General features: G+C 37.7%; 2 protein-coding genes across 5 annotated transcripts in view; both read right to left on the bottom strand.

Moving 5' to 3' along the window:
- The window catches only part of SNX24 (sorting nexin 24), an 87,977-nt gene extending 75,238 nt beyond the window's left edge, over positions 1–12,739 (bottom strand). For 2 of the 3 annotated variants that reach the window (XR_003529196.1, XM_027652647.1), the window contains exon 1: positions 12,629–12,739. Coding sequence is in view for 1 of the 3 variants with exons in the window: in XM_027652647.1 (XP_027508448.1) it covers positions 12,629–12,688 (60 nt within the window). In the remaining 2 variants the exon portion in view is untranslated. Of the gene's footprint in view, positions 1–12,623 lie in introns of all 3 variants that reach the window. The other variant, XM_027652648.1, reaches the window with a different exon arrangement.
- Positions 12,740–19,360: 6,621 nt separating this feature from the next.
- SNX2 (sorting nexin 2) lies at positions 19,361–50,496 on the bottom strand. 2 transcript variants are annotated; one of them, XM_027652643.1, is made up of 16 exons: positions 50,351–50,496; positions 42,424–42,541; positions 34,266–34,429; positions 32,918–32,984; positions 32,675–32,718; positions 32,447–32,588; positions 29,024–29,102; positions 27,766–27,841; positions 26,454–26,567; positions 26,133–26,226; positions 24,418–24,623; positions 23,525–23,668; positions 23,013–23,024; positions 20,821–20,901; positions 20,643–20,714; positions 19,361–19,845 (listed from the first exon to the last, which is right to left on the bottom strand). In XM_027652643.1, the coding sequence occupies exons 1-16, from the start codon at positions 50,456–50,458 to the stop codon at positions 19,795–19,797; spliced, it is 1,572 nt and encodes a 523-aa protein (XP_027508444.1). In that variant the 5' UTR covers positions 50,459–50,496; the 3' UTR covers positions 19,361–19,794. The 2 variants fall into 2 exon arrangements, with proteins under 2 accessions (XP_027508444.1, XP_027508445.1); XM_027652644.1 differs by lacking the exon at positions 23,013–23,024 and having other exon boundaries at positions 19,681–19,845; positions 50,351–50,483.
- Positions 50,497–72,089: the final 21,593 nt, after the last annotated feature.

Here is a 72,089-nt window from a genome sequence, read left to right as displayed (position 1 = left end):
AAGGAACATACACAGAGGCTAGTACACTGCGAAAATCTACATTCTTTTAAGAAGTCATCCTACGAAAAAACTTCACCAAGAAATAAAAGCAAGGCATGCTTTCAAAAGTTAATGTCAAGTTTAAAAAGAAACTTTACTTTTTTCTTTTCTTTTTATGTGCAAAAGCAAACAGTGAGTTCTGATCATAACAGAAACTTCTCTTAGGGATTGTATAAAACAACAGTATTTCTGAACAAATTTAGAAAAAAAAGGAGCAAATGCAGGCTCATTTAAAAAATTTGCTTAGCTGTGGAAAACTGCTAAGCAATTGTGGAAACTACAGCAGGAAAGAAAGTGGCAGACTTGCAGACTTGCTAGCGGGGTGCTCAGAGTTACACTGCTGTCAGAAATTCCCTAGGTAAACCTAAAAAGAAATAGTTTGTGCTGAGGCATTTTTATAAATTCCTCAGAGATACCTTAAATATTAATATGAACATATTTTAAAACAGTCTGTTAAATATTAAGGCATGTCCATGTATGCTATATTAATGTAAAATTGAATAAAAACCAGTTCTTCCCACAAGATTTACTTATTTTTTTTAAATTATTATTATTTTTTAGCTCTCCAGAGAAATCCCTGTTAACCCAAACTAACATGTTCAAAATAGCAAAATTGAATGATCTGCCACTTTTTAAGAACAGATTACTGACATGGTTTTGAATGTTTCTTAGATGAAATCACTAACTAACACCTTCACATTAATCGATTGGTGTCAGTAGAATTCTGAAGAGCTATGCTGCAGGCTCCAAGACCAAAGTAGTAATCAATTAAGGAAGTCAGCTGAAAAAAATGATGCAAAGATCAGAGTTGTCAATGGCAAAATAATCTCATCTCAGTGGTGTCAAAGGAAGAGTAAAAAAATGCCACATACTTACTTTATAATGTAAGAAAACAATTTCAAACAAAGATTTAGTAATCAAATAATTGTCAAATAAATATAGCAATTAAAATCTATGAAGAAATTCTTCAAGAATCTATCTTCTAGGCCATATTTATGTAATTTTATAAAAGATACATGTCAGTATAAATTGTACAAGTCTTTTTTTTTTTTACAGTATTAAATAGCATACTTGCTAAAAAAAATCCAAGGGATTTTTGTTTAGAGTACTAATACTCCAAGCAATTAATACAAAGTTAATTACCAAGACAAAGATATATCCAGTTCTTGGAAACTAACTAATATTTTTACACATCTTACACACTTTTCTTTTGGAATAGGGATAAAAAACCCCTCCGTTTTTCTGCTGTATGTTCCATCGATAAACAACTCTGAAGCACAAATAACACTGCTTTGTTGAGCTCCTAAGTTCTTGAACCTGCTGAGTTAGCAAGGATGTCCACAGCAGGGTGTTGAGAAGGGGAGCGCTAAATATCACTCAAAATAGGGTTCTCATTTCTCCATACTCTTTGTTTGGCTATCACCATCATGAGGGCCTCTACCACGTTACATGCCACAGAAAGCTACCTGACACAATCTGTAGTGCATTCTTTACCTTCCACAAGCAAACCATCAGAATCTATTAAAATTACTTTACGCCGATAGCACTAGAGACATGACAAATCACAGGCCAAGAGTCAGATACCAAAGAATGTGTCTCAGGGCGTTGGGGCCAGGCCCATTTGCAAGCAAATGATATTGTGCGAAGCTGGCATGCTCAGTGCATGACAAACTGATGCAATTTCAGTACTGTCGGAGAAGCTGGGTGAGATTTCTCTGATGCTGGCTATGGTTAGTGTACAGAATTGTGCAGAGTTCCCAGATTTGAATCACTTGGGGCCTGAAAGGGCTTCACTTGACAAGCCACAAATAATTACACTACACTCCTTCTATTGTACTCTATTACTTTGCCTCTTATCTCTAGGCTTTGAGCACTCATGAACAAGCAAGGTCGCTTCTATTTTGACCATGATGCAACAAAACATTGTTCTTTTGTGATATGATAAATAAAACACAGCCCTGCAGACTAAACATTTTATCAGGTCCATTTTCCGCTTTTATAAACAACAACAACTTTGGGAGCTTGTTAGAAGAGTAGAGGTTGGAAATAACCATGCGGGCAAGTTCATGAGCTTTTCACTTAGGAGTGTGATATAGATATCTCGTTATTGTAAAAACTCATTTGAGAAATGGGGCATTAAGTTCTTAGCCTGTAACAAATAACAGCTGTATCTGTGATTACTTTAAACAGGTTTTTACCCCCTTTCAAATCAGCAATTTTTGACAATTTAGTTGGCGAGTAGCAAAAAATAGTTTGAATGTGTAGCATGTTACCAGCTCTGCTCCTAGACACCAAATACAATTCAAAATTAATATTTGTGTATTAGCTCACAAAATGTATTATTTAAACACTTAGCCAGTTAGGAAAGTTCTGTGTTAGTGGTATTATCCTGGCCACTGTGTTCCAAAAAGAGTAATAATATTCATGACATTCACACTTAGGAAAAAAGAAAGAAAAAAAGGCAAAAGAAAAAAAATGGCTTCCATGGTTTAAGGAAGTAACTTCTAGTCATCTTTTCTTAGTTTACGGAACAACTTCTTTCAAAAGAAATTTCCTTTTTTCTCTCCCTCGTTAGGCAAAAATCAATCTTTTAATTTAGAGTTCCAAACTACTAACCAGATGGTACCAGGTTTTTTTCAGCCTAAAACTATGTTTAGAGGTTTTCTAAAGCTGCAATTAGATACAAAGCAGGAAAGGAAAAACTCAAATATGATGACAAACATGATGCATGTAGACAAAAAATTATTCTTTTCCTCTTCCCAAATGGCACTAAGAATTTACTGCAAAACCTGACTGCCTGATATCAAAACATTCTGAAAAGGGAAGGTAAAACCAAAATTATCAGAAGAATATATTTCAATATAGAGGACAAATATAGAAAGGAAAAATTTAAAAAAGGCCAAAAACCCCTCCCAGAAATGCCAAAAAAACTCAGCCATACTTCAGAATATACTTAAGTTTTCTAATCTCTGTGTCAAACAGAGGAAATAGTGCAAAGACTGTATGCCTACCAATCACACAACTACATACACATTTGCTCAGTAAAAGGCAGTTTCTATTCAACACCAATAATAGACGTTTTCAGTATTTACTGACTTTTTATGCTCCCTAGCTACAACATAAAACCTGATGCCAGGTCTTTAGCTTTTAGCAGGAGAATGAATTTCTAATTAGAAACCAGCTTTTAAATTTTCACAAACTTCTTTATGAGAATGGAGCATTTTGAACTTTAATGGTGAGTATGTCAGCACAGGAAATAATTTTTCTTAGAATTTGGAACAAATGAGAAAAAATAATAGGCTGTTACGTTTTCTGATTCTATAATGGCATAACTTTCAACTCCAAGGCTTATCTGAATTTTTTTCCTGAATATCCATTTTTTCACAAAATTAAAGCAAGGCAAATATTTTTCTAACATTCTCTGACATTATTATAAATGTACTGGTCCATTAATTTATTACTAAACTGAAGACATGTTCCTTATTTTTCACCTCTTAAAGGAACAAGAAAGTTAGACTGCAATTACCATCACAGCTCGACTGCAAGGGAGACACATGACTAGGGAGTCCTATTCTTGGAAAGAACTTGACCATCCTGTAAAGGGTACCGAAGGGCATCTATACAGAAAGAAAAAGAGTCCTGAGCAAAACCAGAAGTAGAGGCAACTGGCTGAAGTATGTATTCCTCAATACATACTTTTTCATAAAAGCCGTTCATTGTAAGCAATACAGACTTGCTGCTGAACAACTGATTGTTTCACTACCTAATCAAGATTCTTTGTTCATCCTTATGTAAAAGATTATAAGGAAGGAAAGCTTTAGACTTCATTATTTTCCAATTTGGAGATACTGCAGTGCTTGAATGCCTTCTGCCCTGGTATAAAAAGGGAATTCAGTTTTTAAAAGTGAATCAATTACAGGAGAGACAAGGAATACAAAAAATAAAATAATGAAGATTTCAGTAATTCTTATCGCACCTTTTTCAAGGTAATCTGGTGGGAGAGAAAAGCTTCACAAAAGTTTTATACCGTTTTCATTCTGTTAAAGAATTAAGCACCCATTTTGGATAGACAATACTCTCCACAGCGTGTCATCAGGCAAACAACTATTATCAAGTGTAGGTAACTTCTTTCAAGAGTAATTTTTGAAACTCTGTGTACCACGTACACTATTTCACAACTGTCATGTAGAGGGCCTGATCTTAACCAGGATCCACAAACCCTGAGACGTACAAACTAATAAAATACTAGGTGTAAGTTGCAGTGGAGGTTTGGCTGCCACTTCTTATAAATTACTGAATTGTAGCTATACTGAGGGAAAATTCAACATTCAAAATCATCTTCACAGATTTCCTATTCATATGCTTTTAGAACTGAAGGTTTTTTTTGAACAGGAGGTGGAGCTCTCACTGCACTGACAGAGGAGGAATGAGAGGAAATAATTGTTTCAAACCTGGCATGGAGATGGTGCTCCTTTCTCATGGTATGCTCTTTCTCTCTCATTTCAATGCCTAAAAGTATCCAAACTTTACTGTTTTGCCTTAAATACTTTATTTAAAAAAAGTCCAACCCTACAACATTTATTGGTTTATGGAACATAAAATATTTATAGCACAATTACAGGTTGAAATAATATTTTAAAAAAAGACTGTTCACAGAAAGGGATTAGTCATGTTCTAGCTGCAAGACCTTTATCATCAGGACATCTAGGAATAAATAAATTTGCTAACAGACTACATACACTTCTCCTTTCATTTTCCATTAAAAATACAATGCCACTTTCAAAGGGAATGACAACACTTCTGTTTTGTCATCAAAATCCCCTTCCAGAATGCTCTACAGTGCTATTTCAGTCTTCCCCAAGCCACAGAAAGTTCAGGCTTAGATAAAACTGAAAAAGAAAAGTTGATACACGTCCTCATATAATTCTCATAAACAGGAAAAATAATGGTTGCTTATAACAAATGTATTCAGAAAACGGTAGCTGGAAAGCCTCCATTAGCACACTACCTGAAGTATTTCCACTGTACTCAAATGCAGCACTGAAGTTCTAACACTGAGCACTCTGCCACACAAGCATCTCTTAGGTATCATATATGGAAATTCCAAGATAACGTCATAAATGCTATAACAATGGGGACCAATTACCAATTAAACCTGGAATTAATTACACCAGACATGAAAAAATTCAAAGACCAATTAAAATGCACGCTGCAATAATAAAAAAGCGAGAGATATCTTACATTTTCCCTCATGTCGCATTTTAGAGCCTGGTGTGTTCTCACTTCTGGCGAGCAAACAATGAAATAGGTTTAACATTACCTTTGTTAACAAGGTTTTACAATTATCATGACTTGATGCTATATGGGTGGAAAACATGACCAAGAGCAGTCAAGCATGGATCCTCTGATGAAATAATTCTACTGGTGGTATTATATTATTGACAAAATTTTGTCACCAATACCTCTCAAAAATACAATGGAATTCAAATATCTGTACTGTGATGCATGTTTGAATGCCCTACTAATTCCAATCTTTCTGAAAATGTAACTGCCTCATCAAAACTGCAAATCAGTAGATCTTGGGAAAGAAATGGATAATGGATGCTTTGCAGTTGTGGTTTCCTGACAGAGAGCATCAAGTTTTGGTCTTTCAGAGGGCAAATTGATATAGCTGATCACACTGCTGTTTCTATATTCAACTGCCGACCCTCACCACAGGAATATAGCAAAAGGGATTTCCTGCTCAGAAAAATCTTATGTGGGCCTTTGAGCAACTGCACAACAATTAGAGAGCACTGGAGCTGTATGTCTCTGTCTAACCCGTCCGCACTCTGAAGCAGATTAAACACACAAGAGAGAAAACAGCTTTAACTGATTGCTATGTACACATTCAGTCAGTTTTCTCTTTGGTTTTACCTTTTCCTAGTTTCTGCCTTAGCTGCCATCATGTGCATTGCAAAATTCTTTGTGTCTTACTTTATACACTTCAAGTTCCCACTGCATACAAAGTGATCAGTTTCATAGCACTGACAAAGTCTGTCAACAGGAAAGCTGACTGGAGAAAAGACAATTAATCATCACTGCTGACAAATGCACAAGTTACCACCAAAAAAAAAAAAAAATCAGGTCTATTCCCTCCACTAATCCATGCTCCTCCATTGGAATTGCAAAAAACCCCCAAACAAACAAAAATAATCAAAATAGCATTTTTCTGACGTTATAGAGTCTGTCAAATTATTGTCTTCATCATCCCTTTAGGAGAGAAACACAGATGTACAGATCTACTCTGGCTCCCTTGTGGAGTAACCAGGACATTTGAAAATCCTCTATGAAGACACTAAGACTGTAAAATTATCTAATTAGATCTAACAGATCTAATACTTCTGTTTAACTTCCTTGAACTTGGAGTGACTGGTGTGTCACTGATTTCAACAGGACTTGTGAGACAAAGTTAACACATGGTGAGCTTGTACAAGCAGATTGGTAAGAAAGTCTTCACACGAGCAGATTTCATACTCAGGGCATTCAAAGGCTGTTCAGATTTTTTAAAACTACGAAGTTTACACAGTTCAGACACTCAGTGAAAGGGTTAAAATAGCAATTCTCCAAAGTGTTTTGACATAAATTCATAATTTCTCCCTCCGTGCTTTGTAACTACAACACTTACAAATATTCCCCCTTTACAACTTGCTATTGTGGCTTACTCTTAGGCTTCATATGGAAGAACAAGTAAAAACTTCCCTTTTTTGACTTTGTGTACATTTACTTTAACAGTAAAAAATGCTGAAATACATAAAATATAACAAATTTTAAGTCTTTGTGGTTTTATACTTCCATAAAGAAGAGTATAACCTAGTAATTAAACAGCTTCCATGGTAAAGTCTATGGACTTTCAAAAAACCCACAGTATTTTAGGATCTTACATGTCGTATCTTATTTCCACAACATTTGCAACTCCAGGAAAATCTGGGGAGTAATACTGGAAGTGTTAATTAAAAACACAGTAGGCACTCATGTCAGTCAAGTATGCCCTCTGCTCTACAACACATTTAAATGTATGTCACCTTGACCTGCAATATACCACTGTAAAATTTTTTTGGTCAATATAAATCAAAGGTACACTAATTTATTCAGTAAGTTTCCTGGGATCTGAATCAACATTAGAAATCTAACTAGTATTTATTATTCTGTTATTGACAAAGGGAGCATATTTAAATGATAACAAGAACATGTGGGTGTCATTTCGAAGTTGAATGGTTCTCTAGGGACATCCTTAGTAACCGTCTACATTTAAAGGTCATTCACTGCCAAATTATGAACAACTGTTGCATTTATTAGAACAGGCTCAATAGTTTAGAAGCTAGTGTCATCAATTTAAACTGGCAATGAAATTTAATTGTCCACGAGGAAAACAGACGTTTTCCTTATTCTGTGTTTCATCATTTTATGTATGCTCCAAACAGAACTGGAAAAAGTGCAAGTTTACTCTGGCATTTTGGGTTTTTTTGGTGGGTTTTTTTTTGGGGATGGGGGCATAGTCAAGGAAAAAGACTTTCAAGATCTTATATCAGAGGAATAGAGCTTCAGTAAAGCTGAGCTCCTGGAACAAAGACTTTTGAAAGAACTGTGTTTCCCATTTACTTTCTTGACAGAACCCAATCTCAAGAGTTGTATAATAAGACTTTTCCCTAAATTTTCTTTCTAATCTTTTATTTTCATGGTCAAGACTCCACTCTACTTCTTAATTTCACTGTAGTTTTCAGTCTGAAGCTAGGGAGAAGTTTCCCCTTTCTATGGCAAGTCATTTCCACCCTCTCCCCAGAACGGATGGGTCTCTGCTCATTCCACTTTCTCAGAACTGGTGGGACTCCATGCCCATTCCACTTTGCAAGTGCTGCCTAACAATATTAGGGAGATTATTTTATCTGAAAAAACAGGTTTCAAGGTAAAGCTGAAAACAAACCAGTAAATTGGTAATGAATTTCTTTAAAGAAAAGGACAAACATTCCTTATGTGTCTTTTCTTTCCGGGCAGTAAGAACATACAGTGGCAGCCTGAATCCAGGGGAACTGGATTCTGCTCTGCTAAAGGTAAGAAACCAGAAAGGAAGAGATGTCAGGAAATCATGCAGAGCCACTACAGAGAGGAACAACTCTCAGTCTCTCATTTCATGCAGGAGGTGACCACCATCACTGTTTCTAGAAAAGACACTAGGATGACCATCACCACTCTTCCCAAAAAACCCTCCCTCAGTTCTGTTTCTCTGCAGTGGCCCCAGCAATCACAGTACAGAAGACATGCCTTGTAACCTCCTGGCAAGTGACTGGGCTGGTGGGCAGCCAGCATGTCAGCAATCTTCTATATGCCCCAAGTTCCATCATCCTTTTCTGCTATTAATTGCATAATCTGATAGTTCCTTGTTTCAGCTATTCCAAGTAAACATTTTAATTTTGAACAAGATAGCACTTCTGGGAAAGAGAATGTGTAAAGTAGTACTCCAGTGATCACAGAATCATACAATAGTTTGGGTTGGAAGGGACTTTTAAAGGTCATCTAAACCAATACCCCTGCAATAAGCAGGGACATCATCTAGATCAGGTTGCTCAGATGCAGCAGACCCCTTCCAGGTGGGACCTCACAAAAGCAGAGAAGAGGGACAGAATCCCCTCCCTTGCCCTGCTGATCATACTGCTTTTGATGCACTCCAGGACACACTTGGCTTTCTGGGCTGTGAGTGTACATTGCTGGCTCATTTCCAGCCTCTCATCCACCAGTATTGCCAAGTCCTTCTCTGTGGGGTTGCTCTCAATTCCTACATCCCCCAGCCTCTACGGGTACTAGGTGTTGCCTCAAACCAGGGGGATTTGGCCTTTTTGAACCTCATGAGGATCCCATGGACCGACTTCTCCAGCTTGTCCAGGTCCCTCTGGATGGCATTCTGTCCTTCAAGTGTGTCAACAGTACCACCCAGCTTGGTGTAATCTGCAAATTTGCTGAGGGTGGACTCAATCCCTCTGTCTGTTTCATTAATGAAGACCTTAAATAACACTGGTCCCAATGCAGACCACTGAGGGTACCACTTGTCACTGATCAGGAGTCTGAGCCACTGATGACTACCCTCTGGATCTGACTGTCCAACCAATTCCTTATCCATCTAACAGTCCAGCCATAGAAGCCATCTCTCTCCAATTTAGAGAGAAGGATGTTGTGTGGCACTGTGATAAAGTCTTTACAGAAGTCCAGATAAATGACATCTGTAGACCTTCCCTTGCCCACTGATGTAGCTACTCCACCATAGAAGGCCACTGGGTTGGTCAGGCAGGACCTCCCTGTCCTCCACGTGCCTTAGCAGAGCTTCTAGGGGGATCTGGTCCATGAACTTCCTAGGCACAGAAGTTGGTAGTTCCAAGGGTTCTCTTTTCCATCCTTTTTAAAGACAATGTTTCCCCTTTTCCAGTCACCTGGGACTTCACGTGACTGCCTTTCTGAATCTCATGGAGAGTGGTTGGCAACTACATCAGCCAATTCCCTCGGTATTCTGGAATGCATCTTGTAATGTCCCACAGACTTAGCTATGCTCAGGTTCCTCATGAACCCTATCTCCTATAGTGGGAAGAACTTTGCTCCCGCAGTCCCTGTCTTGCAGTCTATTTACTTGAGAAGTGAGGGAAAAGAGACTGTGAGTGAAGAGCGAGGCAAAAAAGTTCTTAAATAGCTCAGCCTTTTCTTGTCCATTGTTACCAGTTTGCCCGTTGTGTTCAAAGTACACTTTCTTTGACTTTTATCACCAAACTGTTTTAAAAGGTAATTCTATACATAAGGCTGATGATGCAAACTAACTAAAGTTGAATTGCCTATATAATTTCATAGAAAAATACCATACTTTACTCAGATATACTGCACCCATCCCCTTTAACGGAAGGTTACATTTCAAATAGATAATACTTCACAGTGGCACTTACTCCACTTGACTTTTCTAATTGATCAGATTTAGATAGCACAGAAGTGGTGAAACATCTGCTTAATCATAAACACTTGATCACCCTGGAATCCCCAAATTTAAAGTGGTATCTATACTCCTCCTGGCTGTTAACCCCTACAAAAATGAGAGCTAATGTGGTATGGACACAGAAACATCCACAAGCTCCAACCATCCAAGTGAAACCACCTTGTTCCTCAAAGCAAAACAATTTCTATTGTAAATATGTATGAAAATATATCCGTCTACACAGTATCTCTGCTAGTACAGAGCAATATACTAGCTTTCATTAACCTTAGTTTTGCTGGAAGGAGGGCATATAGTGTACTCATTTGAATTTCTATACTTGGAACAATACTTATGCAAATTATTTAGCAATATAACAAATTGACAATTACATTGGTATAAGCTTTCCTCATGCATAACCCATAAGCTCTTTAAAACATAAAGGAAATACACAATGTTATTATCATAACAGTTTTGTGTATCCTATCCCATAAGCATGCCTGGCCCAGATGAACTTCAGCTACCACTTCTAGCACAGTTTCCTGGTCAGCATACAGCATGATAATTTTTGTATGGGATGTAGTATAGCGCGCTCTCATCTGACTGCAAAGACAAAAGAATCCTGCAGGAACAACGACAAAATCTGCTGATCTACAGTAAGTTTCAGATCCATGAGTTTGACTCATCACTAGAGAATGACCCGAGAGGAAAAGTGCTGTACAATCTGTGTTGTAATCAAAGATTTTCACTCTCAAGATCATTTTCTTGAAAGACTTCTAGAAAAGATACAGTTTCATTTCTGATTTCTTTGCAGATTAGACAACTTACCATTTATGAAATTTAAAAAAATTAAACCCTCTAGATAGCAGAATTCACTGACAGAATTACAACTAAATACATAAAAAACACACTAAAAACAAATACTAAAAATAAACACTGCTACAAAAAATCCTATTTGTGTAATAGGTGCATCTTAGAAATCACTCTGTCACTTCCAACTAACATACTCAACTAGGACATGGTGGGATTAATCAGTGCTACAGTAACCACACTCAGCAAAATGTTTTAAAGCCAGCTTCATTCCCCAAAATCACACAGATATATTGCAGGGAACCACTTACATTTAAGTTCACCTAAGAGACAGAAATATTAATGCAGTTACACTCCCACATTAATGTATCTAAAGTGGTTTACAAGGCTTGTAAACACTTGCAAGTAATGAGGACCAAATAATCTACAGCATTAAAAATCAGGCAGATGCACTTGTCTTATGGAACTATGCCTACATGGATCAATCTTCTAGCAATTCACCTGGATTTGATTTTTTTCTTGGTATTTCTCAGTAGGTCCAAACTACTGAATTAATACATTTAATAAAAGAAGCTAGCCTTGAATATCTGCATTCAGTCAAATGCCTTGAGGTCCACAGCCTCCCCTGTCTCCACCCAGTAACACGTGGAAGTGCTACAGTCCAGCAGTTTTGTGGGATGAGAAAACCACTGGGAACAAAAAGGACTTCTAAAAACTGTGCAGACTAATTTGCCTGCTCAAGAAGGATCAGCTACACAGAAGGTTGCCCAGGACAATGTCCAGGCAGGTTTAAAGAACCTGTAAGGATGGAGACTTCACAGTCTTCTGGGAAACCTATGCCTGACCACCTTCAAGGTAACAAACCAGTCTTGTCTTATGTTTAGATGGTGTTCCCTGTTCTGATGTTTGCCCACTGCCACCTGTATGTCACCAGGCACCAACAAGAAGAGTCTTGCCCCTCACTCTCTTCATTCAGATCATTTGTACACATTGATGAAATGTCCCTGTCCCATCTCTTCTAAGGGGCACCCCAGCTCTATGAGCCTTCTCTCATGCAAGAAATACTCCAGTCCCTTCATCATGTTTGGCCCTGCACTGGGCTCACTACAGCTTCTTTTGTGGGAGCCCAGACCTGGACCCACCACGTGCCTCTCCCAGCAGGGAGCAGCTGCCTCTCCCCTCTCACACTGCACCAGCCACCATCCTGCAGCACAGAGCTCGCCTGGGACAGCAGGTGCCTGGCAGGCTGAGAGCACCTCCCAGTGTAAGAGTAGGGCTGGGCAGGGCAGGGATGGGATGGGATGGGATGGCATGGCATGGCATGGCATGGCGTGGCATGGCATGGACAAGGTTGGGCTGAGCAGGGATGGGATGGGAGGCGATGTGGCCAGCAGGACTAGGCTGGTCAAGGCAGGGATGGACTGGGCAGGAATCGGCAGGGATGGGCAGGAATGGGATGGGATGGGCTAGGCCGAGCAGGAATGGGCAAGGATGGAATGGGCAGGGCAGGACTGAGCAGAGATGGGCTGGGCTTGGGCAGGTCAAGGCAGGGTTGGACACAGCTGGGCAGAGCTGGGCTGGGCAGAGATGGGTTAGGCAGGTCAAGGCAGGGCTAGGCACGGTGGGATAGGATGGGCTGGGCTGAAAAGGGGTGGGCAGGTCGAGGCAGGGGTGGGCAGTGCTGGGCTGAGCGGGGTGGCCCCTCGACGCCCGGCCCCCCGAGGCAACCCTCGCTCGCCGCCGCCACCTGGCCGTCCCGAGGCCCGGGGGGTGCCCCGCCCCGGCGCACCTCACCGTGTATCCGCGCTCCAGCTCGCTCTCCTCGTATCGGAAGGACGGGATGAACACCTCCATGCCGATGCCCTCAGCGCGCCGCCGCCATCGGCGCGCTCACGTGACGCCCAGCACGTGACGGGGGCGGGGCCATGGCCGGCCTGGCCCCGCCCCCGGGTCCCCCCGCGGGCCGCGAGCGTCGGGAACGGCGCCGGATCTTCTGGAACAAACGGGTTCGAAAGAAGTGTTTGAGAGCATCGGCTTTCGGTACAGACAGACCTGCAGCGTTACGTCGGAGCACAGAAAAATGAAGGGGGAAAAAAATTAACTCCTAGAGGCATGAATTTATCCGGTCCTAAATTCGCACCGCAGCTCAAACCAGAATCACAGAATATTTAGGGTTGGAAGAGATCTCTGGGGATTATCCAGTCCAGCACCCCTGCCACGGCAGGGCCACCTAGAGCAGGTTACACAGGAACGTGTTCAGGTGGGTTTTGAATGTCTCCATAGGGGGAAACTCGACGACTTCCCTTGGGCAGCCTGTTCCAGTGCTGTGCCACCCTCCTTGTGTTGAGGTGGAACTTCTTGTGTTTCAGGTTATGCCTATTGCTCCTTGTCCTGTCATTTGGCAGCACTGAAAAGAGGCTGGCACCATCCTCTTGGTACCTGCCTTTGAGATATTTGTTTATATTGATGAGATCCCTTCTCAGCCTTTTCTCTGGATAAACAGACTCAGCTCTTACAATCTTCCCTAGTAAGGGAAGTGCTCCAGAACTCCTAACCATCTTTGTGACCCCCCCACTGAACCCTCTCCAATACCTCCTTGTCTTTCCTTGCTCTGAGGAACCCAGAACTGGACACAGCACTCCAAAGGTGGTCTTACCAGGGCCGAACAGAGGGAGAAGATCACCTCCCTCAACCTGCTGGCCACACTCTTCCAGGATACCATTGGCCCTTCTGGCTGCAAGGCCACACTGCCAGCCCATGGTCAACTTGTCATCCACCAGGACTCCCAGGTTCTTCTCTGCAGAGCTGCTCTCTAGTAGGGCATCACTTAACCTGTGCTAGTACGTGAGGTTATTGATTCCCAGGTCCAGGACCATACACTTGCCTTTGCTGAACTTCATTAGGTTCCTCTCTGCCCAATTCTCCAGCCTACTGAGGTCCTGCTGAATGGCAGCATACAATTCTGCCATGACCAGGTTGGTCAACAAACAAACGCAGCAGGTTTCACAATGCCTGTTGTAAATGGACATGAAAACAAGGGAGGGAGGGGGAAGCAGTGCTGCACAAAGTTGCCCATGTTGTGCCTGCTCCTGAGAAGCCACCTCTTAACTCTGTTATTTATCAGAGCAAACCAAACCATTTCAGAGATATGAAGATGATTTCTAGCTATTTGAGAAATTAAATAATACTTCTCACTCTCCAAAATAAGCAGCTGTTTTGATGGCTTAAAGAGCAATGGAGCAGAAACAGAAGGTGGAATACCAGGTGCATTTAGTAGGCAATACTGTCACACAGGCAAATGCTCCCACCTCACATAAATCTGCTAACCCCAAGCTTCAAACCACCTGGAAGCACTGCAAAATCACAACAAACTGCAGCTGTATTAGATTGCCATATCTTAAAACTCACCTTGCAAGGTTTTATAAATGCTGGAAAGTCTCAAGACACTAAATGGTTGAGATGGGCAATGTCACCATCTCTTACTGGTCTTTTACAGAGCAGCTACCCTTATAAATTCATGTGTATACAGGGTTTGATTTTGCATAAGCAGAGTCAAGTATAATAACATACCTCAAAAAAGGACAGAAAACAAACTTATGTGATGTCTGTGGTTATGCTATCAGCTTTTTGAAATGTCTTTTGAAAACTAACTTGCTTCCTTCCTTGCTTAGTGACACTGGGAATGGAGAGGGGAATATTACAGGTTCCTTTTCCTTCCATTTCTCTTTATTTTACTGGCAGGTAAATTTAATTATGTTTTGCTCTAAGCAAACACCTGTGACCTTAAGAATTCAATATAAAATAGACATTGTCCGACTAAAACCAAGAGGATTAAAGCAAACTAACATGAGTTCACTTTGCTAATCTAAAGCAAAGTAACAGACAAAAATCATAAAAGGCAGATGGTCCTCGGGCACCTGTTTCTGTGCATTGTTGATCCTATGCCAGTGCCCTCAACTGCTGATGGCAAGCAGGACAGTCCAAACACTGCTTTGTGGCAAAGGTGACAAGAGCAGTGTTTCTAGTCCCCTGTGTGCTCTGCACTATGTCCTTGGACAGAAAGGCATGAATAAAAAATCCCATTCTCACCCAAAGCACCCTCTGATTAACATGTTACAGTAATCCCAAGGAAAGACTAGCTATACTATGATAGTCTTATCAGCCTGGGAAACATAGGCATGCAAGAGAATAATTATCATGCTATCATTGTTGTTACTTTCTGGCTAAGAATCCTGTCTTTAGGGTTAATTTCTGTTCTTTCCCTAATGCAAAACAGGTGGTAACTCTAATGACCCCATTTGTGCCATAATGCATTTATGCTGATGAGAAGCTGATAGAAGAATGTCATAGGAGCACTGTTTGTGGTTGTTTGCAATCTAATAAGCAATAATTTCAAAAAGCTACTTTTCTCCTTAATATCATATAACTTATTAACAAGGAAAAGTTTTAGACATAAATCTGGTTTCAAATTCAATACAATGTAATGGAACTTTTGACTATGCATCAGCCAAGAGGAACAAGGAAGATTACATGGTGAGCTGAATAAGTCAATATGTATTGGAATGTTAAATACCTAATTTGCACAATATATCATCATTAGTTGGCTAATCTTTAAAGTTATATCTGAAAAAAAAAGGATTGTCTTTCTGTCTAACACACTGAGGATCAAAATTTAAGAAACCTTAGTTCATAAAACGCTATCAAAGTGTGTTCAAAACCATCCAGGATTCTTGTCCTTGAAAGCTAACTGCGCAAATGACACAATGCTCCCCACAAACAACAAAGCAAGGAGAATATATTTTAAATGTACCTTGACTTGAACCGGTGTATTAAAACCATGTTAGTAATCTTAAAAGCAAAACTGTAAAAGGATTGAGCTGTACTAGTAACAGTGACACACTGTATTCAAATTCACGTGTTGAGCAGGCTCCCAAAAGGACTATAGGAAATGTAGGTGTTGGTGTTCAGTGCTGGCTGTTGATACAGGTATTAGTATATTGGATTATATTCTTAACTTGATCCAGAATGTAAAATAAATTAATAATATACTCCCTCCAGTTGTTAACTGTTACCTGTCATCTGATTCTACCTTAACCTTCCATGATTACAGAAATGAATCTATGAATCAACAATCTCCCCCTTTATTGACCACTTCTGCATTTCTTTTTTTCCAAAGCAGTCACTGTGCAATTCCTCGTACAGGGAGGGAGGACTTAGCATTTGTCATGTTAGAATGGTTCACAGGAGAGAAAAAGGAATGAATATAGGCAAAGCTGAAAGATCAGTTTCCACTAATTCTCATGATTCAATGACTTTCTAAATGGCTAATTTCCAGAATAGAAGCAAAGAAATCCATATAAAAATAATAGCAAAAGTGATAAGTAAAATACCCATCACAACAAGAGGCCAGAATAAAAAAAGATATATTCCTTAATTACATCACAACCTAAGTTCGTTGATTTTTCAATTGCAACCAGTAAGACTGGTTTTAAGTAAACTCGCCGGTCAACCATAGATATATGGTTTATCTCAAGTATTTTCTTGCCCTTCCATTTTCATTGCATATTTCTTTTACTTTAGTTTTCATATAAATATCCTGGTAGAAGGATTCTGCCTAGGTTGCTTTGTGTACATTTTGGAGATGTCCTTTCTTAATGATAAATTCTCCTAATGACAGAAAAAAGATCTGGATTTATATCTCTTCCCTATGTTAGTCACTTCCTCAGTGATCTGGGGAAAAAAAAAAAAGTAAGAAAAAGTAGTGTTTTACCAGTGAAGTCAAAAGATTATTAGCAAGTTCACCCCTGATTTAACTGTGGAAGACAAGAATTTTAAAAAAAAGTAAAATCATCTTAGCAGGTAACAAGTAACATCCTGAACAACCTGAAACTTCAGCTCCTCACCTGTTATAATCCTGAACTTTTTTTTTACATAATTGTAGTGGACTCATATTTTGCCACAAATTAAAATTATTCCACAGCATGTTCTACTCTAAAGTGGAAGAAGAGAAGAAAATGTAAGGGGTTTTTTGTTCCTATTTTTTTTCTTTAGGACAATCATTTCACTGTACACATAATTTTAGTGGATGTTGACTGTTCACTTAAATGCACAGGCTATACTAGCCAGCAACTCATCTCCACAATTTGAAAGAAACTGACATATTTGGGGCATGAGCTCCACAGATGCTGAAACAAACTCCCATATGAGGCTTTTAGAGGGAAAATAACTTAGGAGAGTTAGACAAAGGAATATTGAATAGGGAAGCAGAATATTCTGTTTTAAAAGGGATAGTGACTAAAGAATCAGAGACTTATTGCACACTGAACATCAGTTGAAGAAAGAAGGAACAATGTCTTCAATTTGAGCCACTTCATGTCATATATTTTTAATTCAAAAAGGACCATTGACACAATGGATAGAAGAATGGGGATGATTTTAAATTGTTGCTAACATCTACAAACTATTTTAACCTAAAATATAAACTATACTTCAGTAGCACCTTGTCTTTTATTCAGTATTTCAAGTGCCGTTTGTGATTTTGCAAACAATCATTTTGTTCATGCTAGTGGTTATTCTGTGGTACAATGCTTGGAGTTTCATGGAAACACTTTAATTTAGTACAATGTATGGGAATGAGCTTCACAGAGGAAATAGTTAAGCAACACCTCCATTCACCTGGGTTGAGAAAAGTCTGCTAATGCTAGGTGTTAATTGCTTACTGAAAGACAATAAGCAAACCTTCAATCTTCATAATGAGTGGGAAAATACAGAAAATAAATTAACAGATTCTTGAAATAACCAGAGTTTTATGATAGCCAAATATGACAGCTGATCTGAATCTTCTATTCAAGCTAGCCTTGTGATGCAAAAAAACCCTACAATTTTTTGTATGAGCAACCAACTCTCTGTGACACTGAACTCCAGAAATGCCATTATCCCTTTGTTCCCCAACAGGCTTCAGATTTTAAGAAAAGAACCTACACAACCCATTCTTGTTTTCAGTTGTCTAGTACACACAGTAACACTAATCCTACTAGGAGACTAATATGAAAGCACTTTTGTATTCTCTCATCACAGAGAGAAGAGATCTGATCCATAATTCAACTGAATTCTAATCCTGATACAAGCAAAAAAAAAAAAAAGATCATGAGCTAAGAAAGCTGGATAAACACATGAAAAAGATCATGAAAGGATATGCTTGCAGATTTTGAGCTCTGCATGTCCAAATTGACTCTTTAGTCCTGGAAATACCATTTTCACTCTCAATGGAACAAACTTGAAGTATAACATTGAGCTGTTCAAGTTGCTGTTCAATTTTCATTAGAAAGCAAGCCAAAGTCAAGTACATCATAACATTTAACAGAATGTCATGCCTACATCAGTTTCTTCATCATAAATCTGTTGCATACTTGAGCTTTTCCAAAAGCAGTTACAAGATAAATGACTGAACAAACAGTGATGCATAAGATATTACAAGCTTAAGGTGTTAGCATTTAACCATTTAAAAATATGATTAATAAAGGCTTGCCAAGGTTTTTTTGTGGTTTTGTTGATGTTGGGTTTTATTGTTTGGTTGTTTTTGGTTTGGTTTTTTTTCCCCTTCTAGTTTCCTTGAAGACTCACAGAAATGCTGAATCAACAGAACTATATAGAGAAACAACACAAGACACTAATCTGTAAAGTTTACACTAATTTTGTTGTAAAAAGTGTACGATCTTCCAGCTAAATTTAGGTTTCCATCTGTCCAGAAACAGTATTGTGTTCTTTTTTTCTTATTTGACCACAAATAATAAAAATTCATGGGCTCTTCCTGCAGCCTTATGATTAGCTGAAAGAACAGCTTCTCCTGTATTTTATATGATTAAGATTTGTCTACAATTGGTTATATTAATACTAATACATGCCACTATCAAGCTCAGTATATTGTTAAAATGACGGGACAGTACATCCTATGTTCATATTGTACATTTCAGAAAAAGGTTTAGGTGCTCTGATTTCTTGAAGAAGGGATAACCAGTCCCTGCAAATGTGTTTTCTACTCAAGAACATCCAAGTAGAATGATAGTTCTTACAATTAACATGCATGCAGATGAATTACCTACTTTTCTTCCTCCCTAATTCCCAGAATTACTGCAAATTTTTTTTTTTTTTTGTATCTTGAGACCACTGAAGACAACTGATGAAATTTATCAGGTCCAGTAGTATTTGACCATACAAGTGATTTTAACTCTGCAGAGGCTTTGTAAACGCTTGAAGATTTCACTTTATGTCTCTCTGCTGCTCAAGCATCAGTCTTTGGACCCTATGAGTATTAATGCATTACAGGTTGCCAAGGCAGTGACAAATTAATGTGAAAAGAATACCTGTAATGAAGAGATTCAGAATTAAAAACAGAATACTTTACTACAAATACTTATTTGTGGATCTTTAATACCTTCTCCAGCACTCTTTACTAAATGTTGTTTTTTCTTGGATATAATCTCAATTTGTTCTGAACAGGAAGTATCCAGACACGAAAACAGAGCGTTTAATGTTTCACAAGGTACATCCCTTTATTATTGTAATCACAAAAACATGATTTTGTACAGGAATGTTTAAGTGAACATTAATCAATGCAATTAAATTTGTTTCATAAAGATCAGGTAAACATACTACAGAACATTGTATTGCAAAGAACAAAAATATCAGCTTTCTGGCCTTGCAGTGCACACTTGAGTGCAAGTATTAAGACACAATAGTGTTCAATTCAGCAATGTATTGCAGAACATCATGCCACAGTCCACTTCAAAGAGGGTCAGGACATGCAGCTTGTTAATAAAACGCTGTGGTATATAAAAAAAGCCACGTTAATTAATAAAATATATAGTGGTTTATTTGGATGATTTAAAGTGATTTCACTGTGGAATTTCGTTTAATCCAGGACAAATATTCAGTGTCTTGTCATTTGGAATATTCTTCTTTTAGGCAATGGCTTTGGCTTCAGGTAGGAATGCCTCCCAGTATTTTATTAGCTTGAAGAGAAGGGAAAAATCGCTCGTTAAGTACTAAATGCTGGAAAACGCAACACATACCTACCTCCTCTTGAGGTAAACTTGCTTCCCAGACAAAGTAAGAACATAGGCACTTATTCATTCATGTTTTTATATAGTGCAAGAAAAAACACAGGTAATAAATATACAAATCTGCTTAATATAGCTATAGGTATGTAACCACATGTTGAGTACAATGCTACAGAATATAATTATACAGAATTTTTAGGAAAGCTCAATCTGCTATTCTTACTTCTAAGGATAACTTTTTTTTTTTTTAATTAAACAAAGGTGGAGGGTTATATTCCTAGAATGAACAAAAGAAAGCATCTGAACACTTTTTGGGGAACAAGACCTACTTCTTAGACACTGGAAACTGTTTTAATGCTTTAAATATTCAATGATATGATTTCATACTTTTAAAAAAAAGCAATAAACATTTAAGTATCAAAGTTTCTTCAGTAAGTGTAAGTACATACTGATTACAATGTACTCCAATCTGTAAGTGGAAATACTGCTTTGGTTTTGGAAGATTACAAGACCCTTCGCTTGCCCATATCCCTGAGAGAGCTCCTCCCTTGCTTCCCTGAATTACAGCTCTGCAAGGGAGTATAGCAATAGCTGGGAAACTGTGATCATCATGTCATTCTCCAGTACAGTACAGACTAGCAGTTCTTTATATTTTGGAAATTGCTATATTTAAAGCCTGTCTTCTTCTAAATAACCTAGTATGGAATATATTAAATATTAACTTGTACAAAATTTAAAATTTATCTTACCTGCTGTTGTGTTTGCACTAACGACTCTAAGTACTCGATAATAACAGTTTTAAAGTCTTTCACTCGTTCCTTCTGTTAATAAATAAATTATGGAATATTAACCTCTTAACAGATTTTACTTGGAATGTCATATTCTCAAAAGTAAAACTGTCATTTAGTTGGACAAAATTATACATGCCTCAAATCTTCCCACTTCCTTGCGAATGGTTTTGGAGATCTGTTCAAAATCTTTTTCCCCTTGCTGAACTTTTGTCTCCCACTGGCAAAGGAAAGATATGCAGAGGTAAGAGTTTGTGTTGTTCATTCAGTTTTCCAGTACCTGAACTTTCTTTAGCATATTAATAGTCTAAAAGTTCATATTGATGAACTAAAAGGACCTGTTTGATTTTCTTTTGCCTGCTTAAGAGAAAGCCTTACAATAATTTCAAATTTACATAATAGGATGTTACAACAACAGTATCTTTAAGTAATGCTATCTGTAGATAAAATGTAAAAATATCTTAGTACGGCTATTAAGAACACTTAACATTTTAAAAATATTCTTTAGAAAAGAAAATGGATATCTAAGGCTTTACTTGCTATTCCCCTTACAAATATCATATAAAAAGAATCTAAACCTGTCCAATCCAGCATGGAACAGTCTCAAAGGTTAGTTCCCTGTACTTTCCTGATTCCAGAAGAGATGATTAAATCTTCATGTTTGCCTACGAGCAAGTATATAATTATCCCTGTCACATTTTTGTTGAAAAGCTACTGAGGATGTGTTTATTTGCTTTCCAAACAGAATACACATTGCTTTAGGAAGCCAAAGCACAAGCCTTCTTGTGGAAGCTGTTTCCATAGAAAGCAGGAATAGAAATGTTATTGTAGGTTCGAAGACCACTAGAGGAAAATGCAGAGGAAGAAACATTTCTTATAGGATTTTGCCATATTGAGAGCATGGCATTTATGTAACAGTACCTGACACTAGGCTGCATCTCCGTTTCTGTGAAAAGACATGCAGCTAGACAAGAAGAGATCATAATCACCTACATTAACCTGTAACTGCTTTTACACATCTATTACATTAAGTTTAAGCTATCTGTGTAGATACACTGTGAGCTTCACACTGCAGACACATGCAGGCTAGCAGTTATTTAAAATGCAACTGTATCTGTTAATCGCAACATATTACCTGAGTCATGGGAATATATTCAGTAACATTTATCTTCCTCAGAAAGAGGCAGCAGGGAAGCAACATGCGTCAATGTAGCATAATCCTGTTAGCAATCCAGTGGTGCTACTTATTTACAAAAAATCATTTGGTGATGCAGTGTCAAGTTACTATTGGCATATGACATAAACATTATCTATGTTCCAATAAACATCTCCATATTTGTATTTTTAGTTTATATTTATTCAGAGCCCCTTTATTGCCTTTTTAGATGTACATAATTAAGCAGTAAGTCATAATAGGATGTCCTTCATGGAAGAATAGCCTAAAGAATTATTAGATAACTCAAACAATATAAAACACAGTTAAGGAAAGGCAGATTAAGACTACCTATGCCTTCCTACCACACCTACTAGAAGTGCCTGAGACTTCTGTGAAAGCCTCTACAGGCCTAATGAATCCAATAACATTCCAGTTTCATCATGCCCAAATGCCAGGTTTTATGTGAACTATCACAGGATAACAGTTTGCTATCCTACAGTATCTGACAAGAAAAAGTTTCTCATTCAGTAAGGTATTTCTAGGACTGTTCTTTGCCCTTTTATCCATGAAAAAAACAACTGAGTCATGGATGATGCTCAAGCTGCGTAGGCTTCCACCTTGCAATTTCTCTGCCAGAAGGTCCACTATTACAGAATTCAGCAACTCTAAACACATTTCAATGGCAGCAAGAACTTTCACCTGACACATTTAAATTGGGTATTTACTAAAAGCCTTCTCTAATCATCCAATAAAGTAGGAAAAATAAGTTCTTAAGAAAAATTATAATTAATTATTTTAATATTGGAACTGGGAAAGGATCACTATATCCTACTACTTCCAATAATCAGGAAATGCACTGTGAATGGACGGGTAACATCAAAAGAGGCAACCAGCAAGAATGTGGTCACACAGGAGTGATACTCAGTTTTCTCAATAAGCAAAGGCCTTTTTTAAGAAAAAGAAAGTCAAGTTAATGAGTAACTTCACTACTGTATGTGAAATATATTGAAGGGCAAAAAGAACAAAGGAGCATGTGGTTAGTGACCAATGAGGAAGCCAAACAAAGCAACTGTGTAAGAGAGCTTGAAATCTGCAATAATGTTCTTCTGTTATTTAATAGAGAGTACTGGAGCATAATTAGAACACATTAGTGTTAAATAATTAAGTTGTCCTACCTCCTCAATTTCCTTAGTGAAGCATGACAGAAAAAGTGTATAAATTATGACACTTCAACATGTTAGATTTATTTTTACTGAAATTACACCATATATACATGCATATATATATATGGGTAGATATGCTGCACAATTAAGCAAAACATGGGAACAGTTCCCTATTAGTTGCTTTTGCTAGACTTAGACAAGTTATCTTAGCATTAGAAATAGAAATGCTCCGCTGCCTATCCAAGCGATCTGTTAAAAGTTAAAAGCATTACCTTTTACATATTCCCCTCCTCCCATCTCCCAGACTCCGTAGAGACAGTACTAGCTGCCTTACAGATCTTACAATGAGTAACAATTGCACATACTTGGAATTTAAATAAATTCCTTTTAACAATTTCAGTAAATATGGAAAATGGCAAATAAGTAAGTGATTGTAAATAAAAATGGTATAAAGCAGCATTAATGCAGAATGAATGAGCTAATGCAGCATGTCCAACCTCCAACATAATCTTTGATAGCATTACCTCTTTTATCTCATCTTTAGCTTGCTGCAATTTATCAGGTTTGTTGGCAAGTTGGAGCTTTGCTTCAGCTTCACGTTTTTTTTGTAAAGTGACCTGAGCATCTTGCCACTTCTGCCAGCATTTCATTCGATGGTCGAACACACCCTGTAAGAACAGATAAATTTATTAAACAACTGGAATTGTAAGAGCTATCTAGATTTCCAGTAGGAAAAAGTAATTCTGAATAGAGCTGGAGACTAGCTCAGTTGGTTAGAGTATGGTGCTAATAATGCCAAGGTTGCAGGTTCCAACCCTGTATGGGCCATTTACTTAGGAGTCAGACTTATGATCCTTGTGGGTCTCTTCCAACTCAGCAAATTCTCTTTGATTTTGTGTGAAGTACACTCAAAAAAACCTAGTGTGTCTCCTGTTACTTCATTTGACAGCATGCTTACGTCTAAATTGAATATTTTCTTTAATGAGATGCAGATCCACAAATTGCATTTTTTTCTTATTTACAGAAACTATTGGCTATCTACCAAATACAGTGAATTATGTTATTAAAAATTTATGAGCATAGTGTAACAATAATCTGAAAGAAGCCGGTACAGTATGCTAAACACAGTACAGTTCAGTGTCCCCAAATAATGTATACAATTGGTACTGCTCAAAGTAGATTTGCATTTTCTTGGGACCTTACTACTCCATTCACATTTTCGATCCCAACTATTTTTATCACTGGAGTAGCTGATCATGAATGCATTCATTTTACTCAGCTACAACTTCAGGCAAAAAACTTAACTGTCTTAACTGTGTAATAACATGTGCAAATGCACCCATTCATTTACCCTGAATCTGCAAGTTGAGAATGTGACTTCAAAGGCAAAATCAGTATTTTTCCTAGTAGTACTCACTTTTACTGCAGCAATCAGACGAATGTAATCACCAAGAAGCTCTGAGAACACATAGAAATCAGCAAAAGCTTGTTCTTGATGCAATTGATCTATCTTCTCCTCAACCTCTGCAAGCTGAGACAAAGCTCTAGATAGGGCAGTGTGATCCTCAGAGTTACCTAACATGGCAGCACTTTTAGCAAAGGCAGCTGTGTTGGCTGAAAGCTCTGAAACACAGGAGTAATGTTCAGTACAACATAGTTAATTTGTTATATTACTCTGTGGCATAGATCAGTGGAACAGAGACCTCTGCCCGATTTCAACCCTAACTTCACCAATGGAAAAACAGAAGCTAAAGATCATGATAAAATACACAAGGAGACCACAGTGAAACCACATTTAGGAGAAAGACTCCTATGCAAAAAACTCTTGATCAGTAAATGTTTTGCTGAGTCTGTTAACATCATGTTTAATCTGTCAAGCAAAAGACATGGAAAAAAATGTCACTTCAGTATTATTCAACTGCCTAGCTCAGAGAATATTCAAGACCACAAAAAAAAAAGCCAAGTCACCCACAGGGCAAAATCAGAACAATTTTAACAGGTTTACAGCACAGTTGTTCCACTAAGTTCAGAGAGAAAAAAAAAAAAACAACTCTTTCACAAAACCACCATTCCCATGAGTGGAATTTATTTCTGTTGGAAGGTTTTATTGACTCTTAAGTAACTTCTACTGTGCATACTGTAATGTATTGCCACATCTGCCATGCTTTAGAATAAAAAACAAACAATCCTCACATATCAGCATCTGTGGAGGTAGTTCTGAGCTTATTTATTAACAGATACTGGCACAATTATCTCATCAAACCCTATGTAAGTAATCCCGTACAAAGTTAAGTTCTATGAAGGACCTTTGAACAAATGTTTAGTCCAAATTACTTCAGGACTAAAAATGCAGGTTTGTTTCCAGCTCTGCTACTCCCGCAGAATCATCAGAACATCAGAAGTGATTGCAGAAGGAAAATGTCTTCGGATATTTGAAACCTTTACAATTCAAACACAACTCTTAAAAAAACTAACCAACACTTCAAATTTATAATCAGGCGTCAAATCAACAGTAAACCAAGATTTCCATTTTCCACTACTTCTTAAATACTCCTTAGCCTTGAGGACAGCTGGCTAAAGATTTTTTTACTGGAGAGAGCAATGTGAGCTTAGAATTATGAGAAAGCAACTTATGACATTTTCATGTACCTTTGAAAGAGCTCAAAGGTGACACTATATTTTAACACAATAGTGTCAGAAAGCACACTCATAGTCTTCCTTGAATTATAAATCAAAACTACAAATCTTCCTTGAACCAAAAGATGTTTAAATGAATTTATGCAGCCACTTTTTGTTCAGAAAGAAATTACTCTTGCCATGAGACTTAAATTTATGGATGTCTACTGTAGTGGAATCACCTGGTACAGGTGTGGTATTGAAAGGGTGCAATGGAAAAAAAATATGCTAAACCAATAAAGTAACTCTAACAATGACAGATATTCTGGTTAAATTTAAGACTAAAAAGATATTTAAAAAGTACTAGAGCAGTTTAAAATAAAAAGTACAAATAGAAGAGCTGTGCATTAAAATATATTGCATATCTCTATTAATTAGTTAAGAGCTCTCACGTGCTAAGCTCTTGTTTCATCATCATTTCCTGAAGTTCACGCAGTCACACAGAAGTTAGGTTACCTTTTCTGTGGCAGACTAATGCTTCAACACTGGCATGAAGTTTCCTAAGTTGCTGATCCAGATTCTCAAATTGCTGCTGTTTTTCTTCAAACCACTGACAAAAGATGAAAGAGTCAAGCATTACAAATTAGATTACCAACAACATTTCTGGTTCTAAGGAAGCAAATTATCCAGGTACTGCCAGGGTGGTCAACTTATACAGCTAAGAATTCAAGCCAATAAGCAAATTAATAACCCATTTTCCACTTCTACAGCTTTAAAATGCAATTGTTGAGGCTCATTAATTCGTCTCATTATTCAAGCCGAAAAATCAGCTCTTACTGCATCCGATTCATTCATCTTGATTGTCATTTTGTTGACAGCGTCGGCAGCCTTGTTCACCATCCTCAATATTCCTGCTCCACTCAGAGCCTGGGTGTTAACCGCTCTCGGCAGCTGGAATTGAATGACAAATAAGGGCAAACAGACTGGTTAAAAGGATGGAGGTTTAACTGGGCACAAGGGGGAAAGAAAAGGATATAGTGTTTTCTTTGCTCCTATGTGTTTCAATATAGTGGAATCTAATTCCTCAGATTTACTACTTTTACATTCTCAAGAGGAAAACTTAAAAATATAGACTATTTACTTTTCTTCTACAACTTTACATTTAAATGGAACAAACAACCCACTTGTCCAAAGCTGTTATGAACTAGCCAGGCTAGTCCTAACTAGCCACCTCTACACTACAAAGAACAAACTGCCACTACAGGAAAAGAAAAGCTTAGATTTACAACAAATTAGAAAAAAGAAATTCTGTAAAACATTTATCTGTAATGCAAGACATGCACTATGTGCTGATTACAAAAGGTTGATGACTTTTTGCTTTTCAATATAGGGTGTATTTCAAAACCTACCTCAAGTGTATCATGAGAACTGTGTTATCTGCATAGGTACTGAGAAATTCTTAGAGGTAAGTTAACAAACTTTAAATTTAACTGATATTATTACTCAGGCTAGATTGAATATGCCATATGCCATACAAGGTGGCCCCCATTATCAGACCATCTACCCTTTATATGATGTTTTGTCCATCTGTAGCATTGACAAACCCACTGTACGTTATCTATTGATGCTTTTATCAGCAGTGAGGCCTCTGTGACTTATTAGTATAACTAAGATACTGACATTAGCCAAAAGACAGTTCAGTATTACAGTGAAACCACTATGAATATTTATAAAGAGATATCATGTATCTTTAACAATATACTTAGTATTGTGAAAGGTGCCAGATTGATAGTACAGAGGACTGAAGTCCTCTATTCACAAAACACCCAGCCTGGCCAGCAGCATTGCTAGCATTTTCACATTATCCTACCCATACAGCTTACACTGAACTCCTGGGGGCAAGAGAGTTGCTTCCAAGCCAGCTTAATTCTTGATCTTAATTAATAATCAGTAACATCAATTATAGACTTCCACCATGTATGACAAGTTTCACTCAGAACTGGACAGACCAACTCACTTGAAAAGTCACTGTGCAGCAAATAGCTTTTTGTCACTACTGCTTAGCTTTATGAGAGCCAGAGGCACACCATTATTTAAGTAGGTTACTATATCTAGAAATAAATAGGAGAAATTAAAAGAACTGAAATACCTCAGAACTTTCCAAGAACTGTCTTAAATCTGGATCCTGTAGCAAGGTTGGGTGCTTTACTGTTCGTTGTAGATACCTATGATTTTAAAAATTAAAATATCAGATAACAAAACAAATATAATGTGTGTGACTGAAAATAATACAGTGCCACGCACTCCATACCACAGTATAACATACTAAAGGTCAGGCATTGGTTTATAACAGTTTCTTTAAACCAGAAAGTCCTTAACATGGGACCTACCATAACTGTATGTTGCACAGTGGTAAAATATTATACTTCATACTTTCAACAGCTGAATAAAAATCTCCTCCTTTAATAACATCCAATTTACACCAGAAAAAAAAATGTATAGTGCAGCGGACAAGCCTTTTTGTTACAGGTAATTCTGGTATTTAAAGGAAATCTTGGACAAGTGACTTGATTATGATCCAGGTATGAACTACTTATATGCTGGATATACTACAGTCATCAACACATTTAGTTCTAAAGGACTGATGCACACACATAGAAAAGTAAAAATCAATGCAACTCCTTGGAGTGGGTTTTTAGCATTGCTGCTTAGATACAAAGTGTAATTTGTTATCTATCCTCCATTAGGTATTACCACCAGATCCTTATTTTTCTTCCTATAGAAGCTAAGGATTGCAGTGCAACTATTTTACACACTAGATCGCTCAGCTTTTCTTTCCCTGTTCTATACTCAGCATCAAGTAGAAGTTAATGTGGCAGTATACCAGGGACAGGACCTTTCCATGATGAAGACACTTGAACAGTATCAGCTGTATGCCAGCACTGGGTGACAGACACCTTAGGCCAAAACATATCTCTTAGGCCAAAATCCAGCTAGTCACATCAATGTCATCAATATACGTACCCAGGAGGCCATTTGACTTTCAAGTGACCCTTTCACTCATCTCCCTGCCCAACAGTTGGTTTGCTATAGAACAGATAAGCTGCTGTAAGTGCCTTAATTCCTTCAACCACAAACATCTAAATAAGCTGATAAAGATAGTTTTACTTACTGAATCTGTACAATCTTAAGTTGAAACAAGTTATCCATAATCTTTTCTACCAATAAGCCTATGTTTCCTATTATTAATGGGGATTATTCAATTTCTACACAAAAAATTCGACAACTGTATACAGCCTCCAGAATTCATCTAAGTACAGATGGCCCATGTTTCAATTACAGAGCCTACGTAGTACACTACAAGTAATTCTGAGCCTAAATAAATTTTACTTAGATACAGACATTACCTTTCTAGAGCGGCTCTTCTTTTCTCTACAAATTCAGTAGATGAAGAATCTTCTTTGCCTACTTTAACCTTGGTCATGCCTTGAAGAAAATGGCATCATATTGATTTTAATTAACTCATTAACATAAGTGATGTGATTAGAAGATAAAGCTCACCTAAGTTTACATATTTAATTCAAATTACAATGAAAAACACTACATAGGAACAGAAAAAAAAAAATCAACACTTCACGTTACATGGTTTTGTGGAAGCAGCTCTGTGAAATATGTAATTTCACATAACATATTAATTGTGACTAACAGTTGTGGAAAACTAGGTTAATTTGCATTTATGAAGACAATTTAAATGCCAATCAGAGTCTAACTGGTAACTCATGTTCTGAAGAAGAAAACAGTTAACCACATAAAGCAGAATAGAAAAATAAATCTCGGGTTGTAAGCCTATTCATTGGTAAGCTTATGACCAATATTTTCATTCTACTATTTTTCCAAGTTCTAAAACTAGTAATTTTTCAGTCCACTCAGGCAAGCTAACAAGTTCTGAAAATTCTAAACAACTACAAACTGAATGAAGAATGAAATCAGCAGAATAAAATGTATGCAGTTTTACAGTGCTTCCTCTAACCAAGATGAGAATGGCCAAAAAACTACGATGGGGAGCCAGCTATTGATGTGTCATGGTATGGGAAATACACTCAATCTGAGCATCAGAAGAACTCTAAAACTGTCAGACTGAGGTCACTATTTTCATGCTAAAGACCTAAAGAGATTTTAAGCAACCTGAGTCCTATTAAAAACACCATGAAACACTGGACATTCAAATTTTTCTTATTTCCTAAAACACAGTATTTTATGATAGTCCGGACATCTTATTACTAGCTGTAGTGTATTTCTGACCTGTTAGTTTTGTGCTTCTCCAACTAAAAGGTCTACATCTGAGATTCTGAATATGTACTCTTGTGACCTGCCAGGTCAACAGCTCCCAGTATTGTTCCTTGTCCCATCTCCCTTCTGGCTTTACAAGCTTCGCACAGTAACCCACAGAAGGGACAAATAGCATCCTTACAGAAACAAGGAAGAACCCTTAACCTCTCTGTGGAGCCTTAGCTTTTCCTTTCTCTGCAATATAATGAAAATAAATCTGATAGGCATTTTTTTCAAAGGTATACTAAACAGTGTAATGTAACTGTAAATCCACAAATTTATCTGTAAAATCAAGTATGTCTTAAAGTAGAAGGATTAAAGTATTCAAACAAAGTTGAGGTAATTCACATACCTCTCTTTTTTGCATTAGAGTATTACTATACATTAATATTGCACTGCAGAAAGCAAGAAATTCTGTGTTTAATACAAAAAATCCTTCACCTTTGAAGTTTGAACAGAAGTTCATAGGGAAAAAAATGAATATGTAATCAAATGAACAGTATGAGGAACCCTTAATCTGTGATATTGACAGTTCATGCCAGGTTTCTTTCTCCGTTAACATAAGCATATTTAAATGCAAGTGTAAAGGTTGATTCTCAAGCCCAAGCACCCATGTAAATCCTTCACAGAAAAGATCCATGATTTAACAGATTATTTTCTTTAAAAAAGAAAAAAACGTGACTTTCACACATGCGTATGTAAGTAATGAAGCGGTTTGGATGAATGCCCAACTCTAACTCACCACTGACTCATTTTTATCCTTTGTTCCACAGTCACTTGAAAATAGCTAAGATCTAAAATTTCAGCCCCTCCCACTCATCACCAAAATAAAGTTGGAGCTTAAAACTCCATGTGTTATCAACATCGTAACAGAATGAACAGACTACGGACTTTTGTACAATAGGCACTGCATAACACTGAATGTACACCATTATGCATTAGGACTTTAAAAATAAACACGTGTGATGTAAACACTACATATCAACTTTCAGCTGCTTTGTCAGCTCCCTGCTTAAAGATGAGTTATTTTAAAATGCTCTAGAATCAATCCCTTCTTTTCTCCAGAGTTACAGAATCACAGAATTATTAGGTTGGAAGGGACCTCTTGAGATCATCTAGTGCAATCCTGCTGTCAAGGCAGGGTCAGTTAGAGCAAGTTACACAGGAACATGTCCAGGTGTGTTTTGAATGTCTCCAGAGAGGGAAACTCCATGATCTCCCTGGGCAGCCTGTTCCAGTGCTTAGAAATGTATTGACTACATGCTTTTGAACAGAACCAACTTAGACCCATGCAGTGAAGTTCAACTTTAAAGAGAGAGTCTCATGCTCCTTTGAAATGTCCTACAGAATCTGTGAGTTTTCCCAACCTACTTGTAGCTTAAAAAAGTCTCTATACAAGGATTTGAAGCAGCAGCCAGTACTTGCTTACACTGCAGTAAGTCGAACCTTTTTACAGACTTCCAGGCGTATCAATTTTAATGCTGGTTTTGTTCAAGTAGTACCTGAAATCCAGTCTAAGCTTTGTCTTACAGGTGATTCTGACTGTGATGCAAGCTCTACATTTCCATGTAAATGAATGCTGTCATAAATGCCTTAAATGTTGTCCAAAGGATGTGACCAAAAACCTCACTCCATCTTTAAAAGACCTGTTTGCATTTGAAGTTAAACTTATTTTTGTTATATGAAAAACTGGTTATTAAGGAATCACATATTTCTTTCAAGAACTACCAAAAATTCAGGTAACATTTTCAGTCTCACAGACTTCAAAATGCAGTCCACAGAAGTGTCCATAAAATCTTTTCCCACAGAAGTAAAATCCTTAATTTCCCAAGCCTTCTGCTGTCTACATCTACTCAGTCTGCCTACTGCTGCTTATGTGAAAAGCTGCTGCTCTGGTTAGCTTTAAAGACTAAATTACTGAAAAAGAACTCTTGCTATTCTCTACATATCAAACAACATTCTAGAGTCAAATCACCTATTTATGAGTAACGCAAAATATTTCAACAGGTTTTACTTTTTTAAATGCTTAGTTATTTTGGAAGAACTTCTACTATTTATAGATCATAAAACTGAAGTCGTTTTAATGCATTAATTAATGAGAGGTTTTGCATTCACCATGATAAAAAGAAACAGACAGTATTAGAAGGTGGAATATGTATGAGCTCTGTATGCTGCAGGCAATTGATAACAGCTCAGGCTAAAAATAAATTTTTTAACATCTTTGTTTCGATAGACTAATCAGCTTTTGAAGGGCAACAGCAAAGAAAGAATCATAGATAAGAAATTCAAGGCCATGTAGTAAGACATATGTCCTTCTTATTATCAACACTGGTCTGAGTTAGGAAGAGGCCATTACATATCTTTCCAATTTAACCTGAACTGTTTAAAAATACAGAGCATGAAGAACATTTGGACCACCTGAGCATCACTAAGCAGTATTTGTCCAGTAAAGTAATTTCTATTACAATACTTAAGTGTCACCTTACAGGAACTGCACTTACCTACAATACTTTTTTCTGGAGCTGGAGGCACAATATAACCAATATGCATGTACTTCGTTGCTAATTTGCTGTGCAAGCCAAGAAAATCACTGAATCTTCTTTTAACAGAGAACTCATTTTTGTGGAACATTGATAGTGATGTCTTAAAAAAAAAAAAATTGTTATGAATTACTGATCCATTTTAGCTATGACACAAAGTTATCTACAAGTATTTGTTGCACTAGTTACCTTTGTTGTTACTCTGTATGCCATATAAGCATTCATGCCATCTCCTGTAAGAAAATGAAGATACTTATGCCAGGGCAAGGTATGGTTATCCTGCCATACACTTTTTATTCCGAAATATACATTAAATAGTTTTCCATTTAGATAGCAAAAACTGTCAAAAGACAAGTGAAGAAGTCATGCTGAAATTTAAGAATAGTCTTCAGAGAATAAGACAGTCTGAAATGCTAGGCTCAAGGAACTTACCAACTTTCTCTGGGTCTGATACATTGATTTCTATATCAAACAAATCTCCATTTGCTTCCTCTTCAATCTAGGAAAAAGATTTGCCACATTTAGAAAGGTAACACGCACTCATCTTATATACATGGTTACAAGGATAACAGTATAGAGGAAGGAGGAGAAAAAGTTGGTATGTTTGTATAATTAAAAAACACTGCCAGTGTCCAACGTTACTATAATTTCTAACACTGACTGTGACTGCAACTAAGTTCATGTGGTGAACTTGGCAGTGCCAGGTTTACAGTTGGACTCAGTGATTTTAAAGGTCTTTTCCAACCTAACTGGTTCTACAATTTTAGTTTTAAGGCCTTGTAAAAAAGCTCTTAGTATGGCAGACTCAGAATTTGCTGGTCTAAAAAATTTTAGTAAATATTTAACTTAGGGGTACGTTCATTGTATGACCTACAATGATGCTGTGGTTCACAACCACTCTCATTCCCAGTATTTCTATGTGCCTCTAATCTAAGGACAGGCATTCCTTTTCATTAATGGTATCTGCAGCAGAAGAGCTTCAGAAGGGAAATGCAACAGATCAAGAATTTTCTGATACTTGTCTAAGTTCTAATCTCCCAGAATTTCATAATCTTTCATGTAATACATACATTTGATAAAAATGAGAGATCTTAAGAAAAACCATGGCAGAAGGGACAGTTACTAGGGCTGAAGGGGATAAAATCAGAAACAAATGCCATTCTGTGATATCCGGGGAAGCAGCCATCATCGAGTCACAGGTAGGTCTTGTTAGCAAACTCATTTAGCAAAGCCACTGTCCAGTAAGAGAACTCTCCAGAACGAATGGCATTCAGCAGCTCCAAGGCTTTGACTGGAACATCAAATGCACACAGCAACATTTAAACTACCATTATCCTCAGCTGTATGTTACTATGCAGGATAACACTAAAAACTGCTTCTTCCATTTCCCCACTAAAAACAGCTTCGGAAATCCAAGTTGAAGCCTGTAACAGGCTAGTAGGAGTTATTTTAAGTTATTAACATTTCTCACGTATCAAGCTCATAGCTTACTCCTACAAATACTTTTAAAATACCTGTTCTGAAGGAAGAGAATTTCTTACTCCTCACACTAGAGATCTCCAATATAATCACCTAAGTAGTGAATTCTTATGGTATTTTCATGAGTCAAATTCACAATAAACTTCATATGCAAAATAAACAGAATACGTTTTCTCTTACATTCTTATCCTTAGCAACGAATGCTGCTATGAGGCAACATTGAGGAACTGGCATTTCGATAGAAGGAAAAGCTTAAAATGCCATGTAAGACATTTCCGTAATTTAGAAGTTTACTGCATACCTCTTCTCTGGATCTATCAAAAATCACTGGGGCTGTTATGCTTTTTGATTCCATTCTGGGAGCTACTAATGTAGTAGGTGTTACAGGAGTGATTGCAGGAGTAGGTTCTGGTGAAAGTATTGGATCCCTCTCCGGACTGTCCAATGAAACTTCTTCTGTTGCTTCTAGATAAACATTTTGAGTAGATAAATATTTTGAGTTAGCAATGAAGTTCTTGTGAAACAGAGATGGATAAGCATCAAAAAACAAAAAACACACACACTAAATGATGATAGAAGTTGATCTGTAAATAGCATTCATTTGTGCAGGATAATTTCTTTCAATACACAGCAGAGGAGACATTTGAGCTGGTAGTGCAGAATGGGTTAAAGTAAGATTAATACTGCTTTTTTTGGTTGGTTGGGCTTTTTTTTTGTATACTGATTGGTAACAAGTCTTTTAAAGCAGTCACAAGTCACAATTAATTTATTTCTGCATGAGATATTCTAAAAACTAAATAATTTTTTTTTTACCACAGATCTTTTTCATCACTGTTTTGCTGAACAACAGCTGATTTAGTCATACAGGCTGATAATGGAGCAGACCATGAATGAAGTATTGAATGAAGTACTGAATGAAGTTACACAACCATATGACACCCCCAGCACTGACAAACCTTACCACAATCTGTAAAATAGCAATATTAGCAGGTGAGACATTCTAACTAGTAGACTATCTTCAGTCTCTAGTCTCTCTGGGGCTTAAAACAGTTCACTAAAAACTGAGTACTTTCTTCACACTATGGACAGTTCACCCATCTTTAAAGAGGATGTAAACCTTGGCTTTTTGTTTGCACTTTCCTGCACTAACTAGTTTTGACCACTGGCAAACCACACACTTCCTGGGTGTAAAGACATTTCTGTTCTAATTCAAATAAATTAACAATGCTGTGGTTCTTACTGCATGAGCATTTTCAAGAATTCTAGTTCCTTAAAAGATAACATGGACCACAGGACAGTCATTTGATACCAAGACTGACTTTCCAGTTGATCTCAAATCTTTTTACAAACTAGACTTCCTATGGCAAGTACTTACCAAGTACTTGCCAAGGCATTACAACAGATCCACTTTAAAGTACACCAGGTTACAAAAAAGGTTTATTCTGCAGTTTGGAAAAGACCTAAGCTTGCAACTTCTGCTTACAGAACCCACTGAATTTTCAAAAGAAAATATGCTATCTTTCTTCCCAACTTTTTAAGGCCTTGTGAATAAAATGAATATAACTAGTCCTTATTCAACAGTTAAAAGGAGTTTTAAAGATCAGATCTACTTTAAAATTTGTGGGATAGTTCTATTGCATGTAAAAAAGCCCCATTTTTGTATTACATAGGATTGTTTCCTTCTCCAAAAGTGCCTGTAATCTATTATCAATATAAAAATAGAAGTGGAAATAGCATCCAATGAGACATATAATTAATTACTGAAAAAGAAATATTACGATCTCTCATAATCCATATATCAAAACCACTCAACTTTATCCCTGCTATCACTTAGAGATAGTTAGTCAATTGTGTTTCCCACTCTACTGTAACACTAGTTTTGCTAATCTTTGATAATTTTCATAAATCAACAAAATCACACTTCTGTTTCAGGGATGATGACAACTGTGCCTAAATGACTGTGTTTGATACCAAAGACCAAAATAAATTGAAGAAAAACCTTCAAGGTTAATATGCCTTAATCTGGTTTGAAGCAGATACTCATTCTGGCCTGAGGCTGCCAAAGCTTCCTATCATCATTTTGTTTTGGAGTATATCACAGAATTGCTGAGTTTGGAAAGGACTTCCAAGATTATCTAATCTAACTCCTCTACTTGAGCAGAATCAGCTATAGCAGGGTGGACTGGAACATGTGCAGGTGGGCTTTGATCATCTACAAGGATAGAGAATCTACCTCCTCAAAAAAACCCCTAGAGTTTGTTTTTCTTGCGTATTAGCCATATTTCAGAGTGTAGCTGTTGTCTTCTGTCCTGTTAGTGGGCACCACTGAATCTGGCTTCCTCCTCCATTTCCTACCATCAGGTATTTATATACATTGCAGGATTCCCCCCATTCCAGGTGGAAACAGCTCTCTCTCTCTCAAACTCGACTCTTATGCCATACATTTCACAGCCTCAATCATCTTCATGGTCCTGCACTAGAGTCACTCCTGTCTGTCCAGGTCTCCCTTGCATTTGGGTAGCTCAAACCTGCATTCAGCACTCCAGGTGTGGCCTCAGTAAGGCTGAGCCAAGGGGAATGATCACTTCCCTGAACCTGCTGGCAATGCTTTTCCTAATTTCCAATTATAGATTTTCATAGCATTTTCAAACTAAACTTAAAAGCAAGCACCTTTTTATATTTTCCATTTTTAATATGAACAAAGAATATCTAAAGCCTTTCTTTGAAAATATTTATTTTCCTAGTATTGCTTTATTCTTACTGCTAAATATTGAGGACCTTAAGCATCTGCTGATGCTTCCTTTCCTCAAATGCCATAGGAAGGACATTGCATCTTAAATAAATAAAGAATTTTAATTCAAAACCTAAGAGCAGGTGGGAAGTCATGATGAAGCTGTGGCAAAAAAAGCTTTTAGAGTGGTACAACATTTCAACATCACAAAGAGGCAGTTCTCTTCTTTGTGGCTAACAGCATTCAACATATTGTTATACAAATGACTATTTCACAGAAACATTTATCAGAAAAATATATACATACATATGTAATACAGTATCTTATATACATGATATAATGTAAAATATAAAATATTTATAAAATAGAGCAATTACACTTCAATTCTCCCTTTTTTTTTTTATCACCAGCTATATTCCAGCACATGTGTGGGAAACAAACCATTAATCACCATTATATACTTCTCTCTACTTCAAATTTTAGACAGGTTTATAAAACAAGTCATTAAACAATTCAAAGCACACAGATTTCTTGCTTACACTACCTGAGAACACAATCCTGTTACTGTAAAGTATGACTTCATGAAAAACTGTGAATTTAATGTAACAAAGCAGCACTGCTATCAGATGAAACAGCAGCACTCCTTTCCAAGAGCTCTTCTTCAGACTTGTATCCACACACTCATAAAGCAATCCAGGCTGTGCATCAAAAGAACTCCAACTAGGAGTTCTCCCTGTTTCTGTTCAGCAAATAGCTGAAGCTACTGCTAAGCTGGTACATTACTTACACAAAAGAGAAAGTGGCAAGAGCCAGCAGTTGGACAGGCAAGGAGGTTTCCTTTCAGCAGGACCAACAACATTAGAGTTTGTCCATACCAGTCTTTCTAAGGCTATGGGACCTCAGGTTGGTTGAGTAGGAGCACATTTTTATAGCTGCTGCCTACTAACCTTTTTTTTCTGTTTTATTGGAGGAACTGACCCAGAGAAAATAGTATCTGTTTCTTTGATGGCAGTAAATCAGTTATTTTAGGAAGAAAGGAGAACTTATGCTATCCTCCCTCTTGCTACCTCTCAGCTCCAAGTCTGTGTGCCTCCCAGACATTATGTAAAACTAGAAGCATGGAATGGAAAAGTCATGGAAGGGTATGATGGGACAGAGCAGGACAGGGAGAAAGTTGTTGCCTGAAACAGAAGTATTAGACAGTTCTGAAAGGGAAAAGAAGTACTAGTTTTAAATAACAACAACAGGTTCTTACTTCTATCTATTTTTACCCCCTCAGAAAAGCAGCCTTTTGAGTAGTACATAAGCTGAACATCTATTTCCCAAGAAATAGGTTTGTTCTGATGAACTCTGACATTTATGCTTCTTGCATACATTCCTTCACTTTGAGAAACCAGATGATGTGGTCTAGATTAAAAGGTTTTGTTGACAATTCATGTGCTTGTTTTGCAGGTTTGGTTTTCTTTCATGGAAATATTAATTTGTCAGGTTTCAGAGTAGAAACTATGGCACTTGTAGAAAAACTTACTTGATCTGTTCATTTTAGACCTTCCCCTGAAAACCTAAAATGAGGTTGTGGTTTTGTGGTGTGGTTTTGAGCGGGGTTTTGGGGGTTATCTGTGTGCAGTTTTTGTTTGGTTTACTTTTTAAATATTTAGTTTCAGTACTAGCATGGAAGATGAAATCTTGATGCCTTCTTTTCAGTGTACTTCTTAAAAGCATATGTTCTTGCTTAAAGAGAGGCAAGCAACTGCTCTGCCCAACTTTTGGAAGAAAAACATTGAGATCCAACAGTTTTATCAGCTATGGGAGCTACCAGCACATATTAAGTACTCCCACCAAGCTAACGCTGTAAGACTGATACACATAAATACATACTTTATAATCCATAAACAGTCTTTGTTATGGATCACTGTTAAGTTGCTTAGCGCCAAAAGCACATGAAAACATCTCATTCCGCTGCAGAAGACAAGTATGTATGTTTACTTAACATTCTACACCCAACTACATCAAGTTTCTATCAATGTTCGAGCATGGGGCTCAATCTCAGCATTCGACAGCTCTCATTTCTTTATTTTTCACCACCAGTATTTGTCAAACATCATCTCAGAAAGTGCAAGTTTGCAATTCCTCACTAGCAGCTCATTTCAGCCCCAAGTTATTTTTACTAGTCACAGTTCTAACATTCTGACATGGCTTGAATGTTTAAATTGGCTTATCATCTTTAAAAGCTTGCTCATGTGAACACAAATTTGGAAGAAAACATAAGCAGAAACGATTGTCTAGAACAGCTGACAAGCTACTAAAAAAAGGCTTCTGCAAGTGTATTGGACACCAAGTATCCAAGTATAATTCAGATACGAAACCAAACAGAACTGACTGTTAAGAACTACTACACCTAAGTCATATCCCACAACCCTTATTGTTATACTAGGAGTACTATGCACGACCTTAATGAGAACAGAGTTTTAACAGAACAGACAGATATTAATAAGACCACCTTCTGACTTCAAAACTGTAGGTTCACATGCTTTTGTGCATGTTTCTTGCAGAAGAAAGCTAGAACAGAACAACTAGCAGCAAAGCATTTGCACCAAACTCTTCGTATCAGACAAATCACACGACAGCCTGACAGACACCATCAGCTACAAGCTTTTCTGCTCAGATGGGCTTAAAGTACATGCCTTGTCTGGTCCACAGAATCATCGTCTCCTTTTCTGTCTCAACTACGAGGAAAAAAGCCTAAGACAAACTTATCACAACCCAAAGGGGAAACAAAAGAACAACAAAAAAACCAATAAAAACAATCATCACCCCAGACCCCACCACACTGACTTTTCCCCAGGACAGAGTAGCCAGATACTTGCATAACTTGATCCATTCCCAAACACCTTTCAGAGTTGAAAAAGCAAACTAACAAAGATAGTAACCTTTTACCAGAATAGGGGAGAGGCAAAATTATAATCTTCCACTTTTCCACAGAAGGTAACAGAGCACTGACATAACTTCACAGATCTGTGCACCATCTAGGAGCACTAGAGGCAGAAGGCACAGACAGCTATGCCCTGTCCATGGCATATTTGTGCAGTTATACACTGAACTTTGGGTCGACATTGTGTAATAGCAACTTACAGACAGCCAAGTTTTAAGACACGTCCCAAAATCCCTCAACATACACCTAATACTACCTCATCTGGAGCACTGACCATTATGTCCTCTGCATATAAGAGCTCTACAAGGTAAGAAAGAGTAAGTCTTTTTTTTCTAAATAATCAACTGACTTTCATTCTAAGAGTGAAAGTGCTTAAGTGGGTCTAGCAAGACAGTTTGCTTTGTTACAGAACCAAGAACCACAGTGCAGCAGCAAACTTTACTGGTCTCTGATGACAGCTGGAAAACTCATTTCTTCCACCTTTGAAACCTAGCTTTAATAGTTCACTCATGAGTCGCTAGAGACAAAGTAATGAGTATCTAAACCATTTTGTTGCACACTCTATCCTGTAGCTGCAACAAAAATGTAACAGCAAAGGGGATTTAAACATAATCAAAAACCCAAAAATATCCCAGATTCTGTACTGAATTAAAACAGTACAGAAAATTTGTTCTGCTTCTTCTCCTTTTCCATTAGGTTGCATTAATAGGTGGAATAATGAAAAATATTTTTAAAGTCTACAACAGCTGGAGAGGCATACTATCGCATCTCTTTATAAGTAAATCTAAAAACTAGAATTATTTCTGACCCCTAAGCGTGACTGTCCCTCCTTTTAGGAGCAACAAAGGATTTTCTTTACCTGGATTTTATAGTGTCTAGGAATTCAATATGAAGGAACAACAGAAGTTACAAAGCTGTGGAGTTTCATTTTCTTCCTTCCAGTTAAATGTTCCTATAAGCTGTGCCAAGATAGGTTTCTCTGGAATTTCAACATGTCAAACAAAAAAAACAGTCACACTCACTTTTAAAGTAAGTCCCGCTTTCACAGAAAGCCAGACTTAAACAATACGAGATACCTATTTTCTTGCTTCCACCATGATTGCATTTCTCACATTTTTTCTATATTGTCTAGCAAAACAGTCCTAAGAAAGAAAAAACAGTTACACTCGTGAGTGCCCAGCACCAGAACATAAATTAGACATAGTTCTTCTGAATGTCATTTCAGAATGACAGTGATACAAAGATAGAAGTTCATCACCTGGGCTCAACTGCACTACACAAACTTCCTGCTTAGAATAGGAAACTGTGAAAAATGTCATATTCTGTCTCAGGCTCCATAAATCACACTTGTTTTTTCCTCTTTGAGAGTCTCAGCTGTGTTAGATGTGCTGTATGTTAGATGCCTTCAGTTCAGTGCTGCAAGCATTTTAGAGAATGTCCTACATAGCAAGCTCAAAGTCATTAAATCAGTTTTCCTGTGTGTTTTTCTCACAGCATTCATTTCAGTTGAAACAATCTGGCTGCAAACATTTGTTCCTTCTGTCTGGCTCCCCTCAGTATTTACTACAGTCACCTTTTTTTCTTAATATTATCCAAAGGAGAACTGGCTTTCCTAAAATATACGTTCCAGATGGCTCTATGGTTATAAAAAGCTGGTTTTATATACTGAAGCTAAAGAACCAAATTACTAACTAGTACTAGAAAGCTTCATTGCTAAAGAATGGATGGTTTTTATAAGTCACAAGATAAGGCAAAATAAATACAAAAAAAAATAACATTATCCCTCTATTCCCTTATTCCTTTTTTCTTTTAAAACACTTTCAGAGAGTAAGTAAACTAGTGAATACATTCTAATAGTGTCATGAGCAAACATAATTTCAAATATATGGAAATACAAATTTAGGAAGTTTAGAACAGAGGTAATGAGCATGTATATACAAGTATTTATACAAAATAGCCCAGAACTAAAGGCTATGAAGTTTCTTTTCAAATGACGACATCAAGTAATCAATGAAGATGAGGACTATATTCAAAGCAGACTGTCAGCTGACTCACTCAATATGTAGTCATACGGGATATACTAGTAATGAGATGCAACATTCAGAACCATCTTTTGACACACATGGTAGTTTCCAAATATTACACCTCCTTTCTTGAATAGTTAATGCTCCTACATCTGTAACTGACAGCAACAATAACCCATGTTAGGAGAGTCAAAAACCAACACTGAAGCAGCAATTGAGTAATGAAGCCTTAGAAATGTACAGTCTTAACAGATTACTTATCAGAAGTTTCAGTACTATCAACTGTCAGAGAGATAACCACACACTACTGAAATGATAGGACTGGTCCCATGTGCCAGTTTGTTACTTTTTCATTAAAACAAGAGTTTTAAGATGAAGGAAATACCCTCCAGTTTGCATTATTTTTTGTTATCTGTCTTTGTAATTGGAAAAAAGACTGGGACAGATTATGTATAGTTATTAAGTAGAAAACAAGAATGCAACTTAAGTCATGTTTTTTCACACAGGTTTGAACATTTTTAATCACAGAATGGTAAGTACATTATTACTGTCAGCAGAACAGCTAAACACTCCCACGCTACACACTGACAATACACATCCCTGAAAAACTTGCATTTAGTAAACAAACTTAGCTAACGTACCACAAGAAAAAAACTGTACAACACTGTCAAACTACTTACAAGGTTTCAACTCTCCCTCTTAGAAAACCAAATTTCTTTCAGTCCAAGGGCAAAAGAGTTTGTCAGGCACATTACAAGAAAATGGTAATTACCAGCAAAGAGGTCTTCTCTGTCGCCATCCAGCATGATTTCTGCTGGCTTTGGACCATTGGAGTTTGTGCTCAGGTCTTCTGCAGGAAGACTTGCTGGCTCTGGAGATGAAGGACTTGACTTTTATTTAAAAAAAAAAAAAGTAAAATAATTAGCAGATAACCAGTTGTCATGTGTCAGTATATAAGAATTATTGCAACAAACATTTTTTTATTGCAAAGAAACAAGACAAGATGTACAGAAAGGAAACCCTGTCAGCTATTTCCATTTCCCACTCCCAGAACAGGAACAAAGAACAAAAGATATGAGTTAGTCAACAGCTCTCAATTTCTTTGTCCAAGAGAAAAAAAGAGCCACAAGTTTCCTCAGGTTTAATTAACATGAAGCAAAAGCTGCTATCGAAATATCTAGAATAAGTTTATTAGTATCGCCAAATGTAAATTCATCATTAAGTTCTTTCTGGAAAGACTTGGATTTAAATCTGGATTTGTACATAGCCAAAAATTAATAAAGAAATCTCCAAGTGCTTTGTACCAGTTTTTCAGAGACCGAAAAAATGCATTAATGCCATCCAAATAATTAAAGGCTGCCTGGAGTCTTAAGATATTTTGATAGCTTTGCTAATGGATTACTGCCACAGAGGGTCATGTAGTACTGTACATGAAAACAAGGCTTGCCATAGATACAGTACTTTTAATTCATTGAAGACGAGAACTTGCTCTGTTGAAGACACTCAGGAAAATTAAAGCAATATTGAAGCTGGGCCTCCAAACGTATCTCTTGCTTACAAAACAAATACACACCTAACTGAAGTCAGTGTTTCACTTAGAAAATCTTCCTTGAATAAATATCTACTATGTTTACTGCCAGCAGCAGAAAAATCACAAGACTCACTTCTCACAACTTCACCCAGGATAGTTAGCTAGAGAAGTTTCAACAACAGCGTCTTTATTCATGACTGTATGCATTTTAAGGAGCATCTGTAAACTGTACAACTACTTGCTTCCTACTTTTTGCATAAAGTTTTCATAACTTAAGCTCAGAACCAGTATTCAAAAAAGATCATAAATGTTTCACTATATACTTCAAGAAACACCACAGACTAAAAATATTTTAAAAAAGACGGAAAAATATGGAAATGTCACTGAAAAAGTCTGTCCAGATGGTATTTTCACATTCATAAATGCAGCAGAGGCAACAGTTTTAACAAACAGGCCTTCCTTATAACTGGCTCTCCAAAAGCAGTGTATGTCCTGACCCTCACATCTATCCAGACTTCAAACACCTGAAATTCTAGTACAGAAGAAGTAAGCAGAAATAGTAAAAATCCTGTCAGGTAAATTCAGACAGGGTACAGAATAGTTTTTCAAAGGAAAAATAAAGTATGAAATCAAGACTCGATTGACTTGGAAAGGTTTTCCCTGATGAAGACACAAGAAAGCTACAAGCAAACAAAAGAATACCAGAAAATTTATAATCCCTAAACCAGTGTAGTAGTTTAACCCCAGACAGCCACCTAGCCCCACGCAGATGCTCACTCACTCCCACACCAGCAGGATTGGGAAGAGGATCAGAAAGAGAGTCGGAAGGGCAAAAGCCAGAAAACTCATGGGTTGAGATAAAGAAATAAAGAAAACAAAATATTTTAATAAAGAAAACAAAAGCTGTACACAGAGGCAAGGAATTAATTCACTGCTTCCCATGGGCAGGCAGCTATTTAACTTCTCCAGAAGAGGAGGGCCCCATCACGTGTAGCAGTTACTTGGGAAGACAAACACCATCACTCCAAATATACCCCCTTCTTCAGTCTTCCCCCTACTTTATATCCTGAGCATGATGTCATATGGTATGGGATATTTCTTTGGGTCAGTTTGGGTCACCTGTCCCAGCTGGGTGTCCTCCCAGCCTCCCATGCACCCCCATCTTCCTCGCCAGTGTGGCAGTATGGAAAGCAGAAGCAGCCTTGGCTCTGTGCAAGCCCTGCTCAGCAATGACAGAAACATCTCTATCTATTTTTTTAGCACAAATCCGAAACACAACCCCATTATCAGCCACTGTGAAGAAAATGCATGTTACCCAAAGCCAACACAGTCAGATTATAGTTGCAACAATGAACTGCTCCATTCAAGTGACAGAAGAGGTCGTATCTCCCTCCCTTTGCCAAAAGCTGCCCCTCTCTTAGAACCCCACATATAACATGGGGAAACCAATAAACAAACCAAAGTGACAACAAAAGAAGTCGTCTCTCAAATTCTTGGCTGGATTTTGCCCTAGAGTCTGGAAAGAACATCAGAGAAGGAACACTTGGAAATGAACATAGGGAGAAGAGCTTAGAACCCTGCAAGGAACCAATCCACTGGTCACATGAACACTTTTCATCTCATACTAAATGAATGACAAAATGACCCCTCAGGAAATAGAGTGCTCTGGGGTAGTAAAAGGTGTATTTGTCCACTCTGTGAAGACTCCGTGAAGTATCATAAGGAGATACAACTCCTTAAGTTGTATCACAAGACTTGTAATAATTTAGATGAAATGAACTAGGAAATTTAAGAAAACCACAGTGCTTGACATGCTTCAGTGTTTTACAATTGATAATATAGACAGTATGTGTTACATGTAATAGTCAAAGGTTCTAAATTGTATCAGAACTCAGAAGTAGCATATTTCAGAAGAAATGGTGTGTCTCTCCAGGCAGTGCTGTGTAGAGCTGTGAGTTCAAGATCTTGTACTTCACCAAAACAGCAGAGCACAGAAATGTTTGATTTCTCTGTGAGGTTCAAGAACTTTAAAGTATTATCAGCAAAAGCAGTTTTTCACAAAAACATTATAGATACTCCTTCCAAACCTGTTTTGATGCTACTCAACTTTGAACAGCAACCTACTTACATTTTGATAGCTCTGAGGTTTAGCACACAGTGGGCGCCCCACAACACCACAGATGCAGAATGGCACATAACTTTTTGGTTGTCAATTCACTGCCACAAAAAACAGCTCTAATACAGCCAGACACAGGGAACAAAAGCCTTCCACTTGTTGCACATAAGCAGAGGGCTTTCTGCTTTATCACTTCATTGTGCTCCTGTGGAAAAGAGCTCTTGGAGAATACTCACACCTTCAAGCTATTCCCTCAGTCTATCTTCTCAGTTTTATCTGAGGTAGCCATTTTAGTTGCTGATGGTTACCTTTTGATTATACCTGGTTTCTAATCACAAAATGAAATCCTATCAGACAAAAAATTCATCTTGAACACTTAAACCTGATCAACCTATGGCATAATATGAAATACCAAATATTTACAGGCCTAAAGCAACAAGTTAACCAGAGGTCAATACAGAGCTATTCCCACTTCTAAAAAAGAAACAGATTCCTCCTAGGAATGGTTATAAACACATGTATCTTTCTGTTGCTGAACTGGGAAAGATCCTGTCCAGTGGCATCATTAAAGAACACCAATAATTCTGCACTACATCAGGCTTCACAGCTGTAGTTAGTATAGCAGTTACAGACAGTTTTCTCCAAATTTCATATGAGAATACTTGCAAGAGGAGAGGACTCAAATAGACCTTAAGGGCACCTCAGAAAGCTCATGAAGCAAAGCTTATTCATGCAGCTGGTATAATTTGTATACAAGACAAGAAGTCTAGAAGTGACTTTTATAGGAATATTTCCAGTGAAACTGATATTCTGTCTGTGTATTATTTGTTTAATAATAATAATTTTTACATAATAAATTTGCATTTGTTATAAATGTTAAGTTCTGTTTTTAAGAATAGTAGATACTAAAGTTTAATTTTGCAGATAATTTATGGATAAAGTGAATTTTCAGCTGTGTACTGGTTTGGGCTAGCATAGAATTAATTTTTTCATAATGGCTTGCAGAGTTCCATGGTTTGGATCTGCAACTAAAACAGTGTTGACAATGCAGCCTTGATGTTTCAGTTATGGTTGAACTTTGTTTAGGTAGCGTGAAGGTTTTCTCTATTACTCACTGCCCTGTCAACAAGTAGGCTGAGAGTCCACAAGAAACAGTGAGAGGACACAGCTGGGACAGCTGGCCCCAACTGACCAGAGGGATATCCCATACCTTGTAACACTGTGCTCAGCAATAAAAGGTACGAGGAAGAAGGAGGATGCAGAGGATGTTTGGAGTTACAGCATTTGTCTCACTAAGTCACCATTAGATGTGATGAAGTGTCTTCCTGGAGATGGCTGAACACAGGCCTGCCCACAGGAAGGGGTGAATGAATTAATTATATTGTTTGTGTGTACAGCTTTTACATTAAATTCTCTTCATCTCTACCTACCCATCTTCTAACTTTTACCCTTCCAATCTTCTCTCCCATCCTGCTGGCAGGATTCAGCGAGTGTGTGGGGCTCAGTTGCCAGGTTAATAAGGTATCTCCTGGTCTATTAAACTTTCTGTGGCTCTTTGGTATTTTTAAACAGCTGTCATTCTCAGATAAGATAAATTAAGGATGGAGTTAAATATCTTCGGAAACATTTTGGACTTTATACGAAAAAGACAACATGTAAAAACTTATTAAAAATTATTCATGGTCTGAACACCACACCAGCTTGTTTTTAAGAGTTTTGCAACGAAGTTTTACTTTTTTCTCTTCAAAACACACATAGCCCTCAGGAAACTACAAAAACCCAGCAAGACACAGCCCTGAACATATCAGAAACTGGACTCAATAATTCCAAATAATCTGATGATTTTGCACAGCTAGTGGGTCAGAGAGTGCTATTCAGGTTCTTAAAAACCAAAAAACCACCCATGCATGCATCACCATAAAACCCAAAAAAGCATATTAAGTTACTCCAGTTACAGTCTTCTACATATGCAAGCTAAAAGACAGGACCCCAATTTTGCCTTTTTATCTCTATAAAGTACAGTTAAAATGCCTGAATAAAAAGGTTGTCAAAGGAGTTAGTAGTTAGTGTAGAGAAAATCTGCATATCAGACAAGAAATGAAAGATGAGACTAACATAAAAGCTCAAGGCCCAGACACAGACAAACAGTATAGCTGTTTAGAAATTTTAAACTTACTTGATGCCAAGGATTCACAAAATGTCACAAACATGTCCATTTCCTGAAATGTACATGGCTGTGAAATTTCTGAATGACTGGTGAGCTGAAAATTAAGTGAAGCATTCAATAACCAAGATACCAAACAGCCAGGACATCCAGGTATGCAGGACAGTCAGGATCCTTCCTTGTTTTCTTGAAAACAAGCTTCTGGTGAGAGAGTCAGGGACCCATTCCAATTTACAAGGGCAATAACAAGCTTAATTTTCTTTTATTGTTCATTATGTTTGGAGGCAATAACTAAGCATCTTATAGCTCTGACTTATGAAGAAACAAGAACAAGTTCTCACATTTTCTGCTCGCTGAAATTATAGCTCTAAATGTTTGGACATCCTCCCTCCTCTTAATAGTAGAGTCTACCTCAAACTAGTTCAACTACTTGCCTGAATCCTACCTAGCCTCCTTCAGTCAAAATACAGTAGGCTGACAAAAGGTGACAATCATATTATAGTTGTTCAGGTTAACACAGCTCACTGTCTGAAATGGGGTTACAGGAGCTCACAACTCACAGCATGGGCAGAGAGAACAGATTGAACAGCAGGACAGTTTTATTTCCAGCAGAAAGTAAGCAGCCACATAGGAGCAATGTCTACATGCTTCCATTACAGCCTGGATTTAACATCAAGCAATGAGACACACACTTCCAGTAGAATTACACCAATTAATCCTGGATACAAACTCAGCTTTCTACAAAGGTACCGTACAGTATTGAAGGACTTAGTATTTTCCTCTCAGATATTCCAATGGGGTCTTTACTGCTTCCTCAATAATTGACACTGTTAAATTGAATGACTACCATTAATGTCATCTGTGGTTATCTACTGTTTTGCCTCCTATGCAAAAACCAAATATATATTGCAGATCTTTGACATACACCAATAAACAGGCAATAAGATTACACACCCTGCCCTAAAAGACATCCTTGATAGATTACCACATCTACTGCTTACTGATCATTTTCAAGTTCCTCCATGTATTTTTCCATTACAGAAAATCACACTAAAAGCAAATGGACAGCTTCAAAATGAACCAGCTGGGAACCTTTTCAAAGTACCACAGCCTTCATGTAAGCTGGCTTTGGACCTCACTGTCTCTCGCCTCTGCTATCAGCAAACAAATACAGGATCAACTATAAAAAGCGTGATTCTCTTGTTACAACAGAACTCCCACTGCCATTTATGATCAGCTGCTTTATGAATATTTACCAGATTAAAGTAAAACTCAAGATAGAAGTTTAACTAGGCCCACATCATGAGCTAATCATTATTCATTGGACTGTAGTACCCTATAAACTGCATTCCTCAATCCACGTTCAAGCTAGTGAGAAGCCTAAAGTCAATTTTCATGACCTCTTTCTTACAAATTTGCCAGAAAAAAATCACATGGTTAAGGCACTTCCCCAAATGCTGTAGCTGACTAGATGTCAAAAAAAGCTTTACTGACACAGCTTTTTAAAAGCTTCTCTTCAAGCAAAGAGGCTTCCTCTTTCTACTTAAGGACTGTCTTCCAAACCAACTGTGTACACAAGCACAGCAGCAAAGGGGAACTCTCAGCCAAAACAACTGATACAAAGTGTTTCTTTGCCAGTTTTTGTAGTTAGAAGAGTTTTCAGTAACTTTTTAATCATTAGGATGAGGACTTCTCCTTGTTACTGTGATTCAGACACTAAATTTATCTTATCTCCTACAGCTTTAATTCTAGACGACGTGAATGAAGATGTTGTTAATGTTACACTACAGTCTTTCTCAGTGCACACAACAAGACTCCAGCAATACACAATGTCACACAGAGATGCACAGAAGTCTGCTCATGCAACTGCAGGTTCACATCATTTCCTATTCCTTTACAGCATTTTTCCACAGATCTTTTTCTATCAATGCACAGATTATGCATCTATAAAAAGAAAGAAAAAAAGACAGTGGCTTGAGAGAAGGCAAGTGACTTTAAAATCCATTTAAAAGCCTCTTTGTACAGTGGGCTTTTTTTTGTTAAGGACAGGCAACAGCCAGAGTAAAAACAAAGAAACATATACCAATCCCATTACTGTAAAGGTCAGGGACAGAAAACTCTTCAGGAAAAGAGGAACAGAAAAACTTCCTTTTTAAATGGGTAACCGTGCACAGGAAAAACCAAAGTTCTTCCAGAAGATAATGGCAACACACAGAGGCGAGATGTGACCACAACAACTCGCCAGGGAAAGCTCGCACTATAAGGGATGAACACAGAAAGCATTTCTCATTCTCCTTATGCTCCTTTTCCAGCAGGTCCCAGCAGTCGCCGCAGACAAGAACTGCGCCGACTCCCGTGGAACAAACCTCAGAGAGAAATAAGTTTTTGCAAATTTTCGCGAACTGGAAGAGGGTGAAGCCTCGGAAAGAGGCCAAACAAAGAAAATGGGCTGTTATTAATCCCCTCAAAGTCCAAGGTGGGAGGGACCCAGCGAAACTGGAAAGAGGAAAGGTCGGAATGTTTGTTACCCTAGCAGCACAAAAAGGGGCTAAGAGGAGGGAAAGCGGCGGCCCGGGACAGCGGCACTCCGAGACAGGAGTTGTGGGTTTCCTTCGGCGGGAGGAGCCCCGAGGGGATCCCCGCGCCGGGAGGGACGCGTCGAGCGGCCGCTCCCGGGGCACGAGCGGAAGACCTGGTCGGTGGGGGGCTGCGGCGAGGCGGGGGGAACGGGTAGGGGCGAGGGACCAGCGGGCTGACAGGGAGCGGACGAGATGGGACGGGACAGGAGGGGACGGGACGGGAGGGGAGTGGAGGGGACGGGAGGGCCCGGCGGGCGCCGACCCGGCTGCGAGGCTCGGGGCGCGCAGCGGCGGGCTGTCTCTCCTCACCTCCAGGGTGGACACGGTGCTAGTGAAGAGGTCCTCGCCATCCTCCAGCTCTTCGAGGTCAGCGGGCCTCGCCTCCCCCAGCGGCGGCGGCTCCCGCTCCGCCGCCATCTTCCCGTGCTGCCCGGCCCCCGCGTCACGTGACCGCACCACCGGCCCCGACGGCACGTGACCGAGGCGGGGGCGGGACCGGGACGGGCAGCCTCTCCATTCCTTCCCGTTTTCATCCCCGTTCCTCTCCCAACTCCTTTCCCTTCCCCATCACCCTCCCCATCCCTTCCTTTCTCCTCACTCTTCCCCATCTGCTTCCCTATTCCCTTCCCTGTCTCCATCCCCTTCCCCATGCCTACCCCCTTCCCCATCCTCTACCACCTCCCTTTCCCCTTCCCCTTCCCCTTCCCCGTCACTTTCCCCATCCCCATCCCCTTCTCCTTCCCCATCCTCATCCCCTTCCGCTTTCCCATCCCTTCCTCTTTGCCATCCCCTTCTCCATCCCCTCCCCTTTCCCTATCCCCTTCCCAACTTTTTCCCAATCTCCAACCCCTTCCTCTTCTCTTCCCTCTCCCCATCAGGTGTAGGACCTTGCACTTCGCTTTGTAGAACTTCTTGAGTTTCACACAGGCCGCCTCTCAAGCCTGTCCAGGTCTCTCTGGATGTCATCCCTTCCCTGCAGCATGTCGACCGCACCACTCAGCTTGGTGTTGCCAGTGAACTTCCTGAGGGTGCCCTCAATCTCACTGTCCATGTCACCAACAAAGATGTTGAACAGTACCAGCCCCAGTACTGGCTGCTGGGGGACACCAGTTGTCACTGGTCGCCATATTTATTTCCAGAAAGTTGTAAATATGTAAACAGAAATACATGTCATCTTGAAAACGTAGAGTACAATGCATAATTTTGGCTGTATTCCCTAAGCTCATGATGTCATAAATTGTGGAGAGCTCTATCCTGAGAGATGTGGACTACTGAGTCAGGAGAGAATGTCCCTCATACTTGCCAACATCTGAGAACATTTCATGCCTCAGTGCTTTGAGTGAGACCTGGTAAATCTCCCAGTTAGGAGAACTAAATCAATGTTGAAGCTCAGGAACCCCAAGTTTCCAATTGCAAGTAGCAAAGAAGTTATCAAACAGAGGAGGAGATTTAAGAGCAAGAATTTAAATAAATAAATAAATAAATAAAAAGGACAGTATCTCTTCTTAGATGTGTAGAAGTAGATGGAAAAGGAACAGCCAAACTTTCCCATTTTCAAATCAGAAAAAGTTATCTGCTATTTTAGTAAAAGATGTATTTTGAGAATGACACGGCTACAAAATTACCGTTACTAAAAGCTGTAGTAACTTGCTTGTCTTTTACCAGGTTGGATAGCATTTTTAGGTTTCAGGGTAACAGGACATTTTGTAGCATACCAATGTTTCCGTTTTCCATACAAAACAAGATAGCAGTGCTACTTAGCTTGTTTACCATGACTGTGAGGTGAAATATACTCTATCTACATTTTTAATCTATTCTTAAGCTCAGCCTATTGCTTTCAGTATGTCTCTAAATAAGATTTAGATGTCTTTTAAGGTTTAAAAATACAGAGTAAGAAACTGAAAAAAATCTATTCAAAATATACAAGTCTTTTCTATCCAGAATTGCAGTTCTCTGGCACTACATTTTTGTGGATGACACTATCATTATATTCTTACGGCCTTTCCAATTTCTTGTGGTATTCCTGTTCTGCTATGCTGTTCCTAAAAACTTTTCAAATAACTGGCCTGTGCATGCTTCATCTAGATACTAGGATTTAATCACCTCAATAATAATCAAGTGTCCTCTGACATTATACTCTTAGGTATATCACCGTAATTTTATTTTTTGTGATTAAAAAGATTGTAAGATATGTATTTTTTTTTACTATTTCTGGCTAGTGTACTAATCTAGCATAGTACTTAGGCTTTCCACTAGTTTTCCACTAGACTGACTAGTTTTCTGACTTCATCAAAATTCATTCCTATGTCTTTAACATGCATGCACCTAGGCTAAAAATCAGCTCTCTCATACCTTGAAGTACTCATCTTTCCACCAGTTGAACATGCTCCAGAAACAGAATAAATGAAGCGTAAGCAAGATGTCACCTGTGGGTTTGTTTGTGAGTTTTGTGGTGGGTTTTTTTGTTTTGTTGTTTAGGTTATGTCACTCATAAAGAAAGGTACCTAAGGAGTTTAACTTCTCTGATTCAAAGCAACATTGTAATTACAGGTCAGGCTAAAGAGATCTGTGGCCCCAGAAATCTATTACAGATATTTATCTCTTGCAGCAGAAGGGTCAAGGAATAATATATGGACAACTATAGGAGCTGGATTTTTAGCTAATTGAGATTTAAGTTTGAAAAACTGGATTGGTAAATCTGTGTGGGAAAATAATCCAAATTAGAGAAAAGCAATCAAGAAAATAAATTGAAAAACAATTAGTGCTACAGGGAAATTTAGAGTGAACAAAAAAAACCAATCACATATGAAATTGTGACGCGTTACTGAAAAAAACAAAACCCCAGTTTAAAGCCAAACCTCATCCCCGTCAGTACGAGTAACAATATGTATGTCACTCAAAAAATACATAAGAGCTGTAAACTCTACCTCATGCTACTAAGTCAGAATCTAAGACAGAGAATAGGGAACTACCCATGTGTCCCAATGGAAGTTGCAACCATCCCTTCCTTTGCAGCCAATAAATCCACCTCTGTAACACTATCTGAGATGGACATGAATTAAGTCAAGAACCCCAAAGTAGAAGTAGAAATATCAAGGCTAAGTTTACACATGGAACTTCTATATATGTCATGTGCCTGCTTTAGTTACCTGGTTACATGATAACGTTTCTATAGGAGCCCTCTTCCCAAGGAACATTGACTGCACAGTTACACTGGTTTTTTTTATTGTTTCCTAACAGCTCTGTAATTCATTTATAATATGCACTTCCAACCCTACCCTGAAGATAGAAAGATTTGTCTCCTCACAAGCATTTCTCAGAGGTTTGTGACTACCAAATCAAAGTGTTTCACAGGCATTGATGAATTTTATCTTCAGAGGATTTCTGTGGGAATATGATGCCCACAACACAGACGGTGAGCAGAGAAGGAAAAATTAAAACCTTAAGTGTTCACTAATTTGAAAGCCCTAACTGAGGCAGCTGGGATTTGTTTTTTTTTCTAGAATACCTAACATTTCATCAGTTTCTTCTCATAGACAGCATTCCCCAGTATCACAGTACTAGCCTTATGCTCACCCATTTTTAGGAGTGGCCTTTTATTTCTTTCCTTCTCTATTCTGTCCTTTCTTTTCCCTTTATTGGCCTTTGTCAAGTCCCATACTTTCTTGATTAGCCTTATGAGACATTGAGAACCCTCCAAAAATGGTAATTTCTGGTTTTGGCCCATCAGCCACTAGTTCCGCCAAGTCAATACATCTGCCTCACAAAACTTTCACCTTACTTCTCCTGATTCTGTCCACAACATTTCTAGACTCTGCAAGCCCTTGCAGTCCATCCCTTCAGAGGAGATTGGGAAATCAAAATTGCGTTCTACATAAACACTCTTTGCTCATGCAGAATGAGATTTCACTCAGGAGTATAATCTTGTCAATTTTAAATGGCTTTTAAAAGGAACAGTACAACAGTATTAGGCCTCTGTGTCATTTTCCTGGTTCAGGTCACAGAGGTGCTGAAGCATTGAAACAGGTACAAGAATTTATGTGGGTTTAGGTAATATACCATTTTTTATCTTGCTTCTCTCCAGCTGTCAAAACCTAATAAATTAGATGCCAAATAAAGATGACAATGTTCTAAACAATGTGAATCAAGGTTTACAATCAAATATGACAGATTTTTGTAATTTCTTACGTGTCAGTCTATCTTAGTATTGCACTTAATATACTTAGTATAATAGCCACTCTAATATTGTGGTTTTTTAATAACTGAAATATCAATGAAGCTGGAAGAAATTTATCACTTCAAAGAAGCTTTTCTGGAAGAGAGAGTGACAGTGAATTATACAAGTCAAGATCAGCACCCTGGTTTGGATTTGCAGGGAGCCACAGGGGATTATCTAGTCCATTGGCTGAAAAATGTTTGTTAAACCTTTTCTTCAGCAACTCCAGCGATGAAGACCCCAAAACCTCTACAGGCAATGTGCTTTAATGCTTTGCTCTCCAGGATCAGAAAAGATATTCCTTGTGCCTAACCTCATACTCTGTCACCACCAATTAAACATCCTCATATGAAGTATGACTTTGTAGTAGCATGACACTGCGCTTGTGATTATATTCAGACCTGATGCTGGTCTCATTTTCTATCTGTGAAGTGGTTTAGTCAGACTTCTGAAAAAATCTCACATTCCCTATGGAATTTTTTCTTTCTTTTTACTGGCCTTTACTTCAATCTGTTTTGACCATTTTGAATTCTCTTGCTATGCTACAGCAGTTTGGTATCACTCGCAAATGCAGTATGCATTCTCCCTGGTCTATCACATATGAGAATAGTAAATCATATCAGGCCTACGATAGGCCAGTGTCACTTTTCATTCAATTCATCCTTTTATAAAATGGTAATCACTGAAAAATAAATTCTGACTTTGTTTTCTAACCAGTTTTGTACCTAACCTATAATGACTAACATATAACGTTTCATTAGCTTTCTTGTGAAAAAGTCGTAAAAGATAAATGTTCAAGAAATATTGAAGGAATACTTCCTCACTAGGAGATATTGCAAAAAATGGCTAAGTACAGTGTGCTTAGAACTAGAGATGGGTTTCTGAGATTTTTTTTTTCTAATTTATAAAATATTAAAAAACTAATATTTTATTATCGTGTAATGACTGCATTAGGACATAACAGTAAAACCTTGCAGTGAGTCAGCCTTCCTAAGAAAAATTTACTATATCTGTGCATTTGATTCATTTGCCCACTCATTCAGTCAGCCAAATAAACATTACACTTCAGATCATGATGACTGTTCTTCTGTGAAATATACACCATCTTTCCATCTGGGTATTTAATTGCATATTTTATAAAAAAATAATTTGTTTGGTCACCTTTCTTTGCCAGTGAGTGGTCAATGTCTTCTTTTATTACAGAAAAATAGTTTTTATATATATAAAAGGGACTGGTTCTCTCTTCAGTCAGATGTTTCATCTGCCTTTGGACTAGTGATGGGTACTGCCCTCTATCAAATAAGGGAACGGGAGTTTTTGTTCCCTGGTTCATCTAATGTTGCAGTACACTTAAATATAAAACTCTATAGTTCATTAATATTAGCTGCATGTTTACCCTGTTGCAATAGTAAGATGATGTAGAAGAGCAGTAGTTTTTTCTGTCTTGATAAGCACTAATGGCAGGTGAGAATCAAGCAAGAAACATTGGTTACTGTGATATACATTTGTCTGCAATTCAGATTGTCCTCCACTGTTCATGCTTTACAAGAGAGAGAATGGCTTCCAGCAAAGTTTTGGTTTTACTTTACACTGTTAACCTTACATCTAAACCAGGCCATTGATGAGAAACACAGCAGCATCTGAGATATCCTGATTTGCTTTAGGCTTCAGTCACTCAATCCCTGACAGCTGCCTGTCAAATCTCATGGGTTGTATCCCAATACAGGGGTCATGCTGGAAATAAATATAAGGATATGGTCACCAGGCAGTAGACCTGAGACATTCCTTGCCAAAGTAGAAGGTACATGTTTAAAAAGACCCAGAATGGATGGAAATGGGACAGCACTTGCCTGAAGCTAACCCTTCTTCAACCATCAGTTTCTGTCCACAGACAGAAGCATAGTCTTAGTCATATTAAAGGGAGCTAAGGGTTCCTAATTGCCAAGTAATTATTTGTTCAACTTCAGCCCAGCAAAATTTTTGGGTCGTGTAATTGCAGGCCCATGCTCCATGACTAAGTCAATTTTATACATTTCTATTAATGCAAAGCTGTTTTGAGCTGCTTTTCTGTTTTCAGAGAAGGTAAGGAAATCATGTATGGTGTGCGGTTGGTTCCAAGTAAGGTATGAACATTTGCAGAGTTTTCTTAATCAATTTTAACTCATTTTGTCAGAGTTTTGTCATTGTAATTCATTTTGTCATTGTTACAAGATTTTTGATGTTAAATCACTAAAGTCAACATCTAGTTTTTGCTATTCTCTAATTTGCTAGGACTTTCAGCTAGAGCTAAGAGAACATCAGAAGCCATCGGTCTTCTTAAAGATTCATGTGCAATCTTAAAGGCTGTCTGAGTGATATTTGTATCAATTCATTTCAGTGAATATTCTTTGAGTCCTTTTTTAGAGCTATCTGTTTATATTGATGTTTTGAGTTGTCCTAATTCTTTCATCAAAAACTGCATGACACAAGAAAAACAGAACAGTGGGAAAAGGAGGCTGGACCTTTGGTACAGTGTCAGAGACAAGTCAGTGCACAATATCAGTTGATGCTGTCCCTGTGTGGCACATAAAGAATTACCACTTGAAAATCTGTCTGGTTAGAGAAAAGGTTTCATGTTATATCATTTTTCTTTAATGGATTCCAAGTTTCTTCAGCTGCAGATAATTTTCTTTTCTTCAGATGGAGTACAGGGTTAGAGGTTTTCTGCAGCTAATTTCTAGTACTGCATTAGGAACTGGTCTATGCCTCCTAACTCTTACCATCACTGATTTACCAGTGATGAATGTAACATTGCCATTCAATTTTATCTAATTTGTTCGGGAAAGATTTAATCTAGTGAGAATATTAGAGTCAGAATGAAAATGAAAACAGTTTCAGAGAAAAAAAATCCCAAATCAAATGAACAAACAAACAAAAATCTCCACAAAAAACAGAACACCCCCAAGAACCCCATACAAACCAAAACCAAACACCCTTCCCCTCCAAAAAAACCAAACAAACCAAAACAACAACAAAAACCCAAGCAAACCAACAATTCATTTCCAAGTGTCCATTTGTAGAGGAATTAAAAAAAAAAAAAATAAAAAAATCACCTTCTGAAAACAAGCACTTCATTAAAAAATTCCTGTAACCAGAGCTACATCTCAGTGTACCTCTATCAATCAGCAGTACTATATCGATCCAAAGTAGAACTTACTAAGACGAGAGCTTGAAATAGTTTTATGTTAACACTTGGCAGGTGAAGACAGTTTATATTGTCTTTCTCTTTCAAAGAGTTACAATTCTTGAGCTAATCTTAGTTTAAAAAATTTTAAGAGGGAGCAGGGAGGATGTGAATGAAGCAGAAGCTTTTTTTTTTTTTTTTTTTTTTTTTTTTTTTCTGAGAGTTATGACAAAAGCCTGAAGGTAGAGAATACGGCAGCATGGAAGAAAATGGAAGTGACATGCAGCAAAAAATGGTAAACAGCCTCTCAAGTTCAACACCATAAACTTAAGAGATCTGTATTGTTCTGCCCAGTCTTGAGCCTGGGGGAAGGAAGCTTATTTCCCTGCTTGCTTGGCGCAAAGCAGAGGCTGTGTGACAATCAAATACACCAGCCTACTCCTATGCTGTAGGACCCCAGCAATGGGAGCCTTGTTCTGTCACAAGGTGGTTGAGAGCTTTTGGTTGTTACCATAGGAACAAAAGAAGATTTTACCAGTCACAGTACTTTTCTAAAAGGTCTGCATTCTTAAAACATAAACTATAGTGTTGGTTAGATAAGGATCAATATTTCTTATTTATGTTCCAGACACAGGAGGCAATGTATTTTGTATGTTCTCATGACTTTGAAGCCATTTCTAGGGAGGCACCAATAGAGTCTCTGAAGAGGGTCAGCTTTTTGGCTTCCAACTGTTCCTGCACTAAAATTACACATATACAAAAGCAGGGAGGTGTTGCATCTGTTCTTATTTAGTGTTTAGTGCTTTAAAACAGTTTACCCCTCTCAGCCTGCTGAGTGCCTTTGATTTGAGGTAATTCACCTAGATTTTAAAGCAGCAAACAAGAGAATGGAAATGTGCTCTCTGAAACCTGTGTTGGAATTTTAAGAACATGCATGTCCAACATATCATTCCAAACCCCTTCACTTCACTTCTCCCTTAGTGTTTTCATATGCATTTGAGTACAGTTTACACTTCATAACTTTAGCTGGCTAAAAGGCAGCAATCTAACAAAAGCTATTTCAGCTTAGTTTGTAGGCTGTTGAAGGAGACAGTCAAAGAAAAAGATGATTTCTCATGCATGCTATCTGTCTTTAGCTCTTAAGATAGGACGGATTGGCTGATGAGTGCCTATTTCCATTGCCAAGGGAGGATGCTTACTCACAGGTAGATGCTTGATTTTAAAACAACTGTGATTAGGTGAGAAAATCTCATTCAGGAAAACATACGTATATATCTTAAATTATAAACTGATTAAATTAATGAGCCTTAATCTTAAATGCAGGTTTCTGGCTAATCATAATATTTATCATAATAAAAATTATAAAGTGACTGTTGAATTAACCTGAGGTAAAATACTATCAATAATACTCTATCCAAAATTAGCCTGAGAAAATATTTCTTCCCTGCCCTCCAGACAAACTGGTGCATGTCTGCTGCTGCTTTAGAAAAACCAGAACCCTAAAATTAAAGAAAACAAAAAGCACTCTCAAAAATATCTCTCAAAATGTTTGCATTTGCATGGATTAAGAGAGCTAAGCACGAGAAAAAAATTGTTTCAAAATGTCTCTGGTAATTTTTTTCAGAGTACAATCTCCAATCCACAGAGATTTTTTTTTCCACTTTGTGAACATTTAAGATAAGGGCATGTGAAAGTAATTTTTCATTGAAAATTGCTCAGTGGAGTTGCATGAACCAGAATTTGCTTTATTTCAAAGTTTCACAGCTCAAATGCAGCTGTAATTTGCATCATTTACAATTTTGCTGTAAAGTGACTTGGAACATCTGTCTACATTATAGCCAGACCAAGCAAAAGATAAGTAGGAAAAATTATAAACTTCTAACAGAATTGATTTCCACCAAATAGCACTGTCTCTGGCTGTTATAACAATTAGTTTATCAATTTAATGTTGATTATGGCTTTCCCAATAAGTAACAGGAAAACTTGCAAACATTCACTGAACAGCAGTGCAGAAAATTCTGGCACTGTTGCCACTAGAGCTGATACAGTATTTAATACATATATTTATGTATCTAATACATATATTTGTTTTTCTTTAAGATGCTTCTAGACATGTTCAGCAAAAACCTGTCTTTACAAAATAGTTCTTCTTTGAGAAATTTTATTTCACTGTACTCTGGCTAATTTTATCCTGTGGAGGCATAAATTTGGACTTGGAAAAATCTGTTTCCTTCAGATTTCTGCTTCAAGTGATAACAGTTGCTGAACACAGAGTAAGAAAAAAAAGATTAACATCTCGAGAGTGTTGAGAAAGCAATCAACATATTGTCTAAATATGTTAATAAGCATGTTTTCAAATTTCTTCATAAGAATAAAGCTTCAAGAGCTCAATGAAGTCCTTAGAGGATGATGCAGTCATAAGATACTGAGGAATCCATTGATAAAGAGATGGGAACTTCAGTAACAAAATGATGTCTCAAGGTATTTTTTAAATGTTTGACCTGCGTAAACTACAAATTTAGCTATGGAAAAGTGTCTGTGGCTTTCTAATCATCTATTTATCCAGTTTGTGTTGTATAATACAATATATTTTCTTTGCTTTGATTAACCTAGAGTTTTATAGGGCAAAAAACAGGGCATGAAGCATCCCATTTCAATACTATTGGTTACAAGTATGATTCTGCCAGTAAGTTAATTAATGAAATCACTGAATCTGCTTGAGAATAATTTTATATAAACTGAAAGTGATACTAATAAAATTCAGCATGAGCATATTAGAGCAGCACATGGTAGGATTGTTTTAACTTCATCTAACCAGTCCTCCTTAAAAAACTAAACACCACAGTAATAAGGGAGGTTCTATCCTAGGCAACTTTTTCCTTTCAGATAAAGACAGGTAATAAAGACTTTTTTCTTATCTAATTTTAAGCATGATACTGAATTTCCTGTACTGTAAGAATCCTCATTTCCGTGTTCCCCATTTAGTTGGAAGGAGATACATACATTCAAAGAGGAATTACAGTTTTACTCTGGGTCACCCCCACTTATCTCTTTATCTCTTCTATTGACCATACAGAAAACTTACACAAAGTCTTATCTTACCTTTGACTCTTACCTTGGCCAACTCAGGTAGATGTTTGATTTGACACAAGCTACATTTTAGCTTTTTTTGCTTTGATCTTTGATCTTCAATCTGTTACAAAATATGCATATCCACATGGAAAAATCCACTATAAAACAATATGTAGAGAGTGAAAGAGTGGGGAGGTAAATACATATCACTGCATACGGGTAAAGTATTTATATGTAGTTGTACAGTCTAGATATGTGACACATAGATACTACATATATTCTCTATGCAATATATATATATATATACACTCTCCTTAAATATATTCATTGTCTATGTATCTCTATATACTCTCTTTGTATATAGAATATAATGTCTATCAGTATATATATGTGTATATTTTATATATGAATATGTACAGTAGACAAAATAGAAACAAATATAAATATTTGAGAAAAATACAAATATTTATTTATAACAAAAAAAAAGGTTTGTCCTGGAGATCATTAAGTTCTCTTCCTGTGGTTGCTAGTATACTGGCACATTAATGTACGGATACTGGACTGATATCTCAGTTCCTCTTTTTTGCTTGCAGTTCTACAGATTAAAATGGGAGAAGGAAGAACAGTCTACCACTTCCTGCCTCATGCTAGGAATATAGATCAGAAACAGCTGACATGCTGATTTATCCAGAACAAGAAATAATGGAACTAATTATTTCAATATATTTGAACTCCTTGAACTCTTTTAAATATTTTCCTCCAAGAAACACAGCGTCCTTCCTCTTCATAGATCAATTAGGTTTCTACAAAATCTGTGCTGTTTTGAAGCATTTGTTTTCAAAAGATGTTAAGGTTGGTGGTGTTTCAAAGCTGTTTTCCCAGCTGCTCACCTGGAAGCTGTCACTGCCCACTCACTCAATGGACCTGCCTGCTGTGCCAGTGAGAGTGATCACTCTTGGAAGCCATTGGATGAATGGTCAAAACAATAAGATCAACATGCTGGGAATGACTTGCTGACAACAAGCAACTCCATACATAAGTTGGGAGCAGTACCCGGTCTGTGAAGATGTGCCACTTGGCTCAGCCCAAAAGTCTGGCCCAGTTCCCTCTGTGTTAGCAGAACATGTGATTGTGCTCTGATTTTTGTTGCCCTGTCCTGTGAGAGGTTATTGCTGTTCTGATCCTCCAGCCAGCCAGCTGAGATGTACAGTCAAAAGTGATTTTGCCAACCCAGGCAGGATCCAGCTGGGTTTGCAGTCTGAACAGGCTAGTTGATTTTGTCCCAGGTGGTCTAAAAACAACTCCCACTTGTACTTAGTGACAGAGACACAGGACTAAACATATTAAATGTTATTGCATGGAAAATAAGTAAAGAATTGCACATGTGAGAAGTGGTGAAGAAAAAAACATGATAGTTTTGGAACAAGACTTAAAAATTAGGATTCGTGTTTAGAGAACATTTATTATGTCATACGAAATGATTGAACTACTATTCAGTTGCAGCACTTTTTGATCTTTAAAAATTAAATAAATCTGTTTCAGTACTAAAGTCTGGATGTAGACAAGGTAGTTGAAACCTTCAGAAATGCTTAGATGTTAATATGATGTTCTATCACCCACAGTTAAACTGAATTAAATCTTTAGAAGGTTAATTAGTCTTCAAATTTTAAAATATGAATGATGTCATTCTTGACATTTGGAAGATTTATCATATATTCATTTTTTTTATATGGGAGGACAATTTTTTTAGTGGTTGGGATAAGACCATAGTTTTGCTTTGCTGTAGCTATTCCTCTGATCCTACGTTTGGTTAAGTTTTGTCAGCAGCATAGATAGAAAGGCAATGCGTACATCTTCACACTTTAAGTTACCTAAAAATTTACTTTATATCCCCAAGATTCTTCCGGTACTTGTTTTCTAATGAGACCAAAAGGGCTGGGCACACTCACCTGTGTATTGAGCTTTAGTTATTCTTTGACTTTAACCTAAACACTCCAAAAACTTCATAAAAGTGTATACTGCCATCTTAGCAACAGGTACCTGCTGGGACGGTGCCAGCCTCCATTGAGCTAAAAAATCCACTTGGGGTTCTCAGTGTAGGAGGAGGAACGACAACCAGAGTAAGAAGCTGCCTCCTTTATGCTGTTTGGAGAAGAAATGTCCCATCCACTTCCCAGAAGACATGGCTGGTTTTATGGAACAGAAAAGGATGAAGCACAGCCCATGCAGCAACAGGAATGGTCTGCTCCTACAGGAAAGGGTGTTGATGTCTGTGGGTGGGTCATTCAGAAACAGACTTTATGACAGTCTGTGTGGTCTTCACCATCACTGCTGTCCCTGAGAGCATGTTATCAGGACTGCATATCTGCTAGATACTATTTGTTCGTTTTGTGATACTGGCATGTGCCTCAGTATCTATTGTCATCCAGCCAGTCCATGTGCCAAGGACGACTTTTACATACTTCTATTATTAGTAGACTTCTATTCATCAAGGAAGGGCTGAAAAAGTTATGCTGGCACATACTTCTTGTGGAGCAGACTGCTGATATTATGGGGCTTGTCCCAGAGGCAACATTGTCTGTAGAAATGGTGTTAGCTGGTAGGATTGGGAGAAATACAAGTGCGGTCCTGGCACTAATGCTTCTGCACAGGTGTTTAGGCAGCAGAAATCTGTGAAGACACATGTTTGCTGTGTTGTGCAACCTGATACAGGTTGCCAGGTCCAGGCATCAACTGTCTGGTCATGGAGGAAGGGTGAGGAAGGCTGAGCACCTCTCAAAGAACTGGATCCTACCTCTGCTTAGCACTCTCCCCTCTCCAGGCTCTGAGAAACAGTGTAGCAGCGGCCTTTACATCCCCTCACTGGGCACAGAGGATGGAGATTGAGAGAAGGTGGCATATCTTGAGGTGCTGTGTATTCTCTCCCCAGTATTTCTGGCATACTGAGGATACAGCTGGAGCATTGAAGAGGTATCATGAAAGCTGCTGGTGAAAAAACAGACAGGTATACAAAAATGGCTCTTTGCTTACTTTTTGCGTGTGAAATGTGGGATTCAGGTTAGAATTAAAAAATATTTAATATTGTAGTGAGTTTTGCAAGTTTTTTTTTCCTCTTCTTTCCCCCTTCCCTCCTCCTTTTCCCTCTGCGGAGGGGTGGGGATGGGGGGTGGGGTGGGCGGAGTCTCGGTGTACACCGGGCATTCAGCCAAGGTAACTGATAACAAATATATATTTCTGTATGATCTAAACAACTTATGCATACTGGGTTAAGGTCATGATTAGTGCAACCTGTTTTAATATTACATGGGATAAATTCCTTCAATTATTTTTTAGGGTCCTATATATTTTTACTTAAGCCTTTTAAAACAGAGGAAATTAAATTCTTCTCTGAGGTTCTCATAGATGGAACACTTTAATGCTGACATTGTGCTGCTTATAAGATACAAGTATTAGCTTATCCAAATAAAATCAAATGGAAAACATTAGTGAATTTGTAATTATGACTTCAGTATGATGGGAATGCATTGTGGATTTTCTTGTTTAGAGAACAAATATTGTTTCAAAGTCATTTCTCTTAAAAGACCACGAACATATACCGTCAGCATTAGGATATTCCCATACTATTTTTTAACCAGAGTATAAAAAACGAAAAAAATTTTGTGTTGGACTGGTGAGCTTTTTGTTCTCTTATAACAGCTCTAAGCTATTACCAAGAATATATTTCTTGTTGTTAAATCAGTATGTTGACATGGAACTTGTTATTTTAGATGACCATGTTGCTTTTGGAAAAATTCATTGGTCTCAGTTAAAGGATTTTATATTTTTCTTCTTCAAAGAAAAAAAAAGCATTGGATTTCATTTTTATCAGACATTTATGTCAAAGCTGGCATAGGTAGCATGTTACTTCATGAATTCAGTAATTTAAGAGACTTTGACTTTCTTTTCTAACACAGGTGCTTAAACTACACTTGGTAACACATTTTATATCCAGAACATGCTTCAGTGTTTCCACTCGTGTCCTCATACTCTGTATTCTTGGACTTGCTTTCAAAATTTGTGGTCTGAAATTGTCCTTTTCTTGTGAGATCACAGGGTATTTTGTGTTACATTTGGAGCTAGCTAGACTCCCTCTGGTGGCAAATTCAAAACTCAGCTGTCCATGGACTGCCATTTCTTTACATTGGTCAAGTAGCTACCCTGGCAGAGAACTATGTGCATTAAAACTTACTGTGAAAATAATGTAATTGGACCCTGTCTTTGTGCTTCTTTATGAAGTGGATAACAAAAGTCACAAAGATGTACTCTAGAAAAGCATAATAAAACCTGTACACGAATTAGAGAGGTAAAAACTTCATGCGTTGTCTACCCAAGAAGATGAGGAATATACTAATAAAAACCGGAGTAAGAAGTAACTTGCAATATTAAGAAATACTAATCTACTGAATTAAAGCCATTACGTGTTATTGAACCAAACCCCTAAAGTAGTTTTTGTCTTTAGAAAAACCATTTTCCTTGAGAGTTTTGAATAATTACCATAATACCCATTTTCAAAGACATGCCTACTTCCTAGACAAACATCTGAAATTCACAGGAAGTTGTTGCCTTATCCATCTACGATAGTAGGGAGCCAACAAACCATGTCAAAAACGAACAGTCAATGCTTCACAGCCAAAATCCAAAGATGTTGTAAACTTATAGCACAGGTATCTATTCTGTGTCAGTCCTTCATTTGCCATTTAGTTGATAAAACAAATTTGCGTTTAATAAACTTGTATTTATTCTATAGATAAGTGAAAGGCTGAAAAAGAATTAAATTCTGAAATTAAAGAACTTGAGAATTTTCTGTCAGAATTAAAAAAAATCATAGGAAACTAATATGAAACACACAAATCAACGACTGTTAAGGAAACAAATCTACGTTAGGAAATTAAGAGTGTAGAGCGAATCACAAGTTGATCCTGATGGTATCACCACCAAAACAGATAACTTTCATTATGGGGTTATTAACAGAATAGAATTTTACATAGAATCCAAAGGAGAGATTTCTTTTTTTAAATAACTCTATGCTCAAGCCCCAATCCAAGAATATCATATCTGCAGTGAACAGTAAAAAAAATTTAGACTAACTAAAAGAACTTCAAGGTGCAGCAGCAAGAAGGATAAGAGGTTAAATAACACGATCTGTGAGGAAAAGTAGAGAAAGAAATGAGGGACATGATACTAATGTAATATATGAGAAGTTCTAAAGAATGGTGTATAAAAAAGTGATGGTAAAGCATTCTGTATTTCTCTAATAACGTGGTAAGAAATAAAAGCTTATTTGCATATGGGAAATTTTGGGCAGATAAGATTTGTGCAGAGTTGATCATGTGTGGATCAACTCTTTCATGAGACACTTTTACAGTAGTTTGAACATTGTCTTTCAAGAGCAGTCTATGTATATGTGACCTTAGAATAGGGAGCATATTGGGCCACTTTCTTTATTCCAGGTTGCAAGATGGCATCTGTTAATACCACACAACTTCCACAAAGTAATTACTTTTGCTCAGTTTTAGACTTCCATGTTTAAAAGTAGTGATCAATGCAAAAAAATGTACTGAATACTCTCATTCCATTGGAGATATCCAGGTTTTATGAATTGTTGAAATGTGGTTATCAAGAGACACAGAATTAAACTATCATTTTTTCTTGCCTCAGAGTTTTCTTGAAAAAGGTGACTAGTGGATAATGCTTGTTGTAAAACTTATTTGTTATGTTTGGCATCTGCTGCCACTGAATGGTACCAGGGAGTCTGGATCTGTTGTTTTTCCTCCTTCATCCACACTTCACATATATTTTTCAGCTTTATTTATATCTGAAAAGAAGCCACAGGGGATTTTTTAAGATGGAAGAATCCAACACAAACAAGCATTTCAATTCACGTGAAGCAAGATAGTAATCCTGAAACATAAACCAAAATCACTTAGATCATTCTGTCACAGTATAAATCCTGTACACAGTATTTTCTTAAGAATTCTTTAAAAAATGATCTTGCCTCTCATATTTGTTCAAACCAATCAGTTATTTTTGTCAGTTAGGTGTCTGTCTGTGATAACATCATGCCTTATCACAGTATCGTAAGAGATGGAGTTGGAACGGACATCAAGAATTTTCTGGTTCATCCCACTGCCTTATGTTCCTCTGTCTCCTATTTGACAATATACTCAGGTTCATTTTTAAACCATACAGTTTTTTGGTTTTCATTCTAATTATTGAAGCAAACTGATATGACAATTTAAAGGTAGAGTAAATAGTCCTGCATGCCTTAACAGCACCTGGGACATTATGGTGATCCTCCTTATCTGCCTTCCAACATTTTGCTCTGTTAAATGTGTATTTTGTTTTCCTTTCGCTCTTTATGCTATTTTACAGCTTTATTTTCTAGAATTGTTGCCTTGCGTCTTTCCTTGGTCCTTATTTCCTCTATTACCTTCACAGATGATGGTGCGAAGAGGACTCAATGAAATGACTTGCTACAGAAGAGCCATCAGAAGTACAGTACCTTTTCACTGAAGAAAATGGAAACGCAATAAACACAGTAATTATACTGGTAATTGTTGATAAACACCTCAATGATGAGTTCATTTTTCCCTACTCCAATTGCATTTATGTCGTGATCTGGATATGCTGCATAAGGACACAATGATTACTCAGTGTTACATCCAAGCAGTTTGTTCCCTCCCTCAGCTCTCCGGCAGCTGCTTGTTATTTCCTCTGGACATCAGATTCCCTTCTCCACTCTTTCAGCACGGACCTGATGCCAGTAGCATGGCTAAAAGTCAGGTCAAAAGTGATAGCTGACCTTCCACCTGGATACTTATGGGAATCTGATCTGTTGGAAACAACCTTTCAGTGAAAAATCCAGCCTGTTTCTTGGAAGGTTTTTGCATCCAATGTAAATATGAAGGTAGGAAATAATTCTGTAAAACAGAATAGTTTATAAAATTAATGAAAAATGCCTGGAGAATAGAATCATATCTTTCTAAATATCATGGTGATGCAGTATGGGACACATATGGTTTAGATATGTTTACTGTTTAGTAAGTACTGTTTAGATATACTAAATTTGGATTTCAATAATATACATTTTTGCAGAGTTTTTTGTAATTAATTTTCAACCTCCTTTATGTTCTGTGCCCCCTCCCCCTTACTATTTTCCAATTACTGTTGCTACATCTGAGTTGTTCTGAAGCTTGTGCCATTGTCACGTTGGGAACCAGCTGGAAGAACCAACAACATCCTCTGCTGCAGGTGACCTGCTGTCTCTTCAAGTTCTGCTCTGGAATGGATACCCAAGGTTAGCAGCTGGATTGTGAAATTCTAGTATAAAAAATCATGATTAAAATGAAAAGGAAGAAAAGACCTTTATATTTAATTTTATACTCTATTGGCAAGAAAAAGAATTAAGGTAGTTGAGAAGCATGTTGAATTTCTGAATGCCTGATAGCAAAGATTCCTTTGCCCTGAAACTGGGGAAGAAGAGTGAGCTTAAGACACATACAGTATCTTGTAATGTGACATTTACTTGTATAAATGAAAGAAATATGTTGATCTGTAGTTGTTGCTGTTGACTAGCAGTTGTTTGAGTGACACCCCTCCATTTCAGTGTGTAATCTGAGAAGTACCCACAAAATATTATGAGTTCTGTAAGGTATGTTTCTTTTCTGTTGGCAAGAAAAGTGAGCTGCAGCAACAGGAAACTAGAAGGGTTAGTAACCAGAAAGAGAGCATGTAGATCCTTGAAGAAGACACATTAAGAAGAAAAAAAAGTTTTCTATGTCCATGATTAAAAAATCATGAATTCATGATTTTCATAAGAGTTCTGTATATATGCAGAGGCTTCCACCATTCTTATGAGATGGATGTGTTTCAGAGCTATTAGCCATCTTTGATGCTGGAAAAGGATTCTCACCAGTCTTATACTGTCTCCACAGCATCCCAAAAGGTCTATAAATATATGAGCTGATACACAGATGAAGAGAAGTAGAGGAGTTTAAGACTTCACTGATGAAACTAGTAAGCTAGTTCATCAAAGAGCAGCTAGAAATCAAATGTTTAATGAGTCTTTCTCTAAGAAGCACTGTGAGTTTACATGGTTTGTTCCTCAGGACATTTACACCAGAAGTGCCTGTGAATCAGGGTTTAGTTTGCTCATGTTAAAGTTCAGTCAAGAAATTGACTCCATCATTCTCTCATTGGACACCATGGGATATATATTTTATGTTATGCAAATAGTAAAATCTCCAAGAATTCATTAGCTGATGGTCTAAAAGATATGAAGAAAAATGTTACATTATAATTCCCAGAGCAACAGGGAGTCCAAAAATAATGTCAGATTTGGCTTTCATGAGCTGATTTTCCCCAGCCATATTCTTACATCAGTTTGAGTTTATTTTTCCAAGTCCTTGTGCATGATATCTCTTTGCATAACTTTAAGTATTATGAAACACAGAAGGGACTTAGGAGGACCCTATAGGCTGTGTTCTGCCACATCCACCATGTGTTATCTGTGATTGCTCTTTCTTAAACTGGCTGGATTCCAGCTCACTGGGAATTCAGAAATGCCTGGATGACTCTACTAGTATTGAAGATTGTCTCTTTTTGTTCTTATAAAATCATCATAAGATGATACTGTTTAATAGCATTCCAAGTGCCTGGGAGTAAATATTGCAAAGACTGGGGGCATACACAACTTTTTCTTACCTCGTTTGTGCTTGCCTTAGGTAGCTTTATCCCTCACTCTTAGTACACTCTGTGGGCTTTTTTTATATATTCTAAATCCTTCAGTTATGCTTGGATTTGTAAAAGCACCACAGAGCTGAATCTTTTGCTTTCATTTCATTTATGAGGGAAAATTCTTGGACTTCATTTTCCAGTACAAAACTCTTTGACCTCAGAGCAAAAGGGCAGGCAAGCACATGCAGAACATATTGATGCTACATAAAACACAATGAGAAAAAAGTAGCAAATGGGGAGATCTGTTCAGGCAAAATGAAATAATACATTTCTTTCCTGGGAAAATAATAGTAAACACTGCCTGAATATTAATTAGGATAACTAAAGCAAAAAATGTTACAGTATAGCTGGAACAAAGGGATATTTGCCACAGAAGCACTCATAACCTACTGAAGAATACCCATTCTGATCCTCAGCAGATACGTGCACATGCAGCATATGTATTTCGTAGGAACAGAGTTCTTAACCATCTCATCTATGTAATGTGTGCTGGATTATAAAAATGCAGTGCATACATGGTTGTTTATGGCACTTAGCTTGAAAGCAGTACATTTGTCATGTCACTAGATGGTCACCTGCCAAAAGTTGCCCACATTCTGTTATCTGCTTATGTGTCAATAATGTGCTTATCCTGGTTGCCTAGAGCTCAGTGAAGTCAGTCAAGTTTCCAGGGAGTATGGCACTATTTGTATGCTACAAAAAGAAGGAAAGGGAATTTGAGTGCAGTGAAAAGGGGTGAATGTATACTTTTAAACTTTCTAAGACATTCAAGCCTTCAATCCTAATAATGTCAACAAAATACACTAATTACTTGAAAAAGACCTGCAGATAAGAGAAGACCTCAGATACTGCGTAGCATCTAAAACATGGAGCTGCCTAACCAGGTTAGTACATTTAAGTGTGTTCCATCTTACTCTGTATAAATATCTTATATGTGGTAATGTTTGTCACAAAACTAGGGACTGTATTAAAACTCAGGAAAACCATGTGATGCCTGAAATTGCATAGACATATTTAATATGGCCCATACATTCCAATAATGAGAAACTCAGACTGATACCCTAAGGTGTTCCCAAAATTACATCTGAAAAACCCTGAACATTGTTTTTCTGCTAGTCCAGGCTGGAAAGCATCAGGATGCACCATGCAAGGACAAGTGGTATTTGGAATGGCTGTGGGAGGAGTCCAATCTAGGCAAACCCAGGCAAGGTCAGCAAGGCAAGGCCCCTATGGTATCTGGAGACCACCGACATGCTGGGTAGTGCTCTGGACAGATCAGCAGGGAGCAGTTGAGTTGGGTCAGTGTAAACACCTGCACTCCATCTGAGCCGCTAACTTCTGAAGAGGAATTTCTCCTAATTGGCCTGTATAAGGAAAACTAATGTTAGGCAGGGGAAAAAAGCATATATTGGTCAGATAGCAGATAAGAACCTCAGTCTGACCCAGCTGTGTCTTGTCTGTGACAAAGAAAAGTGAAATAAATTGCAAGGTCATTGCACCCTGCCTGTATCAGACTGTCTTTCATATTCAATAAATGATGTGTGATTACAGTAAGCAGCTAGCTTTGAGGGAGTATATTTTGGCAAAGCCTCTCCCCTCTCTCTTAAGCACTGGTGCTATGGCTTTATGCCATCGTATCCTCCTACCTGTCAAAATACTTCAGTCTGAATGCACTGACTGCTACTGAGTGAGGAGAAAGCCTGGCGTAAGGCAGCCACCTCTGGAATGCTCACCATGGTGAAGTCATTGGGCAGTGAGATTGCTCTCCCTGTACCCATAAGGATCATTATGATATCTACAGGACTTCCCTCTCAAACAGGGAGAAGTGGGTTTAGGAACTAACAGGTTATTTTGTCTAGGTCTGTTGTTTGTGGAGGATACAGCAAAGTGATTGTCTCCTTCATCTATTTTTCCCTTTTTCCCTGTGGTGGGCTTTTTTGTTAGTTTGTTTTGGTTCTTTTTCTTTTTGTTTTGTTTTGTTTTGTTTGGGGGTTTGTTTTTTTTTTTGTTTCAGTGTGGTTTTTTATAACTAAGTGTTGTTTTTTTTCTCATTACTTTCCTTTTGAGCCTCAAAAGCTCAACATTTGAATTTGTTTCTTTTATGGGTAGTATAAACTGAAGACAGATTTTGTTTGCTTCCCTTTACTGAACTTCTCTTGTTAAAAATGACTGATGCTTGTTTATTCTTTCTTTTGTGCTTTGAACAGATATCAAATCTCATGCTTTGAGAAAGGAATATAGAAGGGGATCATGGGTTCATCATCATTCATCATTCACTTCAATGTGGACATGTGTGCCTGCACTGCAAACTAAGACTGCAGATAAATTCATTTGTCTGTTTGCAGTGAGCTGTAATTAGAATTCTGACTAGGTGGAAAGTGACTATTCATTACGCTGCAAAACTACAGAGCTAGATTAACTTTTTCTGGAGGCTTTTCAAAAACATTCTTTGCACTTTCTGGCATGCACTGAATGATAATGACATAGCGCAATACCTTCTAAGTATTTTGTAACTCAGTACCATGTATGAGTCCATGTCATCAACCAGGAGCCCACTGGGTTAGGTCATGTAGAAACACCATTTGTTTTGGCACCATCGAGAAGGTCTTACAGCCTAAGTGAGCATGTCTGAGTCTGAAAGAACATTTCTCCTTCACAAGAGATGTCTTTATTGCTCCCTCCAGTGCTGACGGCTTCCTAAAGGCATAAGTGGAGAGCCCCAGTATAAGCAGCATCTGGCAGCACAGAGTCAGTGGAGAAACTGGTGTCAGCCTCTGTCTCTCTGATGGCACACAAGGATGGCCACTGTTTGTGCCCACGAT

This window comes from Corapipo altera, unplaced genomic scaffold (assembly GCF_003945725.1).
Source record: "Corapipo altera isolate COAL_440 unplaced genomic scaffold, ASM394572v1 61286, whole genome shotgun sequence".
NCBI lineage: Eukaryota > Metazoa > Chordata > Aves > Passeriformes > Pipridae > Corapipo > Corapipo altera.
The sequence above is the reverse complement of the archived record's forward strand: the minus strand, read 5'-3'. Positions and strand labels throughout refer to the sequence as shown.

Excerpts from the sequence above, each read along its gene's own strand:
- SNX2 (XM_027652643.1), bottom strand. The coding sequence starts at position 50,458 with ATGGCGGCGGAGCGGGAGCCGCCGCCGCTGGGGGAGGCGAGGCCCGCT. Across the intron at positions 32,985-34,265 it reads TTGATAGATCCAGAGAAGAG|ATTGAAGAGGAAGCAAATGG; the intron begins GTATGCAGTAAA and ends TCTTTTTCCTAG. Across the intron at positions 29,103-32,446 it reads TCCAGAAAAAAGTATTGTAG|GCATGACCAAGGTTAAAGTA; the intron begins GTAAGTGCAGTT and ends ATTTTCTTCAAG.